The sequence below is a fragment of the Salvelinus alpinus genome, chromosome 3, assembly GCF_045679555.1.
Source record: "Salvelinus alpinus chromosome 3, SLU_Salpinus.1, whole genome shotgun sequence".
Classification (NCBI taxonomy): domain Eukaryota; kingdom Metazoa; phylum Chordata; class Actinopteri; order Salmoniformes; family Salmonidae; genus Salvelinus; species Salvelinus alpinus.
In genome coordinates, this window is record NC_092088.1 from 25,571,424 (window position 1) to 25,643,512 (window position 72,089).

At 44.0% G+C, this 72,089-nt stretch overlaps 1 protein-coding gene across 2 annotated transcripts; it reads left to right on the forward strand.

Moving 5' to 3' along the window:
- The first annotated feature begins 11,295 nt into the window (after positions 1–11,295).
- Positions 11,296–59,475, forward strand: LOC139570416 (uncharacterized). 2 transcript variants are annotated; one of them, XM_071392272.1, is made up of 10 exons: positions 11,296–11,751; positions 30,400–30,426; positions 30,645–30,845; positions 30,998–31,197; positions 35,837–35,852; positions 36,645–36,701; positions 52,507–52,707; positions 52,861–53,060; positions 56,517–56,532; positions 58,356–59,475. In XM_071392272.1, the coding sequence occupies exons 2-10, from the start codon at positions 30,405–30,407 to the stop codon at positions 58,391–58,393; spliced, it is 951 nt and encodes a 316-aa protein (XP_071248373.1). In that variant the 5' UTR covers positions 11,296–11,751; positions 30,400–30,404; the 3' UTR covers positions 58,394–59,475. The 2 variants fall into 2 exon arrangements, with proteins under 2 accessions (XP_071248373.1, XP_071248372.1); XM_071392271.1 differs by having other exon boundaries at positions 11,298–11,751; positions 52,861–53,058; positions 56,509–56,532.
- The last annotated feature ends 12,614 nt before the right edge of the window (positions 59,476–72,089 follow it).

Below are 72,089 nucleotides of genomic sequence, written 5' to 3' on the forward strand. Positions count from 1 at the left end.
TGTACAGTAGGTGCACATAATGCACATAATTGTTGCGAACGCCATTAGACCAAAGTGCATGTCAGAGCAAAAACCAAGCCATGAGGTCCAGGGATTTGTCCGTAGAGCTCCGAGACAAGATTGTGTGGAAGCACAGATCTGGGGAAGGGTACCAAAAAAAGTCTGCAGTATTGAAGGTCTTCAAGAACACAGTGGCCTCCATCATTCCTAAAAGGAAGAAGTTTGGAACCACCCAAGACTCTTCCTATAGCTGGCCGCTGGCCAAACTGAGCAATCGGGGGAGAAGGGTCTTGGTCGGGGAGGTGACCAAGAACCCGATGGTCACTCTGACAGAGCTCCAGAATTCCTCTGTGGAAATGGGAGAACCTTCCAGAAGGACAACCATCTCTGCAGCACTCCATCAATCAGGCCTTTATGGTAGAGTGGCCAGACGAAGCCACTCCTCTGTCAGTAAAAGGCACATGACAACCCACTTGAAGTTTGCCTAAAGGACTCAGACCATCAGAAACAAGATTTTCTGTTCTGATGAAACCAAGATTGAACTATTTGGCCTGAATGCCAAGTGTCACATCTGGATGAAACCTGGCACCATCTCTACGGTGAAGCATGGTGGTGGCAGCATCATGCTGTGGGGATGTTTTTACAGCGGCAGGGACTGGGAGACTAGTCAGGATCGAGGCAAAGATGAACGGAGCAAAGTACAGAGAGATCCTTAATGAAAAACCTGCTCCAGAGCGATCAGGACCTTAGACTGGGGCAAAGGTTCACCTTCCAACAGGACAACAACCCTAAGCACACAACCAAGACAATGCAGAAGTAGCTCTGGGACAAGTCTCTGAATGTCCTTGAGTGGCCCAGCCAGAGCCCGGACTTGAACCCAATCGAACATCTCTGGAGAGACCTGAAAATAGCTGTGCAGTGACGCTCCCCATCCAACCTGACAGAGCTTGAGAAGATCTGCAGAGAAGAATGGGAGAAACCCCCCAAATATAGGTGTACCCAAGACGACTATAATCGCTGCCAAAGGTGCTTCAACCAAGTACTGAGTAAAGGGTCTGAATACTTATGTAAATGTGATATTTGCAGGTTTTTTTATTTATTAAATTGCTAACATTTCTAAAAAACTGTTTTTGCTTTGTCATTATGGGGTATTGCGTGTAGATTGAGGATTTGAAAAAATTATAATAATTTTTAGAATAAGGCTATAACGTAACAATGTGGAAAAAGTCAAGGGGTCTGAATACTTTCCGAATGTACTGTATGTCATAAGTGTTTCCAACGTAGGTTTAGAGATAGCCCTGTCATTTCCAATGCTACCAAGTTGCCAACACCGAGCAACGTAGGCCTGATCACCGACAACGATGAGACAGCCTATAGGGAGGAGGTCACAGACCTTGCAGTGTGGTGCCAGGATAATAACCTTTCCATCAACATGATTAAGACAAAGGAGATGATTGTGGACTACAGGAAAAGGAGGACCAAGCACTCCCTCATTTTCATTGACGGTGCTGGAGGCATCTGCTCGGCCTCCGACCACAAGGCACTACAGAGGGTAGTGGGTATGGCCCAGTAAATCACTGGGGACAAGCTTCCTGCCACCCAGGACCTCTATACCAGGCGGTGTCAGGAAGGCCCTAAAAATTGCCAAAGACTCCAGACACCCTAGTCATAGACTGTTCTATCTGCTACCACACATCAAGCGTTACCGGAGCGCCAAGTCTAGGTCCAAAAGGCTTCTTAACAGCTTCTACACCAAGCTATAAGTCTTCTGAACAGCTAAACAAATGGCTACCCGGACTATTTGCATGTCCAACCCCCCCACACACATTTTTACGCTGCTCTACTGTTTATTATCCATGCATAGTCACTTTACCTCTACCTACATGTACATATTACCTTGACTAACCTGTGCCCCCACACATTGACTCTGTACTGCTATAAGTGTTAAGAAAGTATAAGTGTTAAGAAAGTATTTACTAAAATAAACTGAGGTAAAAATGCTTTATTAAAGAGCAACAATAAAATAACAGTAGCGAGACTATATACAGGGGGTATATAGTCTCGCTACTGTTATTTTATTGTTGCTCTTTAATAAAGCATTTTTACCTCAGTTTATTTTAATAAATACTTTCTTAACACTTATTTTTCTTAACTGCATTGTTGGTTAAGGGCTTGTAAGTAAGCATTTCACTGTAAGGTCTACAGCTGTTGTATTCAGCGCATGTGACAAATATAATTTATTTTGATTGGAAGGTGAGTGTTGAGCCAATATCTTCTCTGTATATATCTCCAGATCCAGAGGCATCAGGCAGTAGGTCCTCTGTTATCCTGGCCAAATGAATTGTGGTAGAAAATTCCCATGACATTTTGATTCATAGTCTAGCTTTACTGGACTCCCGTCCTGAGCCTGCCGTTGACTCGAGCTGGAGAGGCTGTTATTTAAGTCCCGCCGTGGGACGATGCTGGTGTTGCATACTTCAGTTGCATTGTGGTCACTTCTCGCTCTGTGCTGCTCTGCTCCTCCCAGGACCCAAACAACCGTGGCAATGGCTGGCGTGAACCCACATACGCCTCTCTGCAACCTTCACCGCTGTCTGGGTTGTCAGGAGCACCTGGAATGGACCAGTCCGGCGCTGTTGGTGCCAAGTCTATCTGCAGAGGTCCTTGATGACCACCCAATCTCCTGGCTGCAATTTGTGGAGCTGTCCTCCCCTTTGGTTCAGGCAAAGCTGCTTGAACTCCTGGAAAAATAGACTTCAGAGCGTTGTTAAGTGCAGTTAAGTGTAACTTGCCATTCCAGCGGTGTACTTGACAGGTATTCGACCTGTCCTTAAGAAAAATGTGTTCAACAGTTCATCATTATGCAATCATTCATTCACAATCATTCTGGTATTGTGTGCGTCCACACATTAATTAATGGGGTACCCCTCCTTATTTGTCTAGTTCTTTAACAGTATCTACATTTCTTAACAGCAGTCAACTCTTAGATCAACCAGTTAACTAATTCCAGGCCTATTTTAAATTCAATTTGGTTCACTTAAATTCAAATCCAGAAGATCAGTCAGCTCAATTCTGCCTACTTAAATTCAGCGTCCGAGAGTACAGGTATTCTTTCTACCATTACTTCTCCCTTTTGACACATTGGCTCACTTCCCCAGGCGCTGCACCTGATTGCAGATCAGAAACATCCTGTAGAGAAAACATGTTTTTTAACAGAGACATGAAGTTCAACAAAATAGCCTCCCAGCAAGTTTTCAACCAATTTAGAATGTGAAATTGTCTTCCCAGATGAGGTGAAGAACCCATGTTGCCAAAGTCATGCACAACCCAAAATGCATACCTGCTGCCAGTATACATCGTAACAGTATCCTTAAACAAAATGCATGCACAAGTGAGAGAAAATGATTCTGCAGCTTGGGATGACAGATGTGGTGTTATATTTAGCACTCTCTAGGGTAGTGGCAGCTGTAGTTCCTGTATAAGACACTAATGGTTCTCCTTCAGTCCCCCTGCAGTCCACTGTATCTTGTCATTCATCGCCATCTTGTGATCAGAGAGTGGCTGTACAACCTCAGCATAGTCAGGCAGCCAGGCTCTACAATAGCCTGCCATTCCTGTTTGTCAACACACAGTACCAGTCAAAAGTTTGGACACACCTACTCATTCCAGAGTTTTCCTTTATTTTTTACTATTTTCTACAATGTAGAATAATAGTGAAGACATCAAAACTATGAAATAACACATGGAATCATGTAGTAACCAAAAAGTGTTAAACAAATCAAAAATATATTTGAGATTCTTCAAAGTAGCCACCCTTTGCCATGACAGCTTTGCACACTCTTGGCATTCTCTCAACCAGCTTCAAGAGGAAGTCACCTGGAATGCATTTCAATTAACAGGTGTGCCTTGTTAAAAGTTTAATTGTGGAATTTCTTTCCTTCTTAATGTGTTTGAGCCAATCAGTTGTGTTGTGACAAGTTAGGGGTGGTATACAGAAGACAGGCCTATTTCATCAAGTGCAGTCACAAAAACCATCAAGCGCTATGATGAAACTGGCTCTCATGAGGAAAGGAAGCTCCAGAGTTACCTCTGCTGCAGAGGATAAGTTCATTAGATTTACCAGCCTCAGAAACTGCAGCCCAAATAAATGCTTCAGAGTTCAAGTAACAGACACATCTCAACATCAACTGTTCAGAGGAGACTGCGTGAATCAGGCCTTCATGGTCGAATTGCTGTGAAGAAACCACTACTAAAGGACACCAATAATAAGAAGAGACTTGCTTGGGCCAAGAAACACGAGCAATGGACATTAGACCAGTGGAAATCTGGCCTTTGGTCTGGAGTCCAAATTGGAGATTTTTGGTTCCAACCGCCATGTCTATGTGAGACGCAGAGTAGGTGAACGATGATCTCCGCATGTGTGGTTCCCACCGTGAAGCATGGAGGAGGAGGTGTAATGGTGTGGGGGTGCTTTGCTGGTGACACTGTCAGTGATTTATTTAGAATTCAAGGCACACTTAACCAGCATAGCAACCACAGAATTCTGCAGCGAAACGCCATCCCATCTGGTTTGAACTTAGTGGGATTATCATTTATTTTTCAACAGGACAATGGCCCAACACACCTCCAGGCTGTGTAAGGGCTATTTGACCAAGAAGGAGAGTGATGGAGTGCTGTATCAGATGACCTGGCCTCTGCAATCCCCCAACCTCAACCCAATTGAGATGGTTTTGGATAAGTTGGACTGCAGAGTGAAGGAAAAGCAGCCAACAAGTGCTCAGCATATGTGGGAACTCCTTCAAGACTGTTGGGAAAAGCATTCCAGGTGAAGCTGGTTGAGAGCATGCCAAGAGTGTGCAAAGCTGTCATCAATGCAAAGGGTAGATACTTTGAAGAATCTCAAATATAAAATATATTTTTTTGTTTAACACATTTTTGGTGACTACATGATTCCATATGTGTTATTTCATAGTTTTGATGTCTTCATTATTATTCTACAATGTAGAAAATAGTACAAAATAAATAAAAACCCTTGAATGAGTAGGTGTTTCCAAACTTTTGACTGGTACTGTATATTGTTTTGTAACTGGCTGTGGTACAGAGAATTGCAGCCTCACGCTCTACCATTTCCTCCCATTTAATGTAATATCATGTCCTAGATACTTAATGGATTGAGACACAAGCTGCAGTTTTTTTCTTAGAAACTTCGTGGCCATTTTCAGCAAGGAACACTAACAGAGCTCTGGTGTCGACTTTGCATGCTTGTTGGTTTTCAAGACACAGTAACAGGTTGTCGACATACTGTATTAACGTACTCCCAGCAGGGGGTATGAAACCCTCTAAATTGTGAGCCAAAGCGGCAGAAAAAACACTGCAGGTGATTCCGTATAACCTTAGGGGCTTACCTTAGGGGCAAACGGTCCAAGTCCAACGCTTGTTTAAAAATGTAAGGGCAAACCAGAACTGTGATTCTGGAGCGACGGGAATGCTAAAGAAAGCATTAGCCAAATCAACAACTGAAAACCATTTAGCCGGTGCTGGCACTGCAGATTGTACTGTAACGGGGTTTGGCACAACGAGCGCTTGCATGAACTGTATCGTTAACAGGTATGAGATCTTGAACAAAACGCCAATCACCTGAAGCTTTTCGGGCAGGAAGAATGGGGGTGTTGCAGGGAGAGTCTGGACAAGGCACCATTGCTCGTGTTTCTACCAATGAAGCATGAACAGGGGCAATCTCCCACACTTCCTCCTGACTCGGAGGATACTGGGCTCGGCCGGGTCGGTGTGCTCTCAGGTGTGACGTAAGCGGTTTCACGCCCCTCATTTACCCAATGTCATACTTATCTTATCCCACAGAGAATCTGGGAGAACAGCCAACAAGGGTGACTCAGTCTCCATGGAAACCATCTGTTTATTTGGTTTTGCGTTATCTAAACCACGCACGCCTCGCTGTACAGCAGCAACCCAACAGTAAGGCACACATAATGTGTGCTCGTGGAGAATTTTAGACCCATCCGCTCTAACTTCCCAGTCAGTAACCTGCAAGACAGGTTTCAACCAGACACCAGTATCCTCCCAGGCAACGTCATCTGTCAAATCAAATCAAAGTTTATTTGCCACGTGCGCCGAATACAACAGGTGCAGACTTTACAGTGAAATGCTTACTTACTGGCTCTAACCAACAGTGCAAAAAAGGTATTAGGTGAACAATAGGTGAGTAAAGAAATAAAATAACAGTAGCGAGGCTATATACAGTAGCGAGGCTATAACAGTAGCCTTAGCTTCTCAAACATGTGGTACCCTGTCACTAAAAATATAAAATAAAGCCTGTTCTTTAGACATCTTCACACTAAGAGCGCAAAATTGGGGCCCACTATACATGTCACATAGTAAGCTCTCTTGGGGTGTGGTTCCTGTCAGACAGTTCTGTTCATAATATAAATCTCTCGTCAATGATGCAATGTAAGTCAGTCTGTGGCATAAAACTACCAGTTTGTTTCCAACAGCTGCAGGCTGTTGATAAAATCTCTTCAATTGGGTCACAATGTGATCCGTCATTGTGCTGTATGTCCCATGCATAGTACCAATCACACGTTGGGTCAGTTAGACAGCGTCATGAGATGGCATGTCCCCTGAGGCTGTATAACAGTGAGGCCCTTTTCATTACAAAGAATGTTAATTCCCAACTTACAGAGAAGATCCCTTCCCGCTACATTTACAGGGCAACATGCAGGTCAAGTTTAACAGGTAGGGGCATCGTGAACAACTCTTTCATAGTCACTCCCGAGGCTCCCACAGTGCTGACTGATTCATTTCACATGGGAGGTTTGGACATAGATTTAGAATTTATGACAGACATTGCAGCGCCAGTATCTACTATAAAATTGATTGACTCATCACTGACGAAGAGACAAACCATTGGCTCCTCACTGGGGCTTGAAAAAATATTTAAATGCTGTCCAAGAGTGTCAACTGTCACTACCTTGCGTCAGCCATATGTGGGTTGTAAAAGGTCGCGTTCGGCAGTGGTCCAGTTTTCCAGCCCCCCCCCTACCCCGTTTGGTAGGTTTGCTTCGACATGTTCTGGTGAAATGTCCCTCCAGTCCACAGATATAGCAGGTCAAGCTATTACCTTGTGGTGTCTGTTGTCCAGCCCGTTCTTCAGCACTGTCTCCCCTTCCTTGTCTCCCTCTACCTCTTCCTTTTCCTCGCTGTCCATCATTTTGAGGTCCTCCCTGAGCCTGCTGCTGTGTCCTTGATAGAAGGCCAGCTGTGCAGCTTGTAGTTTCACACCCTCCCTCCCGTTTTCATTCTGTTTCATCTTATCTTCTTGAGACAGTTGCTGCCTCTCAGCGTGTTTACAGTGTTCAATGACCGTCTGTTGCTGGTCTGATGCCACTGTGTTTGCGGAAAAAGTTATCCAATCTATGCCTGTAGTCTTCCAGTGACCCTTTAGCTTTCTGCGTGCGACTATGGATGGCTGTCCAATCAGTTATGGGAGGGTAATGTTATTTTATGCAATCACACAGTCCAGTCAGCTGGGTCTGATAAAGTCTGTCCTCACTCCAGTGAAATGGGAGTCATTGTAGGCGTGTGTAGAATGGGTTCCTACTGTGCTGGGGCTGCCTCTGGGGGGTCTGTTGGTCCTGCAGTCGTATCAGGTCTTATTAGGGGTAGAGCTGCGGCGGGGGAGGCGGCTGAGCGGGCTGGTGTTGGACAACCAGGGCGGGTGCTGGTGCGTATAGGGGTATAATAGGGAGGTGGAAAGTCATTATCATAAATCATCCCAGTCTACTTGCCTTAGCTTTCTTGGTTTCTTCTAAGTCCTGTAACTTCTTTCTACATTCTTCCAATAAAGCTTCACTCAACGTGCCTTTTTAAGGGAAAATCTGTTCCCAGAACAGGATTGTCTATGATGTTTGAAAGAAAATCAGTCTCACCCTTAATTTATTTTGTCTGTTCGGGATGGGGTATGCGTCCACTGACGCTCCCTGCCGGGTTCGAGGCGGGTTCCTTCTGCTCTTTTGAGTGGAGTGTGGGCTCCCTGAGCCACGCCTAATGTAGCCTCTGTGCACAGTTAACCTCTGTGTCCCTGGGAACGATCAGCAAGCGGAGTTAGCCATCCCATCCTCGTCGCCAAGAATTGTCATGGAAATTTTATCCAGAAAGGAAGAGGGACTGTAGATTCTTCAAACAACAACCATTTATTATAAGAATTGCAATTCTGTAGCGCTTAACAATCACTCAAAAAGGTGCAGAGTTAAGAGCCCAACAAATAAGAGTTGGGTCTCAGCTTTTATAACCTTTGTCTACGTGGCAGTTTAGCAGATGTGTGAGAGCCTGGTGGGAACATAGCGTACAAACAAGTGATAAAGCTAGTTTTGTTGCTGTCTAGCTGCTGCTGCTCAAGCTGGCCTCTGTTCTCTTCATATCTCCACACAGCTGTGCCCTTGAAAGATACAAAAAGAACAGGATGGACCAAAAACTGGTCACTCTTAGAGACAGCCCTTTGTCTTTGGCCGTGTGACTAAGTTACACAAAGATCAGAGTGAAAAAACACGAGCTTCTTCTTACATGGCAGAAACAGACAATGGAAATGTACAGGTTTAAGGCTTATACAGTGCACGTGCATACGAGTTTGTAATTTTTCCCGCCATTTTTTATTTTATTTATTTAACCTTTAACTAGGCAAGTCAGTTAAGAACAAAATCTTATTTACAATGACGGCCTACCAAAAGGCAAAAGGCCTCCTGCTGGGACGGGGGCCTGGGATTAAAAAGAAATACAATGTAAATATTGGACAAAACACACATCACAACAAGAGACAACACAACACTACATAGAGAGACCTAAGACAACAAAGCAAGGCAGCAACATGACAACACAGCATGGTAGCAACACAACATAACAACATGGTAGCAGCACAAAACATGGTACAAATATTACTGGGCACAGACAACAGCACAAAGGGCAAGAAGGTAGAGACAACAATACGTCACACGAAGCCGCCACAACTGTCATTAAGAGTGTCCATGTTGAGTCTTTGAAAGAAGAGATTGAGAACTGTCCCGTTTGAGTGTTAGTTGCAGCTCGTTCCAGTCGCTAGCTGCAGCGAACTGAAGAGGAGCGACCCAGGGATGTGTGTGCTTTGGGGACCTTTAACAGAATGTGACTGGCAGAACAGGTGTTGTATGTGGAGGATGAGGGCTGCAGTAGATCTCAGATAAGGGGGAGTGAAGCCTAAGAGGGTTTTATAAATAAGCATCAACCAGTGGGTCTTGCGACAGGTATACAGAGATGACCAGTTTACAGAGGAGTATAGAGTGCAGTGATGTGTCCTATAAGGAGCATTGGTGGCAAATCTGATGGCAAAATGGTAAAGAACATCTAGCCGCTTGAGAGCACACTTACCTGCCGATCTATAAATTATGTCTCCGTAATCTTGCATGGGTAGGATGGTCATCTGATTCAGGGTTAGTTTGGCAGCTGGGGTGAAAGAGGAGCGATTACGATAGAGAAAACCAAGTCTAGATTTAACCTTAGCCTGCAGCTTTGATATGTGCTGAGAGAAGGACCGTCTAGCCATACTCTCAAGTACTTGTATGAGGTGATTACCTCAAGCTCTAAACCCTCAGAGGTAGTAATCACACCTGTGGGGAGAGGGGCATTCTTCTTACCAAACCACATGACCTTTGTTTTAGAGATGTTCAGAACAAGGTTAAGGGCAGAGAAAGCTTGTTGGACACTTAGAAAGCTTTGTTGTCGAGCGTTTAACACAAAATCCCGGGAGGGGCCAGCTGAGTATAAGACTGTATCATCTGCATATAAATGGATGAGAGAGCTTTCTACTGCCTGAGCAATGTTGTGTCCCTTTCAAATAATTGTAATGACCCCTCCACTGCCACATGCTCTCTCTTTCTCTCCAGGATATATTAGGGGAAGTTGCTTTGCTGTTGGCACCAATCCCACGTTGCCAGGCTGGCGGACCACATCAATGAATTTATCCCCTCATCCTAAACTTTTTGCTCTTGTTCAACTGCTCTTTGATTAAATTGGTTTAATAAATGTTTATATTTGCTTCAAGTGTGCTTTTTTACTGAACGTTGACACATTGGAGTTCGACATTTCAAAGGGTAACTTGAATCATAAAGCAAATTTTCCAGTTGGTTTTGGTTCAGTAAAACACACCCATCCCTGTCCTAATTTCTACAATGTGTACCAATGTGGTATATCTGGTTGACAGCGTTCTAGGTGAATAGATAAGTCAGGAGTCAGGCGCAGGACACAGGTATGAGTAAAAATCTGAGCTTTACTCAATATAAGCAATGTTCCAACAAGGATAAATATCCAGAGCACATAAAAGAGACAACGACAATCAAGCACAAAACAAAAGGGGAAGCCAGAGGGTTAAATAAGGAACACTGATTATGGAATGGAAACCAGGTGTGTACAATGAAGACAAAACGAAAATGAAACATGGATCAGTGGTGACTAGAAAGCCGGTGACGTCGAACACCGAACGCCGCCCGAACAAGGAGAGGGACCAACTTCAGCGGAAGTTCCCGACTCCCGCAGAGTCGATTTCCGCGCATATAAACCCAGGGTCGTTACATTATATTAGGGTGCGTGTACTTCCAGATATGAACAAAAAATAAAAACATTTAATCAATTGTATCTTTATTTGTTATCTGTTACTAGATTTGGAAACCATAAACGAGAAAACGAGTTGATACCAAACTTTTGTTTTGGTTTTCAACGAGAAATTATAAAATCAAGTAATTTCCTCTTGTTTGGCCTTGCCGAGAGGAAATATGGGTGTTGTTCAAACCCATAAAAGACACACCCTCGTCCACCTCGCCTTATGCCCTTCGGGGAATCCCCGTCACCATCTGGCGGGCGGTTCAAATGATTAGCCAAGCAAGGGAAGTTTGCAAAGTAAGCCCCTCAGCCCTCGTTTTTAGTCGAGTTTGCGAGTGTACAATTATGTTCACTTCGGAGCCTGAAACTCCCCATAATTTAATTTGCGACGATTGTCAGTCTAAAATTAAAACCTCAACGTCAATATGGAGTCAACATATGTAAAGTAAAAACGAATGTAAATAAGTTAGCAATTGTGCTACTAATGCACAGGACGGCACAAACACGTCTCGTAAATGTAATGATGTTTTTGTTTTGGAAATTGTAGAAATATTTTTTTTTCCTTCTTCAGAAGTTCCAGCTAGGCATTCTAACGTTATTTAGCTAATTAAATGACTAGCTATCATACAGTATGAGTATATTAATAATGATATTTAATGTAAGTAGATATGCAATCATAATTGACTGTAGCGCATATAAAGCAACCACAAGATACTGGTAGCTGAAAACAAAATCATTGCGGGATGAACGTGTTACGAATTTCCGGGTAAGGACGGTCCATTTAAAAATCATTCCTTCCTCGCCCATTGCCCTGCAGTCATCAGAAGTGTCCACTTAATTTGAGGGCATATGGTGTGTCTTTTAAGTGTTTGGACTGCACCCATGAACATAAGCACAAGAACCAGTTTCGCCTGAGGAAAAGCGAAAGTAAAAGTGTTTCAGTCAGACTTCTTGTCCTCGGATGATGGTGGTTTAGATATTGTTTAATGAAGGGATAGTTGTTTTTTATGACTGTCATACATTGATGCAGATATAAATCAGCTATTTTGATCAGCTACTGACTTTCCTGGGTAAATATAAATACAAATCTGAAGTGGAAGACCATTAAAGGTAAGGGGCTCTATTTTAACAAACCTAACGCAATGGTAAATCTTAGCGCAGCTGCTCTTGTCATTGTCACGAAGCCTAACGTCCCACTCGCGTTAGTAGTTCTGAACGAGTAAGTGTAGGCTATATAGAAATAATGACGCTCAAATTGAAAATCATTAACCGAAATAATGAGGATTTCGATCCGTCTAATTGGGGTGTACATTACATCTCACATACCTGAACCGAAAACCGGTGTTGTGCCGAACCCCCCCCCGTGCCCTTCGCGTGTACGCTCACCACACTCAAATCTTCATTGCTTGCTAGTTGAGATTTCTGCTCTTCACTCCGTTTTCAGTTTAGCCTACATTTCACTGATCTTAGTAGCAGAAACCATTTTTTATTTGTCCTTCAAGGCAGCTGTCAATGTTCATGTTAGGCTGCTTTTAATTTTTTTAATTTTTTATGGCGGTTTGGTCGCGGGAGAGGCACTAGTAATGTCTGCAGTTTTCGGTTTGGCTATTTATGTATTTATTAGTCTATAAATTAGAATTTCGGCAGGCAAGAAAATGGCCTTTCTGAACTCCCCCTCTAATTTCCTTAATTTTGTCACTAGAGTCAAATACTTTGTGGCACACATCGCAATCAAATACTGTCTATAGAACATACTTCACGTCTGGATAGGCAACCAAAATGAATAATTAATGTATGTGTGTTATATTAAACATAGAGGAGGGAGTAAAATGTAGGCAAGCAATAAACATTTCAGAACAACTACTTGTCGAATAAGACATGGGAGAGATGACGAATTTTGGCAAAGAGATTTATTTCTAGACTAATAAATGGCCAGACGGAAGCCACTCCTCAGTGATTGGCAGTGATTATGGTTTAGCCTGGCACACCTGTATTTGGGGAGTTTCTCCCATTCTTCTCTGCAGATCCTCTCAAGCTCTGTCAGGTTGGTTGGGGAGCATCGCTGCACAGCTATTTTCCGGTCTCTCCAGAGATGTTCGATCGGGTTCAAGTCCGGGCTCTGGCTGGGCCACTCGAGGACATTCAGATACTTGTCCCAAAGCCACTCATGCATTGTCTTGGCTGTGTGCTTAGAGTTGTTGTCCTGTTGGAAGGTGAACCTCCACCCCAGTCTGAGGTCCTCATCGCTCTGGAGCAAGTTTTCATCAAGGATCTCTCTGCACTTTGCTCCGTTCATCTTTCCCTCGATCCTGACTAGTCTCCCAGTCCCTGCCGCTGAAAAACATCCCCTCAGCATGACGCTGCCACCACCATGCTTCACAGTAGGGATGATGCCAGGTTTCCTCCAGACGTGACGCTTGGCATTCAGGCTAAAGAGTTCAATCTTGGTTTCACCAGACCAGAGAATCTCCAAGGGGGCTGTCATGTGTCTTTTACTGAGTAGTGGCTTCCGTCTGGCCTCTACCATAAAGGCCTGATTGGTGGAATGCTTCAAAGATGGTTGTCCTTCTGGAAGGTTCTTCCATCTCCAAAGAGGTACTCTGGAGCTGTGTCAGAAGAATGATGGAGGCCACTGTTTTTGGGGACCTTCAATGCTGCAGACATATTTTGGTACCCTTCCCCATATCTGTGCCTCGACACAATCGTGTCTTGGAGCTCTATGGACACTTTTTTCGCTTTGTCATTATGGGTTTATTGTGTGTAGATTTACGAGAAAAAAAAATGTTCATGTGGAAAAGGGAAAGGGGTCTGAATACTTTTCGAACGCAATGTACATATGAATTGGGTAAAGCAGTCTGTTAACATTATTAAAGTGACTAGTGATTCCATGTCTATGTACAGTACCAGTCAAAAGTTTGGACAAGTACTCATTCAAGAGTTTTAAATTTTTTGTACTCTTCTCTACATTGTAGAATAATAGTGAAGACATCAACACATATGGAATCATGTAGTAACCAAAAAAGTGTTCAACAAATCAAGATATATTTTATATTTGAGATTCTTCAAAGTAGCCACCCTTTGCCTTGATGACAGCTTTGCACACTCTTGGCATGTTTGCTTATGGCCTTATACAGCTGGTTGAGTGTTGTCTTAGTGCCAGCATCGGTTTGTGGTGGTAAATAGAGGGCTACGAATAATATAGATGAGAACTCTCTTGGTAGATATTGTGGTCTACAACTTATCATAAGGTACTCTACCTCAGGCGAGCAATACCTCGAGACTTTTTTAATATCAGACATCGCGCGCCAGCTGTTGTTGACAAATAGACACACACTCCCGCCCCTTGTCTTACCAGACGTAGCTTCTCTGTCTGCGGATGCATGGAAAATCCCGCCAGCTCTATTATCCGTGTCGTCGTTCAGCCATGACTCGGTGAAACATAAGATATTACAGTTTTTAATGTCCCGTTGGTAGGATAATCTTGATCGTAGATCATCCATTTTGTTTTCCAATGATTGCACGTTGGCCAATAGAATGGATGGCAGTGGGGGTTTACTCACTCACCTACGAATTCTCAAAAGGTAGCCCAAACTCCGCCCCTTTTCCCCCTGTATTTTCGTCATGCAAATGATGGCGATGTGGGCCCGTTCCCGAGAAAGCAGTATATCCTTCATGTCGGACTCGTTAAAGAAAAATCTTTGTCCAGTTCGAGGTGAGTAATAGCTGTTCTGATCTCCAGAAGTTATTTTTGGTGATAAGACGGGAGCAGCAACATTTTATACAAAAATACGTATTTTTTAAAAAGTTACAAATAAAACGAAAAAATATAAAATAGTAGTTGGTTAGGAGCACGTAATATTTAGATTTTATGTGTGAGGCATGTTCTCAATAAGCAAGATATAGCCTAGCCCAATAATGGATTAAATGAGCCGAATGTTTCTCCTTATAGTCCAAGGATCTTACAGCCAAAACAATCCAATACTCCATCTAGACATGAATCGATTCTCAATTGCGGTAAGGGTCCAGAAACAAAGCTCTCTATTTTCATATCGCATCAAAATAATTTCACAAATACAAAATATACACTTATTGTACACTGTTTTAACTCGTTTTAATGCAGTTGCAGCCGACCAGTATTTTTCAGTGAAAACACATTTGTGGCATCCGTCTTCCGTTTACACACAGCTGAGACGCATATAGCTAATTAGCACAGGTAGTCCGTCTTTCGTCTGTTTTCCGTAAACAAGTGCTGTAACATGGAAATATGGCCGCGTGGGAACCCTGAACCTAACCCTATAAAGGTGGGTAGTAATTTAACCTTTTTATTTTTTGTCGCTGATATGACATATGTTTGCAAAACTATACTGAAAACAATGCACATTAACATTTAGAGCAAGTGTTGGGGATCTTAAAGGGAAGATTGCAGAATAAGGTTGCTGTTAACATTCTGATTTGTTTCATCCTTCCAACTAAAAGTCCCAATATGATATATCACTTTACATTTGTATTTTGGGAGAATTAGCGTTCGGAAAAGTGAAGTTAAGAGGAGCACTACACAAACAGGAGTGAAGCCACTGTCCACATAAGATTGAAGACCCACATCATACTGAGTCCTAATGTTTTAAAAAAAATATTTTGGCACTTTGAATGAAGCCATCATCTGACCATATCCTGCAATTTATTTATTCTCCATGGCCTAAAAAAACAAACACTTATACAGCTTTTAGCATAGCCCCTTTTACACCCCTGCTGGCTTGCCCCTACTGGCTAACCACTAGCAAGCTTGAAACGCATCACTTATTAGCAGTTCAGCATTTCTCATACTTTTACACAAAGTCAAGATAAACCTTTACCATTTTAGTAGACATTGAATGTCTATAACCAAATTTGCTAAAACTCTGTCGTTGGCCGATCGTACCTATGGCTAGCCACATGCTAGCCTGAAGAGTAATTATGGCAGCAGTAAATCCAGGTATAATGGCTAACTAACATCCTGCACGCTATATCGGCTAATAAAGATCAGGCAGTTCGGGGAGCACGTGATGCCGCGGAGCTGAGCAGACGTTGACAAACCGAGCTCTTCAAAGTTATTTCATTATTACCTAAATAACAACGTTGAAACAATATTCTAACATCGGCTGATAAATTGTCAAGTACTAACCTTCCCAAAGAGCCATGGACCTCCGACCGAGAGGCAAGAAGGACGACCAAAACGTTGTTGATTCCCAAGATTGCCTTTTGCGAGCCTGCCGACATGCTGACTACTCTCCTCCAGGAAATTCAGGATGGTAACAAAGGTCTTTCTCTGAAAATTGACAAGAAATTGTCTGAACTCCATTCTTCCATTGACGACCTGAAAGCCTCCATGAATGATCTCCTTTTAAGAACGACTGAGGTTGAGTTGCGCATTAACACAGTTGAAGATACCATCACTTGACATGACCAGGTTCTGATATAACTGCAGAAGGACAATGCCTACCTCAAAAACAAGGTAGACCAGATGCAGAACCAGAGCAGACGTAGTAATATCCGTGTGGTGGGATTGAAAGAGGACAGCGAGGGCTGTGACCCGGTCCGTTTCTTCACTCAATGGCTCCCAGATGTCCTAGGGATAATCAACCTCACCAAGCCACTGGAAATCAAACGCGCCCACAGAACATCAGCGCCGAAACCCCTGCCAGATGAGCCCCCACGGGCCGTCCTGATCAGGTTCCTCCGTTTCCAGGACAGAGAGAAGATACTGCAACTCGCAAGAGCCAAAGGGGACATCCCCATCGATGGCAAGAGAGTCAGCCTTTTCCCGGATATGAGCGCGGATCTCACCAGACGTCGCAAGCAGTTCAGACCTGCCGCCAAAGCACTGAAGGAGAAGAACATCACCGGCGACCTCATCCACCCTGCGCGGATGAAAGTTCAGTACAAAGGCCGAAGCCATCTCTTCAACACACCAGGAGAAGTGTCAAAGAACTGAACCGCGTCTGAACCAGGATGGTCTTTCTGGGGGATAAGATGTAGTTTGTTTGTTTTCTCATATCCGGGCTGTCCTGGGACTGAACTGCTGATGTCTTCTTGGAATTTGGATCCGTTTACCCCGCTATCCGGTCACTATAATTGATTTGTACATTTTCAACTAACCGTTTTTTTCACAGGGTGACTTCTATTACATTTACAGGAGAGTATATTTTGGTTTAGTCAATATCCACTGGGCGAAGCAAATTAGTGGGCTTAGGCCCACTGCTTTCCCCCCTATTTATGTTTCTCCTCTCCTGAAAAGAGACTCAAGCAGCCCTTACTGTGGGCAGTAAATATTCAGCCATAAATGTCTATTCACAACGTTTGTTTTCAACTTAGAGAACTCGCAGGTTTTAGTTTACGCCAAGGTTTAGCTAGTAAGAGCAAGATGGAAAGCGAGCGACAACGTATCTCTACAAGTGTATTCATGTTTGATTGTTGGGATTGTTGTTTTAGTCTGACAATCGGGGAAGGGGGGGTTTCTGTTTTTTCTTCTTTTTCTATGTTGATTGTTGTTTCTTTCCTAAAGAGACACATAGGTCACTTTTGTGGCCATTTCCTGACTATTTACATATGAGAGATTTCCATTCGGTTACATATTTGAAACCCAACCTATGCTTAATCCACTAAAATATGTCACATTCAACGTAAAAGGTCTTAACAGCCCGATTTAAAAGGAAAATAGTCTGGGCCTCCCGGGTGGCACAGTGGTCTAAGGCACTGCATCGCAGTGCTAGCTGTGCCACCAGAGACTCTGGGTTCGAGCTCTGTTGCAGCCGGCCGCGACCGGGATGTCCATGGGGCGACGCACAATTGGCCTAGCGTCGTCCGGGTTAGGGAGGGTTTGGCCGGTAGGGATATCCTTGTCTCATCGCGCACTAGCGACTCCTGTGGTGGGCCGGGTGCAGTGCGTGCTGACCAGGTCGCTACGTGTACGGTGTTTCCTCCGACACATTGGTGCAGCTGGCTTCCGGGTTGGATGCGCGCTGTGTTAAGAAGCAGTGCGGCTTGGTTGCGTTATGTTTCGGAGGACGTGTGGCTCTTGACCTTCGTCTCTCCCGAGCCCGTATGGGGGTTGTAGCGATGAGACAAGATAGTAACTACTAACAATTGGATACCACGAAATTGGGGAGAAAAAGGGGGTAAAAAAAAAAAAAAAGGAAAATAGTCTAGTCTTTGCCCTATTGAATGCTCCTAACTTCGATGACCACCACCTTAAGAAATTAAAGGCTGACGTTGTGTTTTTACAAGAAACACATCTTACAGCCAGTGAACACAAGAAATTGAAGAGGGAATGGGTAGGACAAGTTTTTGCGTCCTCTTTTAACTCCACAGCAAGGGGAACTGCAACTGCGTCAACAACACCATCTCTGATCCCTTGGGCAGGTTTGTTTTGGTGCAGGGGGATATGTTTTCGGAGACTTGGACCCTATTGAATATTTATGCTCCTAACTTCGATGACCATATGTTTATTCAGAATGTCTTCCTTCAGGTTGCTCAAGCACCACCAGGATGGCTACTGGTTGGAGGAGATTTACATTTTTGTTTAGATACAGTTCTTGAAAGGTCCTCTGATAAACCCTCACTTCTTACCAAAGCCGGCAAGCTCACCATGTCATTCATGAAAGATCTCAATTTACCTGACATCTGGAGACAGTTGCACCCACAGGATAGGGACTACTCTTTTTATTCACACCCACACAACACACACACACGCACAGATAACTTTTTACTATCGACCCAACTGTTTCATAGAGTGTTAGATATCGAGTATCTCCCCAGATTGCTTATTGACCATTCTCCTCTGGTATTATCAATCTCCATTTCTACCAAGGTAAATGGAGCATATAGATTGAGACTAAATTCTATACTCCTAAAGAAACCTGAATTTTGTGCATTGATCAAAGAGCAGATCAATATTTTTACTTTGACAAACAAACCCTCAGTTTCATTCTTTGGGACACATTGAAAGCCTATCTGAGGGGACAGATCATTTCCTATACTAAAGGGTTGAAGAGAAAACACGGTGTGGAACTGAATGCCCTTGAATCTGAAATCTCTGAGCTAGAGAAAACCTACCAAAGAGGCCCGACTAAAGATCTATACAGGCTTTTGTTAAATAAAAAACTGAAATATAATATTCTGAACACATATCAAGCTGAGAGGGCCATCACTAAATCAAATCAGCGTTATTACGAGCTTGGAGAGAAAGCTCACAAAGTATTGGCATGGCAACTGAAAGCAGAGGAAAGTAAGAGGACAATTAATGCTATAGAAACTCTTACTAATGAGATATCTTTCGACCCTACTGAAATTAATGATACTTTTAAGAAATACTACGAAGACCTCTACACTTCCCATTCAAGCGATGATCTATCAGAGATCGACTCATTTCTCTCCTCTCTCAACCTCCCATGCCTGTCAGAGGAAGACAGAGAGCGCCTGAGTGAACACTTCTCAGTTCCTGAATTGCTGGAGGCCATTAAATCCTTACCTTCTAATAAATCTCCTGGGGAGGATGGCTTCCCTCCAGAGTTAGCTGCCTACAACTACGCAACATTATTAGGGTGACTCTCAAGGGACAATGGAACCTACCTAAGATGTCACCTGTTGAACAACCACTGTTCAAGACCATTTCCCGTGTTTACGATGCTCATATATTAGGACTAACACTGCCTGAGCTAGATAAACCCCAACTTAGATGGGAAAAAGGGTCTATGGAGGGTCTATGGACTGATCTATGCAGGGATGGTGTTACATCCACATTGAACTCCAGATACAGACTGATCCAGTTTAATTTCCTCCATCAGCTCTATATCACCCCATCTAGACTGCACAAGTTCAACCCTGGTATCTCCTCCCTATGTTTTACATGTGGCTCAGATGAAAGAACGTTCCTCCATTCCACTTGGCAGTGGTCAAAACCACACGGTTTCTGGCAGGGGGTATGCGATACCATGTCCTCAATTCACGGGGTTGCATTCCCTTTAGCCCCCGAGGTCCGTCTACTGGGTAAATTTACTAACTCCAATCTTAGGCAAAGCCATACTATAAAGCTAACAGAAATATTGCTAGCGATTGCCAAGAAATGTATTGCCTTGAAATGGAAATCGGATTCCTCCCTGCCAGTTGCAATGTGGCTATCGGAAGTTAATAGTTGTATCCCACTGGAGAAAATCACTTACTGCTTGAGGAATAAGTTAGAGACATTTTACAGAATTTGGCAACCTTTTATTGACTATATGGAGAATCTCCCCTCCCCTCACATCACATTGATTGAATCTCTATATAATCCTTATATAATGTTTCACACGTAATGTATAGTATGTAGCTTACGGCAGGTACCAAATCTAATAATGATCCAATGTCTCATTATTATTTTTTATTTTACTTTATTTTATTATGACTTATTTATTGTATGTTTGTAAATATAATTATTATAATTATACTTTACATTTTTTTATTTTCCCATGATGTCAAGCAAAGAGGCACTGAGTTTGAAGGTAGGCCTTGAAATACATCCACAGGTACACCTCCAATTGACTCAAATGATATCAGAAGCTTCTAAAGCCATTACATAATTTTCTGGAATTTTCCAAGCTTTTTATTAAAGGCACAGTCAACTTAGTGTATATCAACTTCTGTCCCACTGGAATTGTGATACAGTGAATTGTAAGTGAAATAATCTGTAAACAATTGTTGGAAAAATTACTTGTGTCATGCACAAAGTAGATGTCCTAAATAACTTGCCAAAACTATAGTTTGTTAACAAGAAATTTGTGGAGTGGTTGAAAAACGAGTTTTGATGACTCCAACCTAAGTGTATGTTAACTTCCGACTTCAACTGTATGTATGGCAGGACCAAATCGGAGAGCTAGGTAGGAGTAAGCCCATGTAATGCTTTGTAGGTTAGCAGTAAAACCTTGAAATCAGCCCTAGCCTTAACAGGAAGCCAGTGTAGGGAGGTATGCACTGGAGTAATATGATCACATTTTTGGGTTCTAGTCAAGATTCTAGCAGCCATGTTTAGCACTAACTGAAGTTTATTTAGTGCTTTATCCAGGTAGCCAGATAGTAGAGCATTGCAGTAGTCTAATCTAGAAGTGACAAAGCATGGAATAGCTTTTCTGCATAATTTTTGGGCAAAACGTTTCTGATCTTTGCAATGTTACAAAAATGGAAAAAAGCTGTCCTTGAAATATTTTATTTTGATATGTTCATCAAAAGAGAGGTCCTTCACAGTTTTATTTGAGATGACTGTACAATCATCAAGATTAATTGTAAGAACCAACAGCAGATCTCTGTCTCTGTTTTGTCTGAGTTTAAAAGTAAAACATTTGCCACCATGTATGAAACACAGGCTTCCAGGCAAGGCAATTTTGGGGCTTCTCCATGTTTCATCGAAATGTACAGCTGTGTGTCGTCCGACATTTCAGTTAAATTTGACAGTGTGTTTCTGAATGACATCACCAAGAGGTACAATATATAGTGAAAACAATAGTGGTCCTAAAATGGAACCTTGAGGAACGCCGAAACTTACAATTGATTTGTCAAAGGATTAACCATCCATGATATGTTTCTGACAGATAAGATCAAACCAGGCTAGAACATGTCCGTGTATTGTCTCCAAAAGAATGTGGTGATCGATGGTGTCAAAAGCAGCACTAAGGTCTAGGAGCACGAGGACAGATGCAGGAGCCTTGGTCTGACGCCATTAAACGGTAATTTACCGTCTTCACAAGTGCAGTCCCAGTGCTATGATGGGGTCTAAAACCAGACTGAAGAATTTCGTATACATTAATTGTCTTCAGGAATGCAGTGAGTTGCTGCGCAACAGCTATTTCAAACATTTGAGAGGAATGGGAGATTTGATATAGGCCAATAATTTTTTTTACATTTTCCAGGTCAAGGTTTGTCTTTTTCAAGAGGCTTTATTACTGCCACTTTTAGTGAGTTTGGTACATCCATGTGAGTGGGCCAGTTCGTTTTGCATGGACCGGTCCACTTAGATTGCTTTCCATCTTCATTTTTTATAATCTTCTAGCAGTATAACATGACTGAAGTGCCAGGGGTTCCCCTGACCTAGTCTGCTTTGGGCAGACTCTCTTCCCAATATTCTTGCATTTCGACAAAACATGCCTGCTGGTAAACAGTGCACTGCCACCATCAGGCAATGTATTGTTGGAACAAAACATTAGGAACACCTTCGTAATATTGAGTTCCAACCCCTTTTCCCCTCAGAACAGCCTCAATTAGTCAGGGCATGGACTACAATGTGTCAAAAGCGTTCCACAGGGATGCTAGCCCTTGTTGACTCCAATGCTTCCCACAGTGTCAAGTTAGCTGGATGTCCTTTGGGTGGTGGACCGTTGTTGATACACACGGGAAACTGTTGAGCGTGACAAACCCAGCAGCTTTGCAGTTCTTGACACACTCAACCCGGTGCACCTGGCACCAACTACCATACCCTGTTCAAAGGGACTTAAATCTTTTGTCTTGGCCATTCATCCTCTGAATGGTTCTTCTTCTTCGGCAGATCGTATACAACTTAAAGGTGCCTACACTGCCACCTACTGTACTAAAGTGTGAGGCCAGTCACAGCCTACCTACATTACATTATCTTCATTATTCCTGTTCCTAAAAGGAAAACATTTTCGCCATCAACTAACCCTACACCTATATACCACAAATCTCATACACCCAGGTACAGCTCTGCAGCTGCCACCTACACTCATTAAAACCCCACTACCCCATTCCACTACTTTGACCTTATCTACTCCTGTACCATGCCAATGGCCTGGAAAGACGGGACACCACCCCTCAACACACCCTATAACTCTTCTGAAGTCAAATCTCGTATACCCAAATACTTCTCTGCATCAGCCACCATAACATCTATTCTTTGTGATTTACGTTCCATTTCTGAGGTACAGTTAATAGCAAGTGCTATGAATGCTAAGAAGCCATCCTTACTGAAGCATTTCTCACCCTTTGCCCTATCCCTCTGTGCTGGCACAAATCTACTGCTCACTGGGATCCTCTCAGGATCCATCACCCTTGACCCATCCTCCTCCACTTTCTTCACTGCATCAGCATACGACACGCTCTGCACTACTCTGACTCTGGCCACTTCAACCTGCCCATCTCACACTGGACACTTCCGATCCCCAGCAACATGAGCACCCCTACAGTTGACACACACAACTTTATCCACCGAAACTACACAATCCTCTGTCCCATGCCCTTTTGCACACTTCCCACATCTTGGAATCTCCTTCCCACACTGCTGCAACATGACCATAAACGTTGCACCTGAAACAGTGCAGTGGATTCTGCACAAAAGCAGGATAACTTCTTATGGATAGGGGGCAGTATTTGTAAGTTTGGATGAATGAGGTGCCCAATGTAAACTGCCTGTTACTCAGGCCCAGAAGCTAGGATATGCAAATAATTGGTAGTATTGGATAGAAAAATAAAACAATGTCTGTGAGTATAACAGAACTGATATGGCAGGCGAAAACCCGAGGACAATTTTATTTTTCAGCTCACCACTGATTACTATTGCTGTCTATGGGAATATAAAAGGAATACCTCCCAGAATGCAGTTTCTAGGGCTTCCACTAGATGTCAACAGTCTTTCGAAAGAATTTCAGGCTTGTTTTTTGATAAATGAGCTAGAATTTGTAGTTTTTGTAAGTGGCTCCCATTTTGGCTGTAGTGTTTGTTGCGCGTTCCGGTGAGTGGGCGCACTTCGCTATTTATCTCCGGTAATGACAATACTATTCTCCGTCTTAAATTGTATCATTTATTTACATATTAGGGTACCTGATGTTTGATTAGAAATGTTGTTTGACTTGTTTGGAAGAAGTATATTGGTAACGTTTGGGATTCTTTTTGTATGCATTTTGAACGAGGGAAACCGGTGGATTATTGAATGAAGCGCGGCAACTAAACTGACTTTTTTGGGATATAAAGAAGGACTTTATCAAACAAAACAAACATTTGTGATGTAGCTGGGACCTTTTGGATTGCTGTCACGATCGTGTGGAGGAGAGACGGACCAAAACGCAGCATGTGGAAAATAAGCCATCTTCTTTTATTTTTCTACGAAGATGAACATGAAACGAAACACTATTACAAACTATACAAAAACAACAAACGATCGTGAAGCTATAGACGTAAGTGCACACACAAGCTACAAACGTACAACATAGACAATTCCCCACAAACATCTAAAGCCTATGGTTGCCTTAAATATGGCTCCCAATCAGAGACAACAATAACCAGCTGTCTCTAATTGAGACCCAATTCAGGCAACCATAGACTTTCCTAGAAACCTACACTAAACCATAGACACAGCTAGACTACTATACTAAACATAAACCCAACTACTCTAATAAACCCCCTAAACCTTACAACCACCCTAGACACTACAAAAAACACATAATTTCCCCATGTCACACCCTGACCTAACTAAAATAATTAAGAAAACAAAGAATACTAAGGCCAGGGCGTGACAATTGCCAACAGAGGAAGATCTTCAAAGGTAAGTGATTTATTTTATCGCTATTTCTGACTTTAGTTATGCCTCTGCTTGGTTGGAAACGACCATTTGTGATGTAGCTGGGACCTTTTGAGATTTCCATACCCAATTACAACATCTTCCGTCAAGATAGAACTGCCAAAGGGGGAGGAGTTGCAATCTAATGCAGAGATAGCCTGCAAAGTTCTGTCATACTTTCCAGGTCTATACCCAAACAGTTCGAACTTCTAATTTTAAAATTAATCTCTCCAGAAATAAGTCTCTCACTGTTGTCGTCTGCTATCGACGCCCCTCCGCTCCCAGCTGTGCCCTGGACACCATTTGTGAATTGATCGCCCCCCATCTAGCTTCAGAGTTTGTTTTGTTAGGTGACCTAAACTGGGATATGCTAACCCCCCCTGGCAGTCCTACATTCTAAGCTAGATGCCCTCAATCTCACACAAATCATCAAGGAACCCACCAGGTACAACCCTACGTCCGTAAACATGGGCACCCTCATAGACATTATCTTGACCAACTTGCCCTCCAAATACACCTCTGCTGTTTTCAATCAGGATCTCAGCGATCACTGCCTCATTGCCTGTATCCGCTATGGGTCCGCGGTCAAACGACCACGCCTCATCACTGTCAAATGCGCCCTAAAACACTTCTGTGAGCAGGCCTTTCTAATCGACTTGGCCCGGGTATCCTGGAAGGATATTGACCTCATCCCGTCAGTCGAGGATGCCTGGTCATTCTTTAAAAGTAATTTCCTCACCATCTTAGATAAGCATGCCCCGTTCAAAAAATGCAGAACTAAGAACAGATATAGCCCTTGGTTCACTCCAGACCTGACTGCCCTCGACCAGCACAAAAACATCCTGTGGCGGACTGCAATAGCATCGAATAGTCCCCGCAATATGCAACTGTTCAGGGAAGTCAGGAACCAACACACGCAGTCAGTCAGGAAAGCAAAGGCTAGCTTTTTCAAGCAGAAATTTGCATCCTGTAACTCTAAAAGTTTTGGGACACTAAAGTCCATGGAGAACAAGAGCACCTCCTCCCAGGTGCCCACTGCACTGAGGCTAGGTAACACGGTCACCACCGATAAATCCATGATAATCAAATATTTCAATAAGCATTTCTCAACGGCTGACCATGCCTTCCTCCTGGCTACTCCAACCCCGGCCAACAGCTCCAACCCCCCCCCCCCCCCCCGCAGCTACTCGCCCAAGCCTCCCCAGCTTCTCCTTCACCCAAATCCAGATAGCAGATGTTCTGAAAGAGCTGCAAAACCTGGACCCGTACAAATCAGCTGGGCTAGACAATCTGGACCCTCTCTTTCTAAAACTATCCACCGCCATTGTTGCAACCCCTATTACCAGCCTGTTCAACCTCTCTTTCGTATCGTCCGAGATCCCTAAAGATTGGAAAGCTGCCGCGGTCATCCCCCTCTTCAAAGGGGGTGACACCCTAGACCCAAACTGTTATAGACATATATCCATCCTGCCCTGCCTATCTAAAGTCTTCGAAAGCCAAGTTAATAAACAGATCACTAACCATTTCGAATCCCACCGTACCTTCTCCGCTGTGCAATCCGGTTTCCGAGCCGGTCACGAGTGCACCTCAGCCACGCTCAAGGTATTAAACGATATCATAACCGCCATCGATAAAAGACAGTACTGTGCAGCCGTCTTCATCGACCTGGCCAAGGCTTTCGACTCTGTCAATCACCGTATTCTTATCGGCAGACTCAATAGCCTTGGTTTTTCTAATGACTGCCTCGCCTGGTTCACCAACTACTTTGCAGACAGAGTTCAGTGTGTCAAATCGGAGTGCCTGTTGTCCGGACCTCTGGCAGTCTCTATGGGGGTACCACAGGGTTCAATTCTCGGGCCGACTCTTTTCTCTCTATATATCAATGATGTCGCTCTTGCTGCGGGCGATTCCCTGATCCACCTCTACGCAGACGACACCATTCTGTATACTTATGGCCCTTCCTTGGACACTGTGCTAACTAACCTGCAAACGAGCTTCAATGCCATACAACACTCCTTCCGTGGTCTCCAACTGCTCTTAAACGCTAGTAAAACCAAATGCATGCTTTTCAACCGTTCGCTGCCCGCACCCGCCCGCCCGACTAGCATCACCACCCTGGACGGTTCCGACCTAGAATATGTGGACAACTATAAATACCTAGGTGTCTGGTTAGACTGTAAACTCTCCTTCCAGACTCATATTAAACATCTCCAATCCAAAATCAAATCTAGAATCGGCTTTCTATTTCGCAACAAAGCCTCATTCACTCACGCCGACAAACTTACCCTATTAAAACTGACTATACCGATCCTCGACTTCGGCGATGTCATCTACAAAATAGCTTCCAATACTCTACTCAGCAAACTGGATGCAGTCTATCACAGTGCCATCCGTTTTGTTACCAAATCACCTTATACCACCCACCACTGCGACCTGTATGGCTGGCCCTCGCTACATATTCGTCGCCAGACCCACTGGCTCTAGGTCATCTATAAGTCTATACTAGGTAAAGCTCCGCCTTATCTCAGTTCACTGGTCACGATAACAACACCCACACGTAGCACACGTTCCAGCAGGTATATCTCACTGATCATCCCCAAAGCCAACACCTCATTTGGCCGCCTTTCCTTCCAGTTCTCTGCTGCCAGTGACTGGAAAGAATTGCAAGAATCGCTGAAGTTGGAGACTTTTATTTCCCTCACCAACTTTAAACATCAGCTATCTGAGCAGCTAACCGATCGCTGCAGCTGTACATAGTCCATCTGTAAATAGCCCACCCAATCTACCTACCTCATCCCCATGCTGTTTTTATTTACTTTTCTGCTCTTTTGCACACCAGTATCTCTACTTGCACATCATCATCTGCTCATTTATCACTCCAGTGTTAATCTGCTAAATTGTAATTATTCACTCCTTTGGCCTATTTATTGCCTACCTCATGCCTTTTGCACACACTGTATATAGACTTAATTTTTTTTCTACTGTGTCATTGACTTGTTTGTGTTATTAGCTTGTTTATTCCATGTGTAACTCTGTGTTGTTGTCTGTGTCACACTGCTTTGCTTTATCTTGGCCAGGTCGCAGTTGTAAATGAGAACTTGTTCTCAACTAGCTTACCTGGTTAAATAAAGGTGAAATAAAATAAAAAAAATAAACATTTTGGATTGCCAACAGAGGAAGATCTTCAAAGGTAAGTGATTTATTTTATCGCTATTTCTGACTTTCGTTACGCCTCTGCCTGGTTGGAAAATGTTTTTAATGCTTTTGTACGAGGGGCGCTGTCCTCAGATAATTGCATGGTTTACTTTCGCTGTAAAGCCTTTTTGAAATCTGACAAAGCGGCTGGATTAACAAGAAGTTAAGCTTTTAACCGATGTATAACACTTGTATTTTCATGAATGTTTAATAATACGAATGTTGTATTTTTGAATTTCAAGCTCTGCAATTTTACCGGATGTTGTCAAGGCCGGGCGCTAGCGGTATGCCTTTCCCAAAGAGGATAACTGATATATCCTAACATGACTTTGTCTGGTAGAGACACTGAATCAAAATTCAAAAGGACTGACAATGACCCCACTGTTTTACCATGCTCCCCACCGGTTCTGCGTCGCACCAAACGACGGGCGTCACAAACACCAGTAATTTTCAACTTCAATTGCTCCACCTCCACACTTAACCCTACCTCAGAAATAATTTAATGGTGCCCTGTTCCTAAAAGCAAATCAAGAAACAGATCTTGACCCAGGTTGCGTGACGCTGAGTGCCTGCTCCCTCTGGTCAGAAGAAAAACAAACAAATATCACAAGTCCACCACAGGTTACCTTCACTGATTCAACTGCCCTCAACTCCTTTTTCACCCACCCTGAAACCACAAATGGATCCACCAAAAGGCAAGGGTCCACTTTCTCCACAAATGTCATTCCTACTGGTCCAGATTCTTCTTTATCATGTCTGACACCATTCTTCCTCAACACATCTTTGCACTGCATTCAGCGCTTCTCCTTCCTCACTGTCTATAATCACATCTATCTCAGTTCACCACGCTCTTGCCTCGTCTTCATCCGCTGCATTGCTTGCAGAGCACGCACTGATGGTGTTTCTCCAAAACCCAACCTGCTGTTCCTTAGCTCAATTTACAAGTCTGGCTATCTCTGACCTCTCATTGTTTCCTTCACGACCACACCTGCTCAACTGAACACTTACGACCTTGCTCCAGCCACTGCAATCATGTTAGTAAAACCCTAGCTCACGATCCATGTCTCAAGGCTTAACAATCCTGATTTGAACCTGTCTCCTCCGCTTAATCTACACTGACTGAAGTGGATTTAACAGGTGGGATCAGTAAGGGATTATAGCTTTCTCCTGCATCACTTGATCAGTCTGTGTTTTTTGTACACTCCTTTAGATGGAATATCAGCAATCTACATTAGATTTGTGGAATATATATCATGCAACCAGTCCTTTAACAAAACTCACCCGACCCAGAAGATTCTATCATCAATAGGCGCTAAAGGTAGTTAGCATCTGAATGCACTAGATATAGCCTAGGCCTACCAATGGTTTGGTGTTATAGGACGGAATATTTTGAATATATTTGGAGGATTGTGTCTTTTGTAGCCGGAAAAGAAGCGCTCTTTGGAAATGGGAATGGATACAAGCCGAATAGAGTATCCTGCACTGAAGGACGAACTACAGTGTGTGAATTGGGAATAATACAAAAGCCTCATGAGTAGACCATTTTAGAAACCTTTTATGGATCGACTTCTTGACAAACGAAACAGAATACAAGCAATTGTTACAGGAAAATACCATAATTGTTTCTAAATATGAGTGTCACCGGATCATCTCTTCTTCCATGATGAGCATATAGCCTACATGGAGGGGTTTTCACACACATCCAAAATAACAACAGGAGCTGGCTAAAATAATGTACAATAGCCTCCTAGATAGATAAAAGGGGATGCTCCCAAACTTGATCTTCTAATAAAGCTTTGGTGATTTAAGATTTATTTTAAAGCGGTCTGATGAGCCAAACCCTTTATGATAGTCGTGACTAGTTGGCGAATGCATTGGACAGGACAAAATAAATAGCCTTCATTGAGAGGAGGGGAGGCTACGCTTGGTTTTTAATACATGTTTTATTAAAAACATTTCGTTTTTTTATGTTTCTAAATAAGAGGTTTACTGGTACAAAATGCACATCCCTCTTGTTCCATGGGCAAATGGCCACTGTACGTCATAGCTGGATAGGCCGTGCTTCCGCTGTCAAAATCCATGCCATAATAGCAAACGCGTTGCTTCTAAGAGACCAGGTTTTGATTGGTCTTAAATATCCCACCAGCGCTGCCTGAAATTGGCACTTTGGCGCACATTTTTAACAACACACCTCAGATATTGCCACCACTCACACCTCAGCGCAAGCGAGTTCATATAAGACAGGTAAATTACCAATTCTGGTGCTAATGTTTGAAAACAGAAGTGCCAGCTTTAACAGGTCAAAATTGCAAATGAGCATGCGTAACATAGAGCCCAAGAAGTCTTACTTTCAATTTCCAAAAATAAACACAACATTCCAATTTCAATAGACGTGTTTTACTTGGAAGGGGAAAATATAACAAAAACAATACTACTAAGTAACTGATAGGTGAAAATTATCTGTTAATTGAATGATTAGAATATTCCGCCCTGAAACATATACTGTAATTGTATGGAACTGATTAGAATGTATGAAATCATAATCAATAAATGTGTAGTCCTAGTCAGAATTAGGGTAAAGACAATATGTCTTTATGGTATTTTAAACACAGACTGTCTGAGCTTGGTGCCGACCTGACTAGAGATTTGGGAGAGAACAGGGAGTACGTCTCAAGGCCAAGGTCACTAATCTCTGTCGGCTGGGTAGCAGGACATGTGTGTGCGTATGGTTGTGTGTATGTGTGGGCGTGAGAAGTCAGTATAAAATGTATTATTTTGTATTCTTGACTTTAGAACGTTCTCTGAATAAACTGTACTAACCTTTTGTATAAGCTGAGTCTTTGACTAATTATTATTATACCCATGGTCTTACAAACCTCGGGAATTGGTCAGAGCTATTGATTGATTGTTATTATCATTGGGATTGGAAATTCTCTTATCAGTAACCTAATGATGTCTGTAGTAATGGTTTCAAACCTTTTTTTATGCAGGCAAAATGGCAGAGTCCAGTGTTCATAGTAAGTCAACATGTTACTTTCTCAGATGGCATTGGTTGTTTTTCTTGCTTAGATGTACTGGTCTGACATTTCATCAAAATACGTCAGTTATAAAGTTGTAAGCTGTTACAAAAAGTAGCCGAGCTGATACACCACCTTTTTTCACATAAGGCAGCTGCACTAATGATTAAGGTCACAGAATTAACAGTAAAGGTTCCCTCTTTAATATCCTCTTGCAGGTAATCCAAGGATAAGAACATTCTTCACTGTTGTCAGTGGCAATACCTTGGATTCTCATAAGGACTTTTTGGAACGACTCACCAAGCAACGAGACTTTACTGAAGTGATGACCCCGGAGAAGAGTGATGTCATCATAACTTTCTGTCCTATCGTCAGTCGTGCTGGGACTGATATTGAAGCAGCACTGCAGAAGATCCCAAGTAACGAAGCAAAGTTATTGACATATACTGTATATCTGAAATGTTATATATCAAATCCATGTCAGTGTTGACCTATATATCTAGCAAGATGCTAATTCTCTGAATGCTTTATTTGTTAAATGCTAAACATTATTTTGTCACTCTCTATACAGCTGCTAAACGTGTTGTTTTGGTGGTGCTGCATCATACCTTCAACCCAGACTGCACAGTACCTGACAGTAGCAGACTGGTGACCAGAGATGATATTCTAACAGTGGACTGTTTGTTCCATGAGAACCAGGGACTACTGGACTGTCCTCGCAATAAAGAAGCAGTCGGTACGATTTGGAGCCATCTGAAGATACAGCCAAAGGTAATTCACCCTACCAACAACCTACCTGTACTAGTAGTACATTTCTCTCATACTCCCCATGCATACTTTTGTAATGTTTTTTTTATTGACCCATTCAAATGTGTCATATCACCTATACAGAGTCTGATAGTCTTAGAGTAATGATTGCTAGTTAAAAAAGGTGAATACAGTACATTTGGAAAGTATTCAGACCCCCACCCGGTTACTCAACCCTGCACCTTAGAGGCTGCTGCCCTGTGTACACAGACATGGAATCACTGGTCACTTTAATACTGGAACACTAGTCACTTTTATAATGTTTACATACTGCTTTACTCATTTCGTATGTACAGTGCGTTCGGAAAGTATTCCGACCCCTTCCCTTTTTCCACATTTTGTTAAGTTACAGCCTTATTCTAAAATGGATTAAATAAATGTTTCGCCTCATCAATGTACACAAAATACCCCATAATGACAAAGTGAAAACAGATTTAGACATTTTTGCTAATTTATTAAAAATACAAAACATAAATACCTTATTTACATGAGTATTCAGACCTTTTGCTATGAAACTCAAAATTTAGCTCAGGTGCATCCTGTTTCCATTGATCATCCTTGAGATATTTCCACAACTTGGAGTGTACCTGTGTTGAATTCAATTGATTGGACATGATCTGGAAAGGCACTCTGTCACGATCGTTATGAGACGAATGAGTGGACCAAGGCGCAGCGTGGAAAAAAGACATCTTCTTTTAATGAAGAAAAACAAACACTTACTAAACGAACAAAAAACAAATGATCGTGAAGCTAAAACGAACTAAGTGCACACATGCAACATAGAACATAGACAATTACCCACAATCACCTAAAGCCTATGGCTGCCTTAAATATGGCTCCCAATCAGAGACAACAATAAACAGCTGTCTCTGATTGAGAACCAAACCAGGCAACCATAGACTTTCCTAAACCTCTACACTGAACACAACCCCATACACTCTACAAAACCCCCTAAACAATACACACACCCTAAATTAGACAAAACACACAAACATCCCCCATGTCACACCCTGACCTAACTAAACTAATAAAGAAAATAAATATAACAAAGGCCAGGGTGTGACAGTACCCCCCCCCCAAAGGTGCGGACTCTGGCCGCAAAACCTGACACAGAAGAGGGGGGTCCGGGTGGGCCTTCCTATGGCGGCGGCTCGGGTGCGGGACGTGGACCCCCCTCCACCATAGTCACTACCCGCTTTGGTGGCGCCTCTGGAACGGCGAGTCCCGGACTGAATACCATCCCAGAGGGCGCCACTGGACGGAGGGGCAGCTCCGGACTGAGGGGCAGCTCCGGACGGAGGGGCAGCTCCGGACTGAGGGGCAGCTCCGGACTGAGGGGCAGCTCATGACTGACTGACGGCTCTGGCGGATCCTGGCTGACTGACGGCTCTGGCGGATCCTGGCTGACTGACGGCTCTGGCGGATCCTGGCTGGCGGATCCTGGCTGGCTGACGGCTCTGGCGGATCCTGGCTGGCTGACGGCTCTGGCGGATCCTGGCTGGCTGACGGCTCTGGCGGATCCTGGCTGGCTGGCGGCTCTGGCAGATGCTGGCTGGCTGGCGGCTCTGGCAGATGCTGGCTGGCTGGCGGCTCTGGCAGATGCTGGCTGGCGGTGACGGCTCGGGACAGACGGGCGGCTCTGACGGCTCGGGACAGACGGGCGGCTCTGACTGCTCGGGACAGACGGGCGGCTCTGACTGCTCGGGACAGACGGGCGGCTCTGACGGCTCGGGACAGACGGGCGGCTCACGGCTCGGGACAGACGGGCGGCTCTGACGGCTCGGGACAGACGGACAGTGCAGGCTGCACTGGGCAGACGGCAGACTCTGGCCGGCTGAGGCGCACAGTAGGCCTGGTGCGTGGTATCGGAACTGGAGGTACCGGGCTGAGGACACGCACCTCAAGGCTAGTGCGGGGAGCAGCAACAGTACGCACAGGACTCTGGAGACGCACAGGAGGCTTGGTGCATGGTGCCGGAACTGGTGGTACCGGGCTGGAGACACGCACCATAGGGCGAGTGCGTGGAGGAGGAACAGGGCTCTGGAGACACACTGGAAGCCTGGTGCGTGGTGTTGGCACTGGTGGTACTGGGCTGGGGCGGGGAGGTGGCGCCGGATATACCGGACCATGCAGGTGTACTGGCTCCCTTGAGCACTGAGCCTGCCCAACCTTACCTGGTTGTATGCTCCCCGTCGCCCGACCAATGCGGGGAGGTGGAATAACCCGCACTGGGCTGTGTAGGCGAACCGGGGACACCATGCGTAAGGCTGGTGCCATGTATGCCGGCCCGAGGAGACGCACTGGAGACCAGACGCGTTGAGCCGGCTTCATGGCACCTGGCTCAATACTCAATCTAGCCCTGCCAGTGCGGGGAGGTGGAATAACCCGCACCGGGCTATGCACACGTACAGGAGACACCATGCGCTCTACCGCATAACACGGTGTCTGCCCATACTCTCGCACTCCATGGTAAGCATAGGGAGTTGGCGCAGGTCTTCTACCTGACTTCGCCACACTCCCTTGTAGCCCCCCCCAAAGAAATGTTTGGGTTTTACTCACGGGCTTCCAGCCTTGCTTCCGTGCTGCCTCCTCATATCGCCTCCTCTCGGCTTTAGCTGCCTCCAGCTCTTCACGAGGGAGGCGATATTCTCCCGGTTGTGCCCAAGGTCCCTTACCATCCAGTATCTCCTCCCAAGTCCAAGAATCCTGTGTATATAGCTCCTGCTGCTGCTTTACACACTGCTTGGTCCTTTTGTGGTGGGTAATTCTGTCACGATCGTTATGAGACGAATGAGTGGACCAAGGCGCAGCGTGGAAAAAAGACATCTTCTTTTAATGAAGAAAAACAAACACTTACTAAACGAACAAAAAACAAACGATCGTGAAGCTAAAACGAACTAAGTGCACACATGCAACATAGAACATAGACAATTACCCACAATCACCTAAAGCATATGGCTGCCTTAAATATGGCTCCCAATCAGAGACAACAATAAACAGCTGTCTCTGATTGAGAACCAAACCAGGCAACCATAGACTTTCCTAAACCTCTACACTGAACACAACCCCATACACTCTACAAAACCCCCTAAACAATACACACACCCTAAACTAGACAAAACACACAAACATCCCCCAAGTCACACCCTGACCTAACTAAACTAATAAAGAAAATAAATATAACAAAGGCCAGGGTGTGACACACACACCTGTCTATATAAGGTCCCACAGTTGAAAGTGCATGTCAGAGCAAAAACCAAGGCATGAAGTCGAAGGAATTGTCCTTAGAGCTCCCAGACAGAATTGTTTCGAGGCACAGATCTGTGGAAGGGTACCAAACACTTTATGCAGCATTGAAGGTCCCCAAGAACACAGTGGCCTCCATTATAATTAAATGGAAGACGTTTGGACCACCAACACTCTTCCTGAGCTATTGGAGTAGAAGGGCCTTGGTCAGGGAGGTGACCAAGAATCCGATGGTCACTCTGACATAGCTCCGGAGTTCCTCTGTGGAGATTGGAGAAACTTCCATTAGGACAACCATCTCTGCAGCACTCCACCAATCAGGCCTTTATGTTAGAGTGGCCAGATGGAAGCCACTCCTCAGTAAAAGGCACATGACAGCCTGCTTGGAGTTTGCCAAAAAGCACCTAATGAACTCTCAGACCATGAGAAACAAGATTCTCTGGTCTGATGAAACCAAGATTGAATTCTTTGACCTGAATGCCAAGTGTCATCATCTGGAGGAAACAGATCATGATATGGGGATGTTTTTCAGTGGCAGGGACTGGGAGACTAGTCAGGATCGAGGGAAAGATGAACAGTACAAAGTGGTCCTTGATGAAAACCTGCTCTAGAGCGCTCCGGACCTCAGACTGGGCCCAAAGGTTCACCTTCCAACAGGACAACGACCTTAAGCACACAGCCAAGATAATGCAGTAGTGGCTTCGGGACAAGTCTCTGAATGTCCTTGAGTGGCCCAGCCAGAGCCCAGACTTGATCCTGATCAAACATCTCTGGAGAGATCTGAAAATAGCTGTGCAGCGACGCTCCCCATCCAACCTGACAGAACTTGAGAGGATCTGCAGAGAAGAATGGAGAAACTCCCCAAATACAGGTGTGCCAAGCTTGTAGCGTCAAACCCAAGAAGACTCGAGGCTGTAAATCGCTGCCAAAGGTGCTTCAACAAAGTACTGAGTAAAGGGTCTGAATACTTATGTAAATGTGATATTTCAGTTTTGTATTTTTATACATTTGCAAACATTTTTTTTAAACCGTTTTTGCTTTGTCATTATGGGATATTGTGTGTAGATTGATGAGGATTTGTTTTAATCAATTTTAGAATAAGGCTGTAATGTAACAATGTGGAAAAAGTCAAGGGGTCTGAATACTTTCCGAATGCACTGTAAGTCCTGAATAACTTTGAGCAGAGTAATAAGTATTCTCATTTCAGCCATCGCTTCATTGCTGAAGATATTAGCATAGTTGTACAGTTAGGGTACAAAGTTTATAATCGATTCTTATCAAGTCAGTATACTTTTATAGAGTTGTGCGGGATACATTTGTTTGTACAGTAATTTCTGAACGTTTTTCTCAGTTGCAGCTGGAACCACTAAAAGGTACTGTAAATACTACTTCTATCATGTTAAGGAAACCTCCATTTACGGAAACTTTAAACAATGTTACTCACTTTTTTCTGTGTTGGCATTACTCAAAGTTTTAAAGATGAGAAATCATTGAGAGTCAGACTCCTCTTTTGGTTCTCTGGCGTAGCAGAGTTTATTATAGTGATTAAGAAGTGTAACTCACCTCTAGTTTTCAAACATTTGGTTCATAGCCACTGCCTACAATATTCCAGTTACATATATTCTAAATATATGTCTCTGGCTGCCACTGTCATCTGTTAAAGGTGCAATTTGTAGTTTTGCAGGGCAGATTACATGCACAATAGAGGCTGAATCATGGTACCCAACAATTTGATTACCTTTGATTCAGGCATGCTATTGCAGGCCAAAGGCTGTAGAAACTAAGGCCAGTATTCAATCCGACAGCGGGTTGTCGACAATGTGATTCGTGAATGAGAACTCTGAGAATAACGGAAATTGCCTTTAGGAGACACATTGTTGACAATCCGCAGTCGGATTGAATCTCGGCCTGAATGAATACCTACACAACATTCTGGGTTTTAATGTCATAGATTTAGGCGGTGGTAACTTGTGGATAAGACACCAGCTGGAATGCGGTTTTAACCAATCAGCATTCAGGATTAGACCGGTTGTATAAATATCTTATACCCCCTTGGGATCCCATCCCTGGGATGCCATTCCACCCATACCTGCTTGTTGGATTGAAATATGACTTTTGAAAATAATGTTTATTAGTAGTTATTATATAATTTTATGTTTTCACAGATTCATTAAAAAGAAAATGGAACCGGACATTATTAAAACTTACAAAGCGATTTCCAGGTGAGTTGATTTGAATTGGTATGTACAGTAATGGTAAAATAATTACACCAATTACAGGATAGGTCTAAATGTGTTACATTCTATCATCTCCACAACATGCTGGAAATGTACATTACCAGTCCTACAACTGTAGCCCTTTGTTGTCCACACATGAAATAAGAAAGGATTACATTTGGTTTAGCTTCATGTTCTGTGGTCTACACACAGAACTCACTGCTCAGCAGCGTTGCAGTTCTTGACACACTCAAAGCGGTGTTCAAAGGCACTTAAATATTTGTTCTTGCCCATTCACCCTCTGAATGCAACACATACACAATCCATGTCTCAATTGTCTCAAAGTTTAAAAATCCTTCTTTAACCTGCATAAAGACCATTTAGATGGAGTAACAGCAATCTACATTAGATTAGAAAATATAAAGTCAACATGCAACAGTTTCAAAGAGTTTACTGTTTTACAGTTCATATAAGGAAATCAGTCAATGGAAGTAAATTCATTGCTGTTACTCCTAATCCAGCATTTCCCAAACTCTGTCCTCAGGAACCCAAGGGGTGCTTGTTTTGGTTTTTGACCTAACACTACACAGCTGATTCAAATGATCTCAACTTGATGATTAGTTGATTATTTGAATCATCTGTGTAATGCTAGGGCAAAAAACAATCCGTGCATCCCTTGGGGTCCTGAGGACCGAGTTTAATCTATGGATTTCACATGCCTGGGAATACAGATATGCATCTGTTGGTCACAGATACCTTAAATAAATAGTAGGGGTGTGGATCAGAAAACCAGTCAGTATCTGGTGTGACCACCATTTGCCTCATGCAGCGCGACACATCTGTTTCACATAGAGTTGATCAGGCTGTTGATTGTGGCCGGTGGAATGTTGTCCCACTCCTATTCAATTGCTGTGCGAAGTTGCTGGATACTGGCGGGAACTGGATCACGCTATTGTACACGTAGAACCAGAGCATCCCAAACATGTTCAATGGGTGACATGTCTGGTGAGTATGCAGGCAATGGAAGAACTCTGACATTTTCAGCTTCCAGGAATTGTGTATGGATCCTTGCGACATGGGGCTGTGCATTATCATGCTGAAACATTAGTTGATGGCGGAGGCTGACTTCCACGACAATGGGCCTTAGAATCTCATCATGGTATCTCTGTGCATTCAAATTGCCCACAATAAAATGCAATTGTGTTCGTTGTCTAATGGCTTATGGCTGCCCATACCATAACCCCACCGCCACCATGGGGCACTCTGTTCACAACATTGACATCAGCAAACATCTCGCCCACACAACATCATACTCTGCCCGGTACAGTTGAAATCAGGATTAATCCGTGAAGAGCACACTTCTCCAGCATGCCATTGGCCATCGAAGGTGAGTATTTGCCAAACTGCAGTCAGGTCAAGACCCTGTGTGAGGATGATGAGCACGCAGATGAGCTTCCCTGAGACGGTTTCTGACAGATTTTCTATAACTTCTTCGGTTGTGCAAACCCCCAGTTTCAGCAGCTGTCCGGGTGGCTGGTCTCAGACGATCCAGCAGGTGAAGAAGCCGGATGTGAAGGTCCTGGGCTGGCGTGGTTCCACATGGTCTGCAGTTGTGAGGCCATTTGAACGTACTGCCAAATTCTCTAAAACAACATTGGAGGCGGCTTATGGTAGAGATATTAACATTTAATTTTCTAGCAAAAGCTCTGGTGGACACTCCTGCAGTCAGCATGCAATTGCACGGTGTTGATAATTGGATATGGAGAAGGGTGAGCCGGTCAAGGATCGATTCGGACAAGGTGGTAAATTGTATGACAAGTGACAGTTTTATTCAGAGTGAAGATATCTGGTACAAGCGTGCACGGACTTATTCATTTAGCTCATATGGAACTTGCAGAAAAAAGCCCAGATAACAGAGTGCATAGACATTTTATACAAAGATAGAAAGTAGGTTGAGTCTGGAAGTTCTTGTCCTCTGGTTGGTTCTGGACAGGTTGTTGTCTTCTCAGATTGGTCCTGATGAGCTGGGCGTCATCCTTCTGAGTCTTATAGCAAAAGTTCTTTGTTATCAAATGTTCAGCTAAGCAGGAGATTTTGTGTGTGCGTAGTCAGCCCTCTGTCCTTGGTTATGTGTGTGTGTCTCATTATTTCGTGAAATGCGGACCCAAGCACTCTTTTGATCAAAGCCTTTCCTTATCAGTGTTTATGAAAGGTTTACGTCAGCCCTCTGTCCTTGGGTGTGTGTGTGTGGGTCTCTGTATCTGTTTATAAGTGTGTGAGAAACCCTGCTTAGAAAGAAGTTAGTTATAACAATGTAATAGCAATATGCTTGTGTTATTTTAAATGGTATTTATTACAACGGGAGTGTGCAATTTGTGTGTTGTGTGACTAAACAGCACATTTTAGAGTGGCCTTTTATTGTCCCCACCACAATAATGATCATGCTGTTGAATCAGCTTCTTGACATGCCTCACCTGTCAGGTGGATGGATTATCTTGGCAAAGCAGAAATGCTCACTAACATGGATCTTAAAAAAATGTGTGCTCAAACTTTGAGAGAAATAAGCTTTTTGGGCATATGGAACATTTCTGGGATCTTTTATTTCGGCTCATGAATTATGGGAGCAACACTTTACATTTATATTTTTGTTGAGTATACAGTATATCGTGCGTGCAACCAGTCCTTTAACAAAACTCCACCGACCAGAAGATACTATTGTCAATAGGCGCTAATGGCAGTTAGCGTCTATGAATGGCGTAGATATAGGCTAGGCCTACCGATGACATGGTGTTATAGGACTGAATAATTTCAATATGTTTGGAGGAGTGTGTCTTTGGTAACCGGATAAGAGGCGCTCTTTGGAAATGGGGATGGATACAAGCCGAATAGAGTACCCTGCACTGCATGACGAACTACAGTGTGTGAATTGTGAATAATACAAAAGCCTCACGAGTACACCATTTTAGAAACCTTTTATGGATCGGCTTCTTGACAAATGGATGGCCAGGATAAGAAAGACACCAGACACATTGCTGTTGAATCTAGCTTTCGTCATAGTAGGGCAAGGGTAGCCGACCACGGCTCAAACGAAACGGAATACAAGCAATTGTTACAGGAAAATACCATAATTGTTTCTAAATATGAGTGTCACCGGATCATCTCTTCTTCCATGATGAGCATAAAGCCTACATGGAGGGGTTTTCACACACATCCAAAATAACAACAGGAGCTGGCTAAAATAATGTACAATAGCCTCCTAGATAGATAAAAGGGGATACTCCCAAACTTGATCTTCTAATAAAGCTTTGGTGAGCCAAACCCTTTATGATAGTCGTGACTAGTTGGCATTTGCATTTGACAAAATAAATAGCCTTCATTGAGAGGAGGGGAGGCTATGCTTGGTTTTTAATAAATGTTTTATTAAAAACATTTCGTTTTTTTATGTTTCTAAATAAGGGGTTTACTGGTACAAAATGCACATCCCTCTTGTTCCATGGGCAAATGGCCACTGTACGTCACAGCTGGATAGGCTGCGCTTCCGCTGTTGTTAGTAAAACAGTTACTAGAGACAGGAGATCAAGTTGAGACATAGGACGAGGTGTATAATTGTAGAATAAGGCAGTTTTATTCAAGTGTAAAAATATCAGGCAAAGCGTGCAGCACGGCCCCTTCTGTCTGATTCGTATGGAATCGTCGGAAAAAGAGAGCGCTAAACATATTGTACAGCTTTATATATGCATTGAATGAAGTAGGTTGATCTGGTAGTCTGGCCTTCTGATTGGTCGATCTGGGTCGTGGGTAGTCCTGTTCGGACCTGGTGTCGACGTTCCATTGGCTTTTAACATAGTTCTTTGTCTTGAGTTCCAACTTCGAATATAGTGTGTGTGTGTGGTTGTGTGTGTGGAGTTGTTTTAACAGAGACTTGTTCATGGGGGAGGGGAGTTGTGTGTGTCTGTGGTTGGTGTCTAATGAGACCAGCATATGTCCAAGGGAAAACGGGGGTGTGTGTATTTTGTATAAAAGATGGCTTATGTTGAGAAGTTGTTATTACAAGTTTCCAGTATCTATTACAATTTCTTACAAATCCCCCTCTTCACGTCTTATAGACGTGAATAAACTAGTTAAAATTTGTCAGAAGACAAATTTTGATTCCCCCTCTTCACGTCTCACAAGAGACGTGACATAAAAGTAAAAAAGACAAAGCTATGGGATAAAATTTGTCAGAAGACAAATTTTGATTCCCCCTCTTCACGTCTCACAAGAGACGTGACATAAAAGTAAAAAAGACAAAGCTATGGGATAAAATTTGTCAGAAGACAAATTTTGATTCCCCCTCTTCACGTCTCACAAGAGACGTGACATAAAAGTAAAAAAGACAAAGCTATGGGATAAAATTTGTCAGAAGACAAATTTTGATTCCCCCTCTTCACGTCTCACAAGAGACGTGACATAAAAGTTTCTTAGTCCTCAAATAGATAGACAGGTCCAGCTTCCCCATCATCAAGCAATGGGAACATTTGGGCCCTTTCCTGATTAGGGTCTATGGCGGCAGTGATAACACGGCTAACAAGCGTCCGCGCACATGGAATGCAACAGCATCCACAAAGTACAAGAATGCCTGCAAAAACGGAAATAGATACTAGGACAGAGGAAACCAGCGTCTTATATTTACCAAAAGCATCCATCCATGAGTCCCACATAGAAGTGTCCACTCCAGAATGCTGTTTCATCTTACCATTAAGGGTACGAAGTCCCTCCAATGCTACAGTCAGACTCCCATCCGTAGCTGTGTTATTGGGAATGAAAGTACAACACTGCTCACCAAACATAGCACAGACCCCCCCCCCCGTTCAGCCAATAACATATCAACCGCGATTCTATTTTGAAATGCCATCAGGGATGTGGCTGCCAATTGTCCATGGACCGCCTCGAAGCCTTGTTGAGTCCAATTGCCCAGTTTCTGGACATTAAAATGAATGTAGTTAATTCTGTCCACATTTTTATTAACTGTACACCACCAACAAAATGATGATTCAAAACCCGCGGCTACTTGGTCAACCAATTTATACTCATCTGGTACCCCCCTGGGGACGCCAATTGCATCAAGGTAAGTTGGGTCCCCAGCAGAAGGGCCCACCGTGCGCTTGGTCCTGATAGGCCAATATTCAGGACCCAGGGCTTGTATACGGGTGAGGAGATCTTGGACGCCTATGGGGTAAACAGAGATGGGCAACAGAAGAGTTACAAGTGCACAGGTACCAGTGGCATTGTGGGGGAGTCTGTCCAACAGACTAGTTCCCCCACACCACCACCACACATCAGCTCTAGACACTGGTTTAAAGATTGCCGTGAGCATGTGAGTGTACAAGCACCAACTAACAGGGAGCTTACCCAACAATGTCCCTCCACCTGTCATGGTTATGCATGTGAAGTTAGCTCTAGCCACACTGGAGGAGAATATCGGTTTCTTGACCACCGTGGTGACTACCGGATAAACAGCGTCCCACTGTGAACACTTCTCAGGTGGGTTGTCTTCGTCCATAAGGGGCATTAGACAGTCTCCGCTAATAGCGGCTGGGACTATGCGGAGCAATGGCCTAGCTCCCATACAAACGACGCAGCTTTGCAGGGTCATATTAGCTGCTTGTTCGGTCAATAGGAGCCAATTGTTAGAGAACCCTGAGATTCCGGTGGCAGTAAGAATGGTATCATCAGGGGTGGTAGGAGTGGTGACCATATTAATAGGACCCCAATCACCCTTCCCCTTAGATGTTAAAACAGTAAACCGGTCAGAAATAGCAGAGGGCTGAGCCTGCTGTGTAATGCAGATTTTTAATGGCCAGTAGAGTAGATCCTTGCTAGACTCTACATGTGGTGCTAGTATAAAATCCTGACAACCCGTCCCAGTACCTGGTCGGATAATTAGTGATAAACCCCAATTACGCAATTTAGTCCTAGTCAGTGATAATCTTTGTCGCCAGATAAGAACTGCTTGCCCTGATGAATATCTGGACCAGTCAGGACCAGTCTCAGCGACCAGGCTCTTCCATGACCACTCCTGAAACCCCCCTTTTGTCATATACCAGTTAAATCTGGTGTACTCCAAAGAATGCCCTCCCAGGCCATTCCTAGCTTTTCCCAATACCCCCCAAGTCAGTGTAATGGTGGTGGTCGCATTAGAGGGTACACATAAGGTGGTGCTTCTGACCTTTGTTGGAGTGCATGGTTGGTCTGTGGTTGTAATGCTACGTTTGTGTATAACGGGACTGGTGAGATCGAGGGTAATGTTAGACGTGACATTAGTGGTTGTATGATGTGAGAGGGGTGGATGTGTGAGCTGTTGTATGAGCCATGTGAAAGTTCCTAGGGACACTCCAGTAATGATTATGAAAATAACAAACAAGGGACCTGAAATTCCCAGTTTCTCCCAGGGATTGAGATATCCCGGTCCTAAGTGAATAGCCTTAGTTCGTGGAAACTGGGGCTGACGTCCCATTTTCACCAACTAAGGTTTGTTTGTTTGGAGTCGAATTGAGATTGGCCAAATCGGCCCTGACTTCAGTCAGAGTTCTGGAAGGAGTTGGGGCTGGTGTACAATGTGTAAGGTGATGCCAAGGTGCGCCCGATTTACCTTTGACCTGGACTGAGTGTGAAGTAACTTCCTTCACTTCGTACGGTCCAGTCCACCTGGGTTCTAGCCACTTTCTCTTGTGGACTTTCACCCTTACCCAGTCACCAACTTTTACCTTCAGTGATGCCGGATCTCCCGTCAGCTCCCCCTGCTGGACCTTGTGAATCTGTTTGGAGAGAGCTGCAGAAAGTTCCGTCAGTTTTCTCACATATTCAGACATTACAATTTGTTGTACATCAAGGGCGGGCATATGACCTCCCTCCCTTGGTGGACCAGGCATGACTCTTCCAGTCATTATCTCATGAGGAGAGAGATGGGTGCCTGCACCTGGCGAGGCTCTCATGGCCATCAATGCCAGGGGCAGGGCTTCAACCCACGTCAACTTCGAACCTGCACATACCTTAGCTATCTTAGCCTTAAGGGTCTGATTTGAGCGCTCCACGAGGCCCTGCGATTGGGGCTTGTACACTGACCCAAATTTGTGTACAATGCCAAATCTTTCCTCCACCTGTCTCAGGTGTTTGTTACTGAAGTGGGATCCGTTGTCGGATCTGATTTGCCTGGGGACTCCATACCTTGGTATGAGTTCGGTTTGCAGCCACTTAATGACCGATTTTGCATCCTCCCTTGCTGTTGGTATTGCCTCAACCCATTTAGAGAACCTGTCTACCATAACTAACAGGTACCTTTTTCCATTTGTCACATTGTCTTGCCCCATATCTGTGTAATCTATGCTGATGTCCTGAAAACAAGCATTTGGGACTGGGTATGAACCCATGGGCGTTTGATATGGTTTCTTTGGATTGTGGCTACCACAAATGCTACACTCGTCACAAAACAAATCTGTCATGTCTTTCATGTGGGGGTGCCACCAGATGTGGGACACCTTCTGTAAAGTCTTCAGTTTGCCTTCGTGTGTGGGCCCATGAGCTTCTCGTATTAGTTCTGGACAGAGGTTTGCAGGGGCCACTAGTCTGCCATCATAGCATCTCCACAGTTCATCAGGTCCTTTGGTGGCCCCTTTCTGTCCCCATACTGAGTGTTCATAGGGTCCTGCTGAAAACTGGAGTTATTTTATGTGTTGCCCTGTGAGCTCAGTCCGAGCTGGTTGGATCTGAAGTATCATTTGTCTCGGGGTGTATCCACCAGCTTTCTTGGCTGCTTTGTCAGCTGCATCATTTCCCTCGCTGACTCTGTTTTTCAGTTGTTGATGTCCTTTACACTTCATGATGGCCACCTTCTTAGGTAGTGAGACTGATTTAATCAGTTTTTCCATCTGTGTCTTGTGTTTGATTGGCAGGTTTCCTGTGGTGGTGAAGTTGCGTCTAACCCATTGTGGTCCATCAGTATGGACTGCTCCATGAGCATACGCTGAGTCGGTGTAGATGTTTACAGTCTTTCCTTCAGCTCTTTCCAGAGCTTGTGTCAAACCTATGATTTCAGCTAATTGGGCTGATGCAGGTTGTGGGATGATGGCAGATTCCAAAGTCACATGTGATCTATCCGGGAGCTGCTGCACCACTGCGTATGCTGCTATGTTCCCTTCCTCTCCTCTATAGCAGCATCCATCTGTGTATAACCATAGGTCCGGGTTGGTGAGTGGTTCGTTCCCCAGGTCAGGTCTCAGTTTCAGTTCTTGTGCAGCTCTTTCTGCACAGGAGTGGGGTAGACCTTCTTCAGCATTGAGTGCGTCTGCCATGTTTTTGTCAGTGTTGACAAATGTGATGTGTGATTGTGTGCATTTATTCTGGATTTTCGTTTTTCTTTCAGCGCTGAACGTGAATTCTTTGCTCATCAGATATGCTGCAACCCCATGGTGGGTGTGTATTTCCAATGGATGGCACATTACCAAGTGGGCTGTTTTTTCAATAGCTTTTGCCACTGCAGCTACATACCTGGAACATGTGGTTTGTCCTACTTCGATGTGGTCCAATTTGGAGGAGTGATACATCAACACTCTTCTCTCCCCCTCTTGTTTCTGAAAAAGGATGGATGATGTGAATCCTTCCTTTTCAGAAACATCCAGATGGAATTTGTTTTTGTAGTCAGGTGATGTCAATGCTGCTGCCACTGAGAGATCTGTTTTCAAGAGTGCAAACGCCTTTGATGCTTCAGTGGTCCATGTCAATGACGAGTGTAGGTTCCTTGGTCCCGCCTCTCGCACTATTTCTCTCAGTGGCTCAGTTCTGGCAGTGTAGTCTGGGATGTGTGTTCGGCTGTACCCTGTCAAGCCAAGGAAAGACAACATTCCCGACACCGTGATGGGGCGTGGATGATGAAGTATAGAGTCTCTGTGGGTTTTGGAGAGTCCTGCTCCTTCTCCCGAGATTTCTCTGCCAAGGAAAAGGACAGTTCTGCGACAGGACTGGACTTTGCTCATTTTGACTTTGTATCCTTTGACGGCCAGGAAGTCCAGTAATGTTTTTGTCATCTGTAGGCAGAGATCAGAAGTGGGAGCCCCCAGCAAAAGGTCATCTACATATTGGATCAGTATCACACCTTCTGGGATTTTCAACTCTGCCAGGTGTGTTTTAAGGATGTGATTGAAAATTCCGGGAGAACACCTGTAACCCTGGGGGAGAACCGAATAAGTGTACTGTTGATGTTCGTACGTGAAAGCAAAGAGTGGCTGAGAGGCTTCGTCAAGTGGGATGCTAAAGAAAGCATTAGCCAGATCCACCACCGTGAAGTATTGGTGTTTTGGTGACAGATTGCTCAGAGTAATGTGAGGGTCAGGGACAGGTAGGTCTATCGGTGCAGTAACGTCATTTACTGCTCGGAAGTCTTGAACCATCCGGTATGTTTCTCCTCCAGCTTTCAGCACTGGTAGGATCGGCGTGTTCCATGGAGATACAGTTCGATAGATAACCTGTGCTCTCAGTAACCCATCAATGGTCGGTTTTATCCCCATGGTCTGTTCGGGTTTCAAACGGTATTGAGTTCGGTAGATAGGTATTTGACCTGGATTTAGCAGGGTGATGGTGACTGGTTCCACCTGTAGTTGGCCCACATCAAAAGGGGTGTGAGTCCATATACTTTCATCTATGGTGGAGATCAATGCTTTGGTAGATGGGTGGTCAGTGTATGGCTTACCATGGTGTCTTGGCAGGGTAAGTCGTTCCGGAAGACAGTGTTCTTCAGTGTCAATAGTCATGAACCTCCACATGTTTTCAGTGGTGGCCTTTTGTATCCCCGGTGTCTGGGTGGGTTCCCATTGAAGTTTGGATGCTCGTCTGATCATAGGGCCCAGGCTCCTTGCTTCAAAACCGTTTCCCACTGCCAGTGTAACATGGGGAGCTGACTCCTCCCCTAGTAGGTACCAGGATTTCAGATGAGGTGGTAAGATGACTGGTGCTGCTACTCCTTCTTGTCCACACACAATGGTGCAACACCTGATGGATGGCGTTAGGTGCATCATGTTCTCATCCCAGTCATCGGTGTATGTGTTCTCGTCATTTTCTGTTACATTCAGTGTACAGTGGATTTCAGCTTGTGGGGTCTTGTATGGGTGTAATGCATAGATCTGTGATTTCAGTTGATTGAACTTAAACTGGACCTCCGGGGTCCCTGGACCTGTTTCAATGCATTTCAGCCAATAGATTTCTTGCGTTGCTGACAACACAGAGGTTGGAATGATGGGTAGCATTAGTATTTTGACGGGATGATTTGGTGTTGAGGGAATAGGATCAATGGAGACCTCCACGCCCTTCTCAGTGAGGTAAATTGAACATTTTAGTTTGCACAATAGATCCCTTCCTAGGAGGTTGATTGGACAATTGGGACAGTATAGGAACTGATGCTTCAAATTGGAAGGGCCCCATGAGAAAAGCAATGGAATGGTCTTGTTTTGTGCTTCGGGTGTTCCTGATACCCCCACCACCTGTATTGTTTCCGAAGAGAGTGGTTGACGAGATCTTATGGCAGAATACGTACATCCTGTATCTACCAAAAATTGGTGGGTCACTCCCTCCACCTCACACATGATAGTTGGTTCGGTGTGGAGTGGAAAATGTTGACCCCCATTCTCGTTCTGTGGTGGTGGGCAGCTTCAGGGCCATGGGGCATATTCATCTGACATGCCCTGGAAAGGAGGAGGTGGTTGCTGATTTGGGTCTGGGTTTGGGTGATTGTATGCAGGTTGCTGGGCTGCACGTGGTTGGTACATCATTGGCCTGACTCCTCCACGTCCTCTTGGGGTGGTTTGTAGTGCCCGATTGGCCATCCAGTAATGTTGGGTCGGTGTCAATGGGTATGGGCACTGACGTGCCATATGTCCAGTTTGTTTACAATTGTAGCAGTTCATTGGTCGTGCTTGTCCTGTCCCCCAGGGTGATGGGTAACGTGGTTGTTGTCCCCATGTTGAAGGATAACCTTGTTGTGTTGGTTGATAGTATGGTGGGGTGACCATGGGTAATGGCTGATCCAGGAGTTGTGATGGTAGGGGAGGTCCCTGTGGGGTTGACATGGGGGGTTGTTGTTGCTGTATCATTTGTGAAACCGTTTTTTCAACGATTTGTGAGATGTCTGGTTGATCTTCAGCCACCATCTGTTTCTTGGGTTTTTCCCCTTTCTGGGCCTCTTTCAGTTGTAGTTTCAAAAGTTGTACCTGTAGGGACTGGACTTGTGTTTCAGCCCCTCCCTTATCCTTGTTGTATTGGGTGATGTGGTGATGCACATGGGAGTTGAACTGAGCCTGGGGAAGTGCCATTAACCCCACAGTGCCTCTGAGTTTGGTACGGACCTCGTTTGGAGCTCCGCTCACCACCATCTCCTTCCACATGCTGACCGTAGTGGCAGTGTGGTCATATGGTTCTTCGTGGACAGTTCTCCATGTGGTTTTTGCTCTGTCGAGGTAGGCTGCCGGTTGTTCCCCTGGATTGATGGTGAATGATGAAAGGGTTGCATGGTTTCGTTCTGTGGGATATGCCCTTCTCAACACTGCCCACAATTGTGCTCGGAAGTCTCCCTGGGCCAGTGCAGCTGGGGCTGTGGCAAGATCTGCATCTCTTATCAAAGCACTCATGGTGGTATGGTCTGTTGCTCTAGCCAGAAGGGCCCTCATGTCACCTAGACAGAGCCGTAGACCTGAAGTCAGTGTTTGCAGTTGAAGGAGCCATGCAGAGACACCCCCATGCAGGCTGGGTAATTGTTCCATCAAAGTGGTAAGGTCTGTCATTTTCCAGGGTTGGTATTCTTCATGCCCTCCGTCTGCAGTGGGCCTCAACGGCATCTGCATCTCCGACCCTCCCCGTCCTCCATGTTGGGGATCCCAGTCTGCCCTGGACGAGACACCCCTGCTGCTCTGTTCCCTGAGACGTACGGACTGTCTAATAGGTTCGACCAAATCCGTCACCTTCCCCATCATTACCCCTTTTATATGGTACGAGCCCCCTCCACGTTCAGCATCTTCTAACATAGATTTGGCCAGTGCCACTGAGTCCTTGAGGTCTCGCTCCACCTCCTCTTCATCTTGTCCTGATCTGTTCTCACCTCCATCGTCCTTGCTGTGGTTTCCTCTTAATGAGGCCCCAGAGGAACATTGTCCTGGTGGCGACCATGACCCTTCAGTGACTGTTTGACTATCCCCCCGTGTTCTGCTTCTAAACCAGTCTGGGTTTGGAGTGGAAGAAAACTGAATCAGCTCTCTGTCTTCTTTCATCAAAGGGCCTGGTTGAGACCCACCACCCCGTCCTTGTGGATAGGTAAATAGAGAGCCACCATGTCCCTGTAGTGAGGCGGGGTTCGAACCCCCCCCACGTCCCTGTGTGTACGCTCTATCCCTTTCCTCCCTTTCTCGATGATCAGGCCTCTCTTCACACATGAGTTGCCCTTCTTGGATCCCCAAAGTCATGTTACCTTTTAGGTGTCCTTCATGCACCACAAACACCGGTGCCTGTATCACAGCAGGGGTCAGAAAAGGATTTTGAGGGAGGTGGGTGAATGGATTTTGAGAATAGGGAGGTGGTGTTATTTTCTCTCCCTGTGGCAGTTCCGGGTATAGTTGGGTTGGGGCCGATGGGGCGACTGTGGTGGTAGGTGGGGCGTCATTATTGTTGGGCCTGCCCTCTTTGGTGTCAGTTGGGGCTTCAGTGACCACCCCCATCATGTCAGGTTTTCTGTATGGGAGAGCCCTTCGGATTTCCTCAATTGCCCACGATCCGACTTTCAGCTCAGCCTCTGCTCTTTCTCTATGCTTTGTTCCTTCCTTCTTAAATAAGTGACTCTTATTCTTTTCAACTTCACTTTCTATGCCTTCCTTCACTACTTCCTCTAATTCTTTCTCCATAGTGAGGAGTTGCCCTTTTGATGGGCCGCCCCACTAAGGTAACCTGCCTGCGTCCATTTTAGCCTCACTTCTTCCCATACTTTTTTTATGGCTTTATATTGTATTTTCCCCCCTGCTCTGTCCTTCATTCTCTGATCTAAGTATTCATTAAATTTGTGTTTGGGGACGGTGGTCGTGGCCATTTTTGTCGTTAAGTTATGTCTGGGTCTATACTATTTTGGTGCACTTAGCCCGTCACTTGATCGAAACCAGCGATGTAATTTCCGTATCTTCAGTAAATTTTTCCGTTTTCCAACAATATTTCAGCTATATCCTTTTGGAACAATATATTAGTATATTCAAGCGCTCCCAAAATAATTGAAATAATATCCTTAGGAACTATTTTTCAAAAGATATTATTGTTATTCGCTTATTCGATTAATTAAATATTTTGCCAAAACATTTCAGAAATTTCCTTTTGGAACAATATATCAGTGAATTCAAGCGCTTCTATAATAATTGGAATGGCAATTTTAGGAACTTTTATTCAAAAGTTATTATTAATTTTAACTTTTTCGATTAATTTTAACTTTTTCGATTAATTAAATACTTTGCCAAAACATTTCAGAAATATCCTTTTGGGACAATATACTAGTATATTCTAGCGCTTCTAAAATAATTATTTAATTAATTCTAGGACTCATTTTTCTCAAAAAATATTATTATTACAATATTCAACTAATTAATTAAATACTTTCCCAAAGTATTTCAAACGTGTCCTTTTGGGACAATATATTAGTGTATCCTAGCGCTTCTAGAATAATTATCAAATGATTTCTAGTCCTTAAGGCAAACCCAGCAGCACGAGAGGGAAAAAATCAAGTCAACTTATCAGCACAAAATAGCTGCTTCACAACAGCCCACACATTTTGACTCGGCGGTCACTTCCAACACAGCCTCAATTTAGCATATGGCTAATTAGTAGCAATCGGTCTCGTGGAACGTTCAATCACTCACATTAATTTGGAGAGTTTCAGGTTTAATACCATCACTCCTAGTTCAAGCTTAGATTTATCACCGATGCTCCTAGTGGAAGAATATTTCGACTAGTCCCAGATTACTAATGCGACTTGAATCCCGAAACGCCAAGCTTAGATTTATCACCGATGCTCCTAGTGGGGTGCCATTTCCACTAGCCCCAGATTACTAATACGACTTGAACAGATTACATTACATTTCAACACTTCATCAAGCTTAGATTTATCCCCGATACTCCTAGTTGAAGAACAATTCAACCAGTTCCAGATTACTAATACGACTTGAACAGCATCAAGCTTAGATTTATCCCCGATACTCCTAGTTGAAGAACAATTCAACTAGTTCCAGATTACTAATTCGACTTGATTTTATACTTCGCAGATATCTTTACACAATGCCTTCGGTTACGGACAGTTTTCACATAAAATTTAACAATAATCCATACTCGCCTTCAGAAACACTGATCTTAATTTGGGTAATGACTATAATATAATATGCAGATTTCGATTTAACAGGTACTGCTTACCTCTTTATTTGTCGAGCTCTTTGATCAGTATCCTGAAGTGGGCTGAATCACCGAATCTCTCCTGATTTCCAGTCACCCCTCCTTCTCGAATCTTTCTCCAACCCGTCTCCTCTCTCTTTACTTTCTATGGACCGAATTCAAAGGATTTTAACGAACCATCCTCTGCATACCAAGTTTGTTAGTAAAACAGTTACTAGAGACAGGAGATCAAGTTGAGACATAGGACGAGGTGTATAATTGTAGAATAAGGCAGTTTTATTCAAGTGTAAAAATATCAGGCAAAGCGTGCAGCACGGCCCCTTCTGTCTGATTCGTATGGAATCGTCGGAAAAAGAGAGCGCTAAACATATTGTACAGCTTTATATATGCATTGAATGAAGTAGGTTGATCTGGTAGTCTGGCCTTCTGATTGGTCGATCTGGGTCGTGGGTAGTCCTGTTCGGACCTGGTGTCGACGTTCCATTGGCTTTTAACATAGTTCTTTGTCTTGAGTTCCAACTTCGAATATAGTGTGTGTGTGTGGTTGTGTGTGTGGAGTTGTTTTAACAGAGACTTGTTCATGGGGGAGGGGAGTTGTGTGTGTCTGTGGTTGGTGTCTAATGAGACCAGCATATGTCCAAGGGAAAACGGGGGTGTGTGTATTTTGTATAAAAGATGGCTTATGTTGAGAAGTTGTTATTACAAGTTTCCAGTATCTATTACAATTTCTTACACTGTCAAAATCCACGCCATAATAGCAAACACGTTGCTTCTAAGAGACCAGGTTTTGGTTGGTCTTAAATATCCCACCAGCTCTGCCTGAAATTGGCACTTTGGCGCACATTTTTAACAACACACCTCAGATATTGCCACCACTCACACCTCAGCGCAAGCGAGTTCATATAAGACAGGTAAATGACCAATTCTGGTGCTAAGGTTTGAAAACAGAAGAGTGCCAGTTTTAACCGGTAAAATAGAGCCCGAGTCCAAAAATAAACACAACATTCAAATTTTAATACAGACGATTTTAATTGCAAAGGAGAAAATATAACAAAAATGATAGGATGATACTACTAAGTGACTACTACTAATGATGTGTGTAGTAATGATTTCAATCTTTTTTTTTTATGCAGGCAAAATGGCCAGTGTTCATATTAAGTCAACATGTTACTTTCTCAGATGGCATTGGTTGTTTTTCTTGCTTAGATGTACTGGTCTGACATTTCATCAAAATACGTCAGTTATAAAGTTGTAAGCTGTTACAAAAAGTAGCCGAGCTGATACACCACCTTTTTTTACATAAGGCAGCTGCACTAATGATTAAGGTCACAGAATTAACAGTAAAGGTTCCCTCTTTAATATCCTCTTGCAGGTAATCCAAGGATAAGAACGTTCTTCACTGTTGTCAGTGGCAATACCTTGGATTCTCATAAGGACTTTTTGAAGCAACTCACCATGCAACAAGACTTTACTGAAGTGTGGACCCCGGAGAAGAGTGATGTCATCATAACTTTCTGTCCTATCGTCAGTCGTGCTGGGACTGATATTGAAGCAGCACTGCAGAAGATCCCAAGTAACGAAGCAAAGTTATTGACATATACTGTATATCTGAAATGTTATATATCAAATCCATGTCAGTGTTGACCTATGTATTCTAGCAAGATGCTAATTATCTGAATGCTTTATTTGTTAAATGCTAAACATTGTTTTGTCACTCTCTATACAGCTGGTAAACGTGTTGTTTTGGTGGTGCTGCATCATACCTTCAACCCAGACTGCACAGTACCTGACAGTAGCAGACTGGTGACCAGAGATGATATTCTAACAGTGGACTGTCTGTTCCATGAGAACCAGGGACTACTGGACTGTCCTCGCAATAAAGAAGCAGTCCGTACGATTTGGAGCCATCTGAAGATACAGCCAATGGTAATTCACCCTACCAACAACCTACCTGTACTAGTGGTACATTTCTCTCATACTCCCCATGCATACTTTTGTAATGTTTTTTTTATTGACCCATTCAAATGTGTCATATCACCTATACAGAGTCTGATAGTCTTAGAGTAATGATTGCTAGTTAAAAAAAGGTGAATACAGTGCATTCGGAAAGTATTCAGACCCCCACCCGGTTACTCAACCCTGCACCTTAGAGGCTGCTGCCCTTAGTACACAGACATGGAATCACTGGTCACTTTAATACTGGAACACTAGTCACTTTTATAATGTTTACATACTGCTTTACTCATTTCGTATGTACAGTGCGTTCGGAAAGTATTCCGACCCCTTCCCCTTTTCCACATTTTGTGAAGTTACAGCCTTATTCTAAAATTGATTAAATAAATGTTTCGCCTCATCAATGTACACAAAATACCCCATAATGACAAAGTGAAAACAGATTTAGACATTTTTGCTAATTTATTAAAAATACAAAACATAAATACCTTATTTACATGAGTATTCAGACCTTTTGCTATGAAACTCAAAATTGAGCTCAGGTGCATCCTGTTTCCATTGATCATCCTTGAGATATTTCCACAACTTGATTGGAGTCCACCTGTGTTGAATTCAATTGATTGGACATGATCTGGAAAGGCAGACACCTGTCTATATAAGGTCCCACAGTTGAAAGTGCATGTCAGAGCAAAAACCAAGGCATGAGGTCGAAGGAATTGTCCTTAGAGCTCCCAGACATGATTGTGTCGAGGCACAGATCTGTGGAGGGGTACCAAACACTTTATGCAGCATTGAAGGTCCCCAAGAACACAGTGGCCTCCATCATAATTAAATGGAAGACGTTTGGAACCACCAACACTCTTCCTGAGCTATTGGGGGAGAAGGGCCTTGGTCAGGGAGGTGACCAAGAATCCGATGGTCACTCTGACAGAGCTCCAGAGTTCCTCTGTGGAGATTGGAGAAACTTCCATTAGGACAACCATCTCTGCAGCACTCCACCAATCAGGCCTTTATGGTAGAGTGGCCAGATGGAAGCCACTCCTCAGTAAAAGGCACATGACAGCCTGCTTGGAGTTTGCCAAAAGGCACCTAAAGGACTGTCAGACCATGAGAAACAAGATCCTCTGGTCTGATGAAACCAAGATTGAACTCTTTGACCTGAATGCCAAGCGTCACGTCTGGAGGAAACCTGCCACCATCCCTACGGTGAAGCATGGTGGTGGCAGCATCATGATATGGGGATGTTTTTCAGTGGCAGGGACTGGGAGACTAGTTAGGATCGAGGGAAAGATGAACGGTGCAAAGTACAAAGTGGTCCTTGATGAAAACCTGCTCCAGAGCGCTCCGGACCTCAGACTGGGGGCGAAGGGCCACCTTCCAACAGGACACCAACCTTAAGCACACAGCCAAGACAACCCAGGATTGGCTTTGGGACAAGTCTCTGAATGTCCTTGAGTGGTCTAGCCAGAGCCCGGACTTAAACCCGATTGAACATCTCTGGAGAGACCTGAAAATAGCTGTGCAGCGACGCTCCCCATCCAACCTGACAGAGCTTGAGAGGATCTGCAGAGAAGAATAGAGAAACTCCCCAAATACAAGTGTGCCAAGCTTGTAGCGTCAAACCCAAGAAGACTACTGCTACACTCTGTACATCATATATGCATAGTCATATTAACCATACCTACATGTACAGTGGGGAGAACAAATATTTGATGCACTGCCGATTTTGCAGGTTTTCCTATCTACAAAGCATGTAGAGGTCTGTCATTTTTATCATAGGTACACTTCAACTGTGAGAGATGGAATCTAAAACCCCAAAGAATGATGTTTCCAACTCCATGCTTCACGGTTGGGATGATGTTATTGGGGTTGTACTCATCCTTCTTCTTCCTCCAAACACGGCGAGTGGAGTTTAGACCAAAAAGCTCTATTTTTGTCTCATCAGCCCACATGACCTTCTCCCATTCCTCCTCTGGATCATCCAGATGGTCATTGGCAAACTTCAGACGGACCTGAACATGCGCTGGCTTGAGCAGGGGGACCTTGTGTGCGCTGCAGGATTTTAATCCATGACGGCGTAGTGTGTTACTAATGGTTTTCTTTGAGACTGTGGTCCCAGCTCTCTTCAGATCATTGACCAGGTCCTGCCGTGTAGTTCTGGGCTGATCCCTCACCTTCCTCATGATCATTGATGCCCCACGAGGTGAGATCTTGCATAGAGCCCCAGACCGAGGGTGACTGACCGTCATCTTGAACTTCTTCCATTTTCTAATAATTGCGCCAACAGTTGTTGCCTTCTCACCAAGCTGCTTGCCTATTGTCCTGTAGCCCATCCCAGCCTTGTGCAGGTGTACAATTTTACCCCTGATGTCCTTACACAGCTCTCTGGTCTTGGCCATTGTGTAGAGGTTGGAGTCTGTTTGATTGAGTGTGTGGACAGGTGTCTTTTATACAGGTAACAAGTTCAAACAAGTGCAGTTAATACAGGTAATGAGTGGAGAACAGGAGGGCTTCTAAAATAAAAACTAACAGGTCTGTGAGAGCCGGAATTATTACTGGTTGGTAGGTGATCAAATACTTATGTCATGCAATAAAATGCAAATGAATTACTTAAAAATCATACAATGTGATTTTCTGGATTTTTGTTTTAGATTCCGTTGAAGTGTACCTATGATAAAAATTACAGACCTCTACATGCTTTGTAAGTAGGAAAACCTGCAAAATCGGCAGTGTATCAAATACTTGTTCTCCCCACTGTACATACTACCTCAATAAGCCTGACTAACTGGTGTCTGTATATAGCCTTGCTACTGTTATTTTCAAATGTCTTTTTACTGTTGTTTTATTTCTTTACTTACCTACACACACCTTTTTTTCACACTATTGGTTAGAACCTGTAAGTAAGCATTTCACTGTAAGGTCTACACCTGTTGTATTCGGCGCACGTGACAAATAAACTTTGATTTGAATCGAGGCTGTAAATCGCTGCCAAAGGTGCTTCAACAAAGTACTGAGTAAAGGGTCTGAATACTTATGTAAATGTGATATTTCAGTTTTGTATTTTTATACATTTGCAAACATTTCAAAAAAACAGTTTTTGCTCTGTCGTTATGGGATATTGTGCGTAGATTGATGAGGATTTTTTCTTTTTTTTAATCAATTTTAGAATAAGCTGTAACGTAACAAAATGTGGGAAAAGTCAAGGGGTCCGAATACTTTCTGAATGCACTGTAAGTCCTGAAAAACTTTGAGTAGAGTAATAAGTATTCTCATTTCAGCCATTGCTTCATTGCTGAAGATATTAGCATAGTTGTACAGTTAGGGTACAAAGTTTATAATCAATTCTTATCAGGTCAGTATACTTTCATAGAGTTGTGCGGGATACATTTTTGTTGTACAGTAATTTTTGAAAGTTTTTCTCTGTTGCAGCTGGAACCACTAAAAGGTACTGTAAATACTACTTCTATCATGTTAAGGAAACATCCATTTACGGAAATTTTAAACAATGTTACTCACTTTTTTCTGCGTTGGCATTACTCAAAGTTTTAAAGATGAGAAATCACTGAGAATCAGACTCCTCTTTTGGTACTCTGGCATAGCAGAGTTTATTATAGTGATTAAGAAGTGTAACTCACCTCCAGTTTTCAAACATTTGGTTCATAGCCACTGCCTACAATATTCCAGTTACATATTCTAAATATAGTGCTGTGAAAAAGTATTTGCCCCCTTCCTGATTTCTTATTTTTTTGCACATTTGTCGCACTTAAATGTTTCAGATCATCAAACAAATTTAAATATTACACAAAGATAACCCAAGTAAACACAAAATGCAGTTTTTAAGTGATGATTTTATTTATTAAGAGAAAAAATCTCTGAACCTTCATGGCCCTATGTGACAAAGTAACTGCCCCCTAAACCTAATAACTGGTTGTTCCACCCTTAGCAGCAACAACTGCAATCAAGTGTTTGCGATAACTGGCAATGAGTCTTTCACATCGCTGGAGGAATTTTGGCCCACTTCTTTGCAGAATTTTTTTAATTCAGCCACATTGGAGGGCTTTCGTGCATGAACCGCCTTTTTAAGGTCACGCCACAGCATCTCAATCGGATTCAAGTCCGGACTTTGACTAGGCCACTCCAAAACCTTCATTTTGGGTTTTTTAAGCCATTCAGAGGTGGACTTCCTGGTGTGTTTTGGATCATTGTCCTGCTGCAGAACCCAAGTGCGCTTCAGCTTGAGGTCATGAACAGATGGCTGGACATTCTCCTTCAGGATTTTTTGGTAGAGAGCAGAATTCATGGTTCCATCAATCACAGCAAGTCATCCAGGTCCTGAAGCAGCAAAGCAACCCCAGACCATCACACTACCAACACCATATTTGACTGTTGGTATGATGTTCTTTTTCTGAAATTCTGTGTTATTTTTACGCCAGATGTAATGGGACGCACACCTTTTGTCTCGTCAGTCCACAGAATATTTCCCCAAAAGTCTTGGGGATCATCAAGATGTTTTTTGCCAAAAGTGAGATGAGCCTTTGTTCTTTTTGGTCAGCAGGGGTTTTCGCCTTGGAACTCTGCCATGGATGCCATTTTTGCCCAGTCTCTTTCTTATGGTTGAGTCATGAACACTGACCTTAACTGAGGCAAGTGAGGCCTGCAGTTCTTTTGATGTTGTGGGTTCTTTTGTGACCTCTTGGATGAGTCGTCGCTGCGCTCTTGGGGTAATTTTGGTAGGCCGGCCACTCCTGGGAAGGTTCACCACTGTTCCAAATCTTCTCCATTTATGGATAATGGCTCTCACCGTGGTTCGATGGAGTCCCAAAGCTTTAGAAATGGCTTTGTAACCCAGCCAGACTGATAGATGTCAATTACTTTGTTTCTCATCTGTTCCTGAATTTCTTTGGATCGCGACATGATGTCTTGCTTTTTGAGATCTTTTGGCCTACTTCACTTTGTCAGACAGGTTCTATTTAAGTGATTTGATGATTCAACAGGTCTGGCAGTAATCAGGCCTGGGTGTGGCTAGTGAAATTGAACTCAGCTTTCCAAGAAATTTGATTAACACAGTAAATTCATGATTTAACAAGGGGGGGCAATTACTTTGTCACATAGTGCCATGAATCATACATCAAACACATGGTTTCCATTTGCTCCATCCTAGCCATTATTTTGAGCCGTCCTCCCCTCAGCAGCCTCATGTGTGTCATCACTTAAACTTGCTGACTTCAAATGGTTATCTTGTCATTGTACCATCTTATTATTTTGCAGGCAAAGGAATACCCAATCAATTGGCAGAGGATGGATGACCGAAAAAGGGAAGATAGGGAAGATATGGGATCCAAATTGACCAGGATATTAATCTTTGGTTCTGATCCCTTGTCATCTGAAGAGGACACAGCAAGTGCAGAGCGACACTTTGCTCAGCAGTATCCTGACATGTCAGTACTGTCTGATAATGTATTCAACTTCAATTGTGACTCACCACCTGGATTCGGTCTTATGTAGCAACATTGGATTTTTTTTTTTTTTTTTTTACATTGGATAAAAGTAGAGACTCTGAGATAAAAAATTGCGTATTATACACTGCATTTGAGGAAACAATGGGAAAGTGATTCTGCCTTGAAAGTTGATCAACTTGTAAACTCACCTTCGAGAAAACCGTCTTTCAATGTTTTGGTACTACTATTGGAGAGCCCTTCTTTGTCTACACCCATTCAGCATTGTTGACACCCTCTTAAGCCTCTTGAAAATGACCATAATTACTATGGTCCTTTTCAGGAGGCCCTGGGATACCTTGTAAACACAACAGAGAGATGTGCTGCTAGTTAGTGCTGCTGAGATTTCTGTGATATACAAGTAATACACCTCCATACACTAACACCAAAGTGAAGAACATACAACATTCAAAACAACATTTTAGACAGTTTAGGGAACCAAGACGAACATTTCACATAAGACATGAACAATGAACAATAATTAACAGTGGCGGAGGAGGGAGAGGGAGTGGGGGAGGAGGGAGAGGGGTTGAATTGATCAGTTGGAGATGAGATTCAGATGATCATGAACCATTGAACATCTTTGCCAGCTGTCCAATTTAATTAATTAATATGTGTTGGGAGTATACATGACAATATACCTAAGAAATATGGGCAGCAAAGTTATCCAAACAATAAAATTACTTTCACTTGTAACTTTATTCTTACAAATGTATGGGGTGATCACATCAAAGCAAAGTAGCAGTTACTGAAATTATCACACTCATGGATAAAGCACAAGACATGAAATACATTTGATTTTATTTACACCAACTGACATAAGTGCAATTTGCGGTTGCCATATCAACAGAGTTCATTGGAATTTGCCTCAGTGCAGCTCAAACTAACAAAAACAGTAGAAGAGTAAAAACAGTATCACAAAAGAAAATACAAAACATCCATAAAAGCATAAATATTTGATGATCTCGAGGGCCTCTGTACATAAACTCAGCAAAAAAAGAAACGTCCCTTTTTCAGGACCCTGTCTTTCAAAGATAATTCGTAAAAATCCAAATAACTTCACAGATCTTCATTGTAAAGGATTTAAAACTTCCTTAGGGCTAGGGGGCATTATACTGAATTTCTGCCTGACTGATGTGCCCAAAGTAAACTGCCTGTTACTCAGCCCAGAAGCTAGGATATGCATACAATTGGTAGAATTAGATAGAAAACACTTTGAAGTTTCTAAAACTGTTAAAATAATGTATGTGAGTATTACAGAATTGATATGGCAGGTGAAAACTCGAGGAAAATCCATCCGGAAATAATTTATTTTGAAGGTCACAGGCCTTTCCAATGAAAGTCTATGGGTCTATATATATAAATTCCTCCCAGATTGCAGTACCTATGGCTTCCACTAGATGTCAACAGTCTTTATACAGGGTTTCAGGCTTGTTTCTTGAAAAACGAACAACTAATAGTAGTTTTCCAAAGTGACCTCAATGGGAAAAGTAAGCTTTTGGCATGCGTGAATGAGGGTGCGCTCTTCGTTATTTTCCTTTCCTATTGAACACCGTTCTTTCCGTCTGAAATATTATCGTTTATTTACATATTAGGGTACCTGAAGATTGGATAGAAACATTGTTTGACTTGTATGGACGAAGTTTACCGGTAGATTTTTACTGAAATCAATGGCGCCAACGAATCTGACTTTTTTGGATATAAACAAGTATAAAGAAGAACTTTATCAAACAAAATGAACACTCATTGTGTAGCTGGGACCCTTGGGATTGCAAACAGAGGAAGATCTTCATAGGTAAGTGATTTATTTAATCGCTATTTGTGATTTTTGTGAAGCAGGTGCTGGTTGAAAAAGTATTTTGATGTGGGGCGCTGTCCTCAGATAATCGCATGGTATGCTTTCGCCATCAAGCCTATTTGATATCTGACAACGCAGTTGGATTAACAAGAAGTTACGCTTTTAAATGATATAAGACACATGAATGTTTAATATTACGATTTTGACATTTGAATTTAGCGCCCTGCAATTTCACTGGATGTGATCCCGCTAGCGGAACACCTAGCCTTAAGAGTAAACACTGTTTCCCATGCTTGTTCAATGAACCATAAACAATTAATGAACATGCACCTGTGGAACGGTCGTTAAGACACTAACAGCTTACAGACAGTAGGCAATTAAGGTCACAGTTATGAAAACATAGGACACTAAAGAGGCCTTTCTACTGACTGAAAAAAAAGAAAGATGCCCAGGGTCCCTGCTCATCTGCGTGAATGTTCCTTAGGCATGCTGCAAGGAGGCATGAGGACTGCAGATGTGGCCAGGGCAATACATTGCAATGTCCGTACTGTGAGACGCCTAAGACAGCGCTACAGGGAGACAGGACGGACAGCTGATCGTCCTCGCAGTGGCAGACCATGTGTAACAACACCTGCACAGGATCGGTACATCCGAACATCACACCTGCGGGACAGGTACAGGATGGCAACAACAACTGCCCGGTCACCGGTCACTTCCGGGTTGGAGCGAGCGGTCGCATTTCACACTTCGCGCCGCTGGTAGTATTACTTTTCATTACATTTCATTATAGTACAACGGTTTGATTTGTCTGATCTTAGCAATTCTTTTTAGCTAGCTACATAGCCGTCTTTGTATCAAAGATAATTGTGTAGTTTATCGTAATTATTGTAATTATCGTAATTCGTCGTCCTAACGTAGTCAACACTGCTATCTGGCCAGCAGCTAGCCAGCTAGCCAACGTCCACCGTCTACCGAATAGCAGCACTGTAGAAACTATTACATTCAACGGAGCGACTTGATTAGTGTAGTGTTAGCTAGCTACATAGTTGTCTTTGCTGTCTTCGTAATTTACCGAGGTTAGCTAGCCAGCTATTTGTCGTCCCTCTTAACGTAGGAAACACTGCTAGCTAGCCAGCAGCTAGCCAGCAGCTAGCCAGCTAGCCAACGTCTACCGAACAGCAGCACTGTAGAAACTATTACATTCAACGGAACGACTTGATTACCGTAGTGTTAGCTAGCTACATAGTTGTCTTTGCTGTCTTCGTATCCAAGATAATTGTGTAGTTTAGAGTGTGTAGTTTAGTTTAGAGTAATTATCGTAATTTACCGAAGTTACCTAGCCAGCTATTTGTCGTCCCTCTTAACGTAGGAAACACTGCTAGCTAGCCAGCAGCTAGCCAGCTAGCCACCGTCTACCGAATAGCAGCACTGTAGAGACTATTACATTTACATTACATTACAACGGAACGACTTGGTTAGTGTAGTGTTAGCTAGCTACATAGTTGTCTTTGCTGTCAAGATAATTGTGTAGTTTTGAGTAATTGTCTAGGTTACCTAGCCAGTTACCGAGGCTACCTAGCCAGCTACACTTTCAAACTAAGTCAACAACGCAGCCACTGCTAGCTAGCCTACTTCAGCAGCACTGTATCATTTTAGTCAATAAGATTTCTTGCAACGTAAGTTTAACTTTCTGAACATTCGAGACGTGTAGTCCACTTGTCATTCCAATCTCCTTTGCATTAGCGTAGCCTCTTCTGTAGCCTGTCAACTATGTGTCTGTCTATCCCTCTTCTCTCCTCTCTGCACAGACCACACAAACGCTTCACACCGCGTGGCCGCTGCCTGGTGGTCCCAGCGCGCACGACCCACGTGGAGTTCCAGGTCTCCGGCAGCCTCTGGAACTGCCAATCTGCGGCCAACGAGGCAGAGTTCATCTCAGCCTATGCTTCCCTCCAGTCCCTCGACTTCTTGGCACTGACGGAAACATGGATTACCACAGATAACACTGCTACTCCTACCGCTCTCTCCTCGTCTGCCCACGTGTTCTCGCACACCCCGAGAGCTTCTGGTCAGCGGGGTGGTGGCACTGGGATCCTCATCTCCCCCAAGTGGACATTCTCTCTTTCTCCCCTGACCCATCTGTCTATCGCCTCCTTTGAATTCCATGCTGTCACAGTTACCAGCCCTTTCAAGCTTAACATCCTTATAATTTATCGCCCCCCAGGTTCCCTTGGAGAGTTCATCAATGAGCTTGACGCCTTGATAAGCTCCTTTCCTGAGGATGGCTCACCTCTCACAGTTCTGGGTGACTTTAACCTCCCCACGTCTACCTTTGACTCATTCCTCTCTGCCTCCTTCTTTCCACTCCTCTCCTCTTTTGACCTCACCCTCTCACCTTCCCCCCCTACTCACAAGGCAGGCAATACGCTTGACCTCATCTTTACTAGATGCTGTTCTTCCACTAATCTCATTGCAACTCCCCTCCAAGTCTCCGACCACTACCTTGTATCCTTTTCCCTCTCGCTCTCATCCAACACTTCCCACACTGCCCCTACTCGGATGGTATCGCGCCGTCCCAACCTTCGCTCTCTCTCCCCCGCTACTCTCTCCTCTTCCATCCTATCATCTCTTCCCTCTGCTCAAACCTTCTCCAACCTATCTCCTGATTCTGCCTCCTCAACCCTCCTCTCCTCCCTTTCTGCATCCTTTGACTCTCTATGTCCCCTATCCTCCAGGCCGGCTCGGTCCTCCCCTCCTGCTCCTTGGCTCGACGACTCATTGCGAGCTCACAGAACAGGGCTCCGGGCAGCCGAGCGGAAATGGAGGAAAACTCGCCTCCCTGCGGACCTGGCATCCTTTCACTCCCTCCTCTCTACATTCTCCTCTTCTGTCTCTGCTGCTAAAGCCACTTTCTACCACTCTAAATTCCAAGCATCTGCCTCTAACCCTAGGAAGCTCTTTGCCACCTTCTCCTCCCTCCTGAATCCTCCTCCCCCTCCCCCCTCCTCCCTCTCTGCGGATGACTTCGTCAACCATTTTGAAAAGAAGGTCGACGACATCCGATCCTCGTTTGCTAAGTCAAACGACACCGCTGGTTCTGCTCACACTGCCCTACCCTGTGCTTTGACCTCTTTCTCCCCTCTCTCTCCAGATGAAATCTCGCGTCTTGTGACGGCCGGCCGCCCAACAACCTGCCCGCTTGACTCTTCTCCAGACCATTTCCGGAGACCTTCTCCCCTACCTCACCTCGCTCATCAACTCATCCTTGACCGCTGGCTACGTCCCTTCCGCCTTCAAGAGAGCGAGAGTTGCACCCCTTCTGAAAAAACCTACACTCGATCCCTCTGATGTCAACAACTACAGACCAGTATCCCTTCTTTCTTTTCTCTCCAAAACTCTTGAACGTGCCGTCCTTGGCCAGCTCTCCTGCTATCTCTCTCAGAATGACCTTCTTGATCCAAATCAGTCAGGTTTCAAGACTAGTCATTCAACTGAGACTGCTCTTCTCTGTGTCACGGAGGCGCTCCGCACTGCTAAAGCTAACTCTCTCTCCTCTGCTCTCATCCTTCTAGACCTATCGGCTGCCTTTGATACTGTGAACCATCAGATCCTCCTCTCCACCCTCTCCGAGTTGGGCATCTCCGGCGCGGCCCACGCTTGGATTGCGTCCTACCTGACAGGTCGCTCCTACCAGGTGGCGTGGCGAGAATCTGTCTCCGCACCACGTGCTCTCACCACTGGTGTCCCCCAGGGCTCTGTTCTAGGCCCTCTCCTATTCTCGCTATACACCAAGTCACTTGGCTCTGTCATATCCTCACATGGTCTCTCCTATCATTGCTATGCAGACGACACACAATTAATCTTCTCCTTTCCCCCTTCTGATAACCAGGTGGCGAATCGCATCTCTGCATGTCTGGCAGACATATCAGTGTGGATGACGGATCACCACCTCAAGCTGAACCTCGGCAAGACGGAGCTGCTCTTCCTCCCGGGGAAGGACTGCCCGTTCCATGATCTTGCCATCACGCTTGACAACTCCATTGTGTCCTCCTCCCAGAGCGCTAGGAACCTTGGCGTGATCCTGGACAACACCCTGTCGTTCTCAACCAACATCAAGGCGGTGACCCGTTCCTGTAGGTTCATGCTCTACAACATTCGCAGAGTACGACCCTGCCTCACACAGGAAGCGGCGCAGGTCCTAATCCAGGCACTTGTCATCTCCCGTCTGGATTACTGCAACTCGCTGTTGGCTGGGCTCCCTGCCTGTGCGATTAAACCCCTACAACTCATCCAGAACGCCGCAGCCCGTCTGGTGTTCAACCTTCCCAAGTTCTCTCACGTCACCCCGCTCCTCCGCTCTCTCCACTGGCTTCCAGTTGAAGCTCGCATCCGCTACAAGACCATGGTGCTTGCCTACGGAGCTGTGAGGGGAACGGCACCTCCGTACCTTCAGGCTCTGATCAGGCCCTACACCCAAACAAGGGCACTGCGTTCATCCACCTCTGGCCTGCTCGCCTCCCTACCTCTGAGGAAGTACAGCTCCCGCTCAGCCCAGTCAAAACTGTTCGCTGCTCTGGCACCCCAATGGTGGAACAAACTCCCCCACGACGCCAGGTCAGCGGAATCAATCACCACCTTCCGGAGACACCTGAAACCCCACCTCTTTAAGGAATACCTAGGATAGGATAAAGTAATCCTTCTAACCCCCCCCCCCCCCCCCTTAGAGTTAGATGCACTATTGTAAAGTGGTTGTTCCACTGGACATCATAAGGTGAATGCACCAACTTGTAAGTCGCTCTGGATAAGAGCGTCTGCTAAATGACTTAAATGTAATGTAAATGTAAACTGCCCGAGTTACACCAGGAGCGCACAATCCCTCCATCAGTGCTCAGACTGTCCGCAATAGGCTGAGAGGCTGGACTGAGGGCTTGTAGGCCTGTTGTAAGGCAGGTCCTCACCAGATATCACCGGCAACAACATCGCCTATGGGCACAAACCCACCGTCGCTGGAACAGACAGAACTGGCAAAAAGTGCTCTTCACTGACGAGTCGCGGTTTTGTCTCACCAGGGGTGGTGGTCGGATTCGCGTTTATCGTCGAAGGAATGACCGTTACACCGAGGCCTGTACTCTAGAGCGGGATCGATTTGGAGGTGGAGGGTCTGTCATGGTCTGGGGCGGTGTGTCACAGCATCATCGGACTGAGCTTGTTGTCATTGCAGGCAATCTTAACGCTGTGCGTTACAGGGAAGACGTCCTCCTCTTTCATGTGGTACCCTTCCTGCAGGCTCATCCTGACATGACCCTCCAGCATGACAATGCCACCAGCCATACTGCTCGTTCTGCATGACAATGCCAACAGCCATACTGCTGACAATGCCACCAGCCATACTGCTAATTTTGTGCGCGATTTCCTGCAAGACAGGAATGTCAGTGTTCTGCCATGGCCAGCGAAGAGCCCAGATCTCAATCCCAGTGAGCACGTCTGGGCGATGTTCGATCGGAGGGTGAGGGCTAGGGCCATTCCCCCCAGAAATGTCACGCCTCTGCTGGTTCGTTGGGATGTTACGCCCAGCCGGCTTGTCCAGCGGCTGTGCCTCGGCCATCCTGTCAGGCTCGCCCAGGTTGGGCGCCGGGTGGCGCCCCTCTCCCTCCCTGGCGCTCGAGGGCTGCCCAGCATCACACACTCCTGCCACCATCATTACGCACACCAGCTTCCCTCGTCACGCGCCTCAGCGATTCATTGGACTCACCTGGACTCAATCACCTGTGTTATTACCTCCCCTATATCTGTCTGTTCCCCAGCTCTATTCCCCGCTTCTGCATTTATTGTTGTTTATTGTCGTATGTTGTTGTGCTACCCGGTTCGCTGTTACCCGCTGTTCCTGTCCTGTTCCATGTCTGTGCAAAATGTAATTGCTCACTCTCCGTACCTGCTTCTCTAATCCAACGTTGTTTCTTACAGTGGGAGGAAGCTACTAGACTATTGAGACACAGCCACAGTGTGTGTCATCAAGGAGAGGTGTTGAAGGTGCCCCCCAAGGGTTCGGCGAGAGGTGGAGGGGAAGAAGTCCTGGAGGCCGAACATGAAGATGCCGCTTGGTTTTCGTAGGAACTGCAAGAAAACGGCCATCATGACGCGGAACTCTGGGTGCTGACGCATGTACGAGGCCTTCAACTCTTCCTGTGAAACACACGTCAGGTCATGTATCTTAAACTTTGTCAGAGCACTCAGTCATTTTCTAAATATGTTGCTCTGTAATTAAGAGATTCACTGGATTTATGGTCCCGTGTGGCTCAGTTGGTAGAGCATGGCGCTTGCAACGCCAGGGTTGTGGGTTCATTCCCCACGGGGGGACCAGGATGAATATGTATGAACTTTCCAATTTGTAAGTCGCTCTGGATAAGAGCGTCTGCTAAATGACTTAAATGTAAATGTAATGTTGGAAACTTAGGGGTTGGTGGTTTAAGAGTAAGGGGCTAGGTGAGAGTAGGAGGTAATGGTAGGGTGTAGGGAAAGATGAATATGGCACCTTTCTGTCCAGGAACTTGGAGTGCAATTGCTTGTCCTCCTCTCACACCGGACATAACTTCTCAAACACTGGCTTATCCCCCCTCAACTCTGACACACAAACATGTAAATAGGGGAACATTACTAATAGTGTGTGCATGTCTGTGTACCTGTGTATGTGTTTACCTGTGTGTATTTGGGGCAGGAGCAGCAGGAGCCTCATGTTGACGGGAGAGCCCACCTGCACTCGGCTGGCCAGGTGCCTAAACAGGAACAGGATATGACATCACATAGGGAGAAAGAGATGGCAGGAGCAGTGGTGCCCTGTATGTCCCGGGTGCTGTAGGCCGGGTTACTGTAAAAACACTTTTTGACAACTGCTGGTGTAAAACAAAAGTGCCATATACAGTATAATTTTGCTTGATTGATTGATTGTATAAGTAGAAGGTATGTCCACTTACCCATTAGGTAGGAAGTAGCAGTGCCAACACTGCCAAGTGGCTGGTATGTCTTCCACTGAGTCTACCGTCCTCTCCACTCCAAACACCTCCACTACTTCCACTCCCACCGTCTGCTGTCTGCCGTCTTCCGTCTGCAACCCAACTCTCTCTGTCCACAGTTTGACGTGTTGGCCCACCAGACTCTTCGCATATTCGGGCGGAAGTGTCTGGGAACAAGTTTATATCAAACACAACTGAGAACACACATCCACTTCATAGAACAGTGAACACACTCTTATCTCTCACAAAAAACACACACTTTTATGAGTATTATGAGTGGGGCAGACTAAAACATGCACGCACGCACAGGCAAGGACACATGGACACACTCACAGATGTGTGTGTCCTGGTAAAAGGGGAGGAAGGTCATGTTTTTCAGGATGTTCTTCCTCAGAGGGAGCGGCATCAGAAGCAGCAGGCTAGAGCCCTCACACACTAACCTCTTCAGAGAGGACAGAGGGTATGACACACACATACATTTTGGAGTAACTTTTCTTTTCAATCAAATTCGAATATGTTTCTGAACAATTCTACATGAATTTAGATGGATCATCTTTAATGTACCTGAATAATGATGAGTGAGAAAGTTACAGACACACAAATATCATAGTCGCAATACATGCTGACCTCTAAACACTACAATAACAGGGGGGTTAGCATTTTTGGGGGGATATGATATTTGTGCGTCTAACTTTCTCACTCGATTCCTTCAGGATTATCAGTAATCATGGTAGCATCCACATTAATGTATTAGTTTTTAGAAAAATATTATATTCTTATTTACAATAAAAGTGACTCCAAAATGACACAATACATTATTTGCAATGTATTTCTATTGGGCACAAAGTCATCTGAAATACAACCAAAACAAACATCAAATGCATCCAACAAATTTGTATAGTCACTAGCTTGACATAGTCATTGTGTGCTACTGTATGAATATGGGACCAAATACTTAACTTTTTACATTCACTTACATGTGTATTAAAGTAGTATCTCAATACTGGGCCTATGTCCAAAAATGTGGATGAAAATACCTGCACATTAAAGTTAGACAGTCTGCACTTTCACCTCATAGTCATTGTATTATTCAAATTCAAAGTACTGGGGTACAGAGCCAAAACAACAACAAAGGGGTCACTGTCCCAATACACTGTCTACAGTTGTCAGATCTCCCCAAGGAGATGAGGGTGTGGAGTCAGGCGCAGGAGAAACAAGTTCAGAAGAAAAGGGCGTTTTATTCAACCAGCTCAAAAAATAACAGGACACCGTACTACAGCAGAAACCCCACTCAGACACAGTCCAGGGAAAAACCACTGTTAAACATGATCTAATGAAAACGAAACCCAAACTCACTGACAGTCAAACGAAAACAATCCCGCACAAAACCCCAAAGGAAATGTCGAGATAAATACCCCCTCTAATTAACCAAAATGAAACCAGGTGAAACACAAAACAGACATAACCAAAAGAAAAGGAAAAAGGATCAGTGGCAGCTAGTAGACCGGCGACGACGACCGCCGAGCGCCGCCCGAACAGGGAGAGGAGCCACCTTCGGTGGAAGTCGTGACAACAGTACATACATGCATATTTGTTTGAGATAAAGAGAATGATGATGAATAGATGGTGTAATGATATTAATCTCCAAATCTTTTTTTTATGCAGGACAGCGTTCATAGTACGTCAACATGTCACTGTCTCAATGTCATTGGTTACTTTTCTTGCATGAGTGTATTTGATGGAAACATGTAGCAAACCACAATTGCTTTTTGTTTAGTTGGTGTTCACATATCCAGTAGCTCTGTGTCATTGGGTCAAATGGAAGCCAAAATTAGGGCCTGGAATTAAATCTAAACTATAACCATTTTAACACAAGTTCTTGTTTACAAAGTACTGTCTGTGCACACTTCCTATTTTGAAAATTAGATAGATCTACCTGTGAGATGAGTCTACCTTGTAATAGATTTTAAAAGTACCAAAAACCATTCTGTGATTTTTATTTGACCATTGAGAAAATAGCTACTGTGTAAATACCACAATATTTCTAATAAAAAATAATGACTGCTTATGGCGGTGTAATGTGCTGGACCATTGTATGATGGTAATCAAAGTATATCAGTTGAAAAGTTAAATTCTGTCACAGGCAGCCAGACAGGATACGCCTTGACATCAGAGAGCATAAATAAATAAAATAATGTGTTTAACTGTTCAATCAGTAATTGTTTAATCCCTGCCGTGTAGAGATGGAGGAATATGAACACAAACTAAAGAAGAAGGACTTAATACCGGAGAAGAGGAATAAACAGCTTAAAGAATGAGAACGTCAAACAACTTCAGGAGAAACACACAACTGCATGATATGATCCAGCTACTGAGAGAGAAAGAGAGACCACTGGATAACACTGCCAATGAGTTGGAGAGAAGTAAGAGACAACTGGAGGCACTTGAAAACGAGCTGCAGAACCAAATCAGCCAAGTAGAGAACTTCTGAACTTCTACTGCAAGAAAAAGACAGAGAACTAGAAGAGAGGACCAGGAGACTGGGAGAGAAGGACCAACAACGTAAAGGAAAGAGACCTGCAGGACAGGAACTTCTACATATCGCTTATGCAGGACAAACACTGTAGAAAAGATGAAAGGAAAGAGACCTACAGGACGAGAACGGTCAACTAGAGAACTTCAGAGTCCTGTTGCAGGAAAAAGACAGTCAACTGAAAGAGCGGAACAAGAAAGTGGTGGAGAAAGACCAGCAACATAAGAAGAGAGACAAACAATTGAAAGAGAGAGACAAGCTGCTAAATAAAAGAGAGACAACTGGAGGATGTCAACAATGAACACACTGTGATATTAACACATCTATTATATTCCATGTTAGATGAAACGTCCATAATTCCACAGTTACTTTACATAGAATTCACATCCTTTCATATGTTATTAAAGCACAACAGAAAGGCAATCTGAAGACTGAAGTAGAGAGGCTGAGGAGTGAGGCTTCAGCCCAAATGACCTGAGTGTGAGACATGGGTCGAGTGCTTTCCCCCACATCATTTTCATGGTTGTCACTTAATGAGGTCCAACTAATTCTAATTCGAATGAACTATTTTTACAAGTCTTGGTTTGAAGAAACAAATGAATGAATTCATGAATGTGTTCAATCATGACTGGTAATTGATTCCCCCCCCCTGTCTTGTAGAGATGAAGAAGGAATATGAAAACAAACTAAAGAGAAGGAGACCATTCTGGAGGAGAGGAATAAGTAACCTACGGAAACAGAGGGCACATTGGAGAATACCACAAAACAACTGAGCGAGAATATTAAAACACCTCGAGGAGAAAAATACAACACATATGACTAAGAAACTGAGAGATATCAAAATCAAACGTTATTTGTCACATGCGCCGAATAAAACAGGTTACCATCAAATGCTTACTTACAAGCCCCTAACCAACAATGCAGTTAAGAAAAATAAGACTTAAGAAAAATATTTACTAAGTAAAATATAAAAGAGCAACAATAAAATAACAATAGCGAGGCTATATACAGTTGAAGTCGGAAGTTTACATACACCTTAGCCAAATACATTTAAACTCAGTTTTTCACAATTCCTCACATTTAATCCTAGTAACAAGTCCCTGTCTTAGGTCAGTTAGGATCACCTCTTTATTTTAAGAATGTGAAATGTCAGAATAATAGTAGAGAGAATTATTTATTTCAGCTTTATTTCTTCCATCACATTCCCAGTGGGTCAGAAGTTTACAAACACTCAATTAGTATTTGGTAGCATTGCCTTTAAATTGTTTAACTTGGGTCAAACGTTTCGGGTAGCCTTCCACAAGCTTCCCACAATAAGTTGGGGGAATTTTGGCCCATTCCTCCTGACAGAGCTGGTGTAACTGAGTCAGGTTTGTAGGCCTGCTTGCTCGAACACTCTTTTTCAGTTCTGCCCACAAATGTTCTATGGGATTGAGGTTAAGGCTTTGTGATGGCCACTCCAAAACCTTGACTTTGTTGTCCTTAAGCCATTTTGCCACAACTTTGGAAGTATGCTTGGGGTCATTGTCCATTTGGAAGACTCATTTGTGACCAAGCTTTAGCTTCCTGACTGATGTCTTGAGATGTTGCTTCAATATATCCACATAATTTTACGCCCTCACGATGCCATCTATTTTGTGAAGTGCACCAGTCCCTCCTGCAGCAAAGCACTCCCACAACATGATGGTACCACCCCTGTGCTTTACGGTTGGGATGGTGTTCTCGGCTTGCAAGCCTCCCCATTTTTCCTCCAAACATAACGATGGTCATTATAGCCAAACAGTTCTATTTTTGTTTCATCAGACCAGAGGACATTTCTCCAAAAATTACGATCTTTGTTCCCATGTGCAGTTGCAAACCGTAGTCTGGATTTTTTATGGCGGTTTTGGAGCAGTGGCTTCTTCCTTGCTGAGCGGCCTTTCAGGTTATGTCGATAAAGCACTCGTTTTACTATGGATATAGATACTTTTGTACCTGTTTCCTCTCGCATCTTCACAAGGTCCTTTGTTGTTGTTCTGGTATTGATTTGCACTTTTCGCACCGAGTACGTTCATATCTAGGAGACAGAACACGTCTCCTTCCAGAGCGGTATGACGGCTGCCTGGTCCCATGGTGTTTATACTTGTATACTATTGTTCGTACAGATGAACGTGGTAACTTCAGGCA

Coding starts and splice junctions, on each gene's coding strand:
- LOC139570416 (XM_071392271.1), top strand. CDS start 30,405: ATGGCAGAGTCCAGTGTTCATA. Junction 30,427..30,644: donor GGCAGAGTCCAGTGTTCATA/GTAAGTCAACAT, acceptor ATCCTCTTGCAG/GTAATCCAAGGATAAGAACA. Junction 56,533..58,355: donor GCAGCTGGAACCACTAAAAG/GTACTGTAAATA, acceptor ATTATTTTGCAG/GCAAAGGAATACCCAATCAA.